Here is a 62717-nt window from a genome sequence, read left to right as displayed (position 1 = left end):
TGAGCCATATGATCTGCCCCAAGTACTGGACTTGTGACAGATGGTGTGAGAGCAGAAACCATAAACAATGTATATGAGCAAAATGGATGTTATTGTGTTTCAATACAATTTTATTTACAAAAACTGACAGTAGGACAGATTTGGCCTGCAGGCTGTAGACCCTGATCTGGATTTTATTGTCAGCCTTTCTTTGCGTATATGAGTATTGTTCCATTTACAGTATTATTCATTTAAATACTTGGTTTGTAGATTCTCTACCAATACATTTTTTCTAATCATTGACAATACAAGAATTTCCTATTGCAGTTAGGTCTCTTAAGATTTAGGGAGCAGCTACCAGGATGTGTTTTCGCATCAGGGTTACTTCTGTTGACTACCTCTTAGATTTTGATGTTTTTTTATTGGTGCAGTTATATTGTTGGTTTGCATTTTTGTATATTCTTAGAGTCTGCTTGCCTGCAACTTTTAGTGAAATGAAATAGCCCTTTGAAAATATTTTAGCATGCTAATAAAAATTTTCCAGATATTATGGCATTTTGGTATATTTTGGTCAGTGTAAGACATCTGCTCCTTTGGTGTTTACTACTTGCTTATAATTGAGATTTTACAAGCTCTTCAAGCTCCCTTTTATTGGAATTTATTGTAAAACATCAATTTCAATAAATGAGTATTTTCACAGTCAATTGCTCATAAATTTTCAATTATATTTGGAATTTCTAAATAATTCATGCAATTTCTGAATTAGGACAGAAGGCTAGATTCTTTTTTTTGATAGAGAGAAAAACAAATTTTGTGATTTATCACTTTTCTAGTTGATAAGTAGAATTTAAGATGCTCAATATAGAAGTATTTATACAAGAGTAATGTAAAGTTCTGTATTATTGTGATTAACCGTACAGAAATTCAGGAACTGATCAGAAGTGAGATTCTTTTCCACATCTGGTTAATGTAGTGAGATTGACACCCTGTGGGTGGTGCAGCATTATAAATATTCATCATGAACCATGATTTATACACGTCTGTGTTGTGAGGCTTGAGTGCATATGCCAGGGAAGAGAAATCCAGCATTTCTCTGTTTGATAAGGAATTGAATGTCCCAGTGATAAAAGATTAAACAACAGACCAATTTGGAAATGATCCTTAATTTCGAGCATTTGCTCTAAGGTTAATATTCCTCTTTTTAAAATAAAATTGTGTGTATACAAATGACAGTGATCACTTAATGTATTGAGAAATATTTGAAGTTCATTCTATTTTTTCAGTGAGTAAGGCTATTGAACTGATGATTTAGTATAGATTAAGAATTAATGTCTTATATAGAAACATTAAACTGAATGTCCTTCATTAAAATGTCATCATCTTTGGTAACTGGATTGCTAATTTGAATGTTAGATAATGTTTCTACATCTACACCTCTTTCTGTATTTTGGCACATTTGGCTCTGTGGGGGTGGCTTTTAGGCCACAGTACTGTGTTAGGTTCTCCGTATGCATATTTGATGAGAAACATTCCTATGTAAAAATGTGTGTGTATGGTTGTATGCATACATGCCTATTGTGAACCTGTACATTGCAAAGAAGTAGTTTGGAAATTTGTAAAGCACAACCATTAAAGAAAATAGTGTGCAGTTATTAAACTTGATGTATCTTAAATGTTACATTTAGTTTAAAAAAGGTTCTTTCTATTTTCTATGGCAAAGACTTTGACACTTGAAAAATAGAAGCAATACTTGATTTATTTTTGTAAGTATTTAGGATATTATTTTAAATAAATGATTGTCCAATAACTATAATAGTTGTGAAAGATTTTAAATTTCCTGATTTCTGTGTCTGACAATTACAGTGGATTTTTTAGTGGGTACGAGTGCACGTTTATTTGCTGCTTTAAATAAAGGACTTCAAATATTTAGTTTGTTAAAGAAAAATAATTGCATTAATTTAATTCGTCTAATTTTGTTTTTTATTTGAATTTTTTGGTGAATAAGAAGATGTGTAAAAGTCATTTGCTGGTGTTCCCTTTTATGTCTCTGGTTTCATCACTGTGATCTAGACATTTTGCATTATCATGAAATCCAGAATATTTCTGGGTTTTCTTTGGCAGAGATTGCTACTTATCGCTCCACAACCATTCTCCCTTTCTTTAGTAACAGAATGCCATATTTTTAGTTTGTTACATTTGCCATCCTGTGATGGAGGAGTGGGGGAGAGAGAATAACTATTTCCCAGACTCCATTGTAACTAGGTGAGGCCATTTAACTAGGTTCTGGCCAAAAAGATGTGAATAGTAGTGAGGGGCAACCTCAGGGACAGTAGAACAACAAGGAAGAAGGCACTTGGATGTCTGATACTGCCATTGAGTCATATCAGCTGTCACTTCCAGCCCAAATTTCTCTTAAGCAATTTTTTTTAAAGCTACTTTATTTTTTTTCCAGCATCCTACTTATTTCCTAATCTCTACATGTTTGTTAAAATGAGTTGTGAAATTTTTAGGAAAATGCAGGTGTACCACGTTCTTGGAACATGTCTTGGAAAGGTTTAATTCTGTTGCTGTTAAGGGATGCTCAGTAAATACTTGTTTTATCACATGAATGAAGTTCATGTGCCAGATATGCAAAAATGGAGAAAAAAGTGAAATCCCATCTTACTTTAGATTGATCCCATTATCCCAAAACAACATGCTTCTATAAATCTAACTTTCTGAACTTAGCAATAAATTCTGGCCCAACATCATCACATAATTTTGTGATTAGTTCACTAAGAGCAACTAAAGGTTCTTGACCTGCACTGACCAATATGGTGGCTGCTAGCCACAATGGGTATTGAAACATAAATTTTATTCCCTCACAGCCACACATGCCTTGTGGCTACAGTATTGGACAGTGCAAGTAAGGAAATAGCAATCGTCACAGAAAATTGAATTGGACAGCTCTGTTTTAGATGCGTAGGTTGAATGTATACATTCTGCATCTCTGAAGTTTCAGGTGATTTGTGATCACAGAAATGTAGTGAAGTAAAACTTTCAGACCTCTTCCTGTACACAATGACATGCTCAGGGATAGAGCTGCAGTTGGATTCTTAAGCTGGCTATGGTTTTGATGGCGAAGCACTCCACTCCCTTGTCACCTGGGCTGCAGCAACTTGCTATCGGTAAGTAGTAAAAGCTGCAATTTAGATGTCTTGCCTCTTGCTTCAGCTCAAATATTTCCCTCTTCCATAAATCCTTCCAGGGTTCCTCAAACAAGATGAGAGCTATTGTTCTGAAAATTTCCAACTCTGTCTTTGTGACCTTACTGTGATCTACTTTTTTTTTTTTCCCCTCAAATGTCTGTCTCACTACACTGTTTCTTGAGATCGTTGGCCATATCTGGTTCATCTGTTTCCCCCACAGTACTTGGCACAGTATCTTCTACAAGTCAGTATATATGTACTAGCTGAAATAGACTTGCTGATGATGCGCAGAATGTTTTCTTTAGAAATCCAGTCTCAAGACGCTCTGAAGAGATAAGGGAAGTGCGCTGAAGGAGCATCTGAATAGACAAGAAATTAAGAAATGCTCCATCCATGGACTCAGTGAATAAACTGCCACACATGGATCCATACTTCTGAGAGAAATCCAGAAAAACCATTATGAGAGACTTGTGCATACTAGGTGACTAAGGAAATAACCATATGGAAACAGGTAGGAAAAGCTGAAACATACTCTCACCATAAATCCTGCCCCCAGCAACCAGTTTCTCCCTGGGGAGGGAAAGGTATGGACCATACATCCAGCATGCCAACTTTTATGGCTGCTTCCTGAAGAATGAGGTTCTAACTAAGCCATCTCTGGTTGCTGATGGGGCCTGGTATTTGCTAGTCTCCTAGGACCTCAAAGAACAAGGATGTGGTTTTATTTTTTTTTTATTTTGTATTTATTTAAATTTAACCAACATATAATTCATCATTAGTTTTTTTAAAATAATTTTTATTGTTATGTTAATCACCATACACTACATCATTAGTTTTTGATGTAGTGTTCAGTGATTCATTAGTTGTGTATAATACCCAGTGTTCATCATGTCATGTGTCCTCCTTAATGCCCATCACCCAGTTACCCCATCCCCCCACCCATCTCCTCTTCCACAACCCTCAGTTTGTTTCCCAGAGTCCAGAGTCCCTCATGGTTTGTCTCCCTCTCTGATATCTTCCCCTTCAGTTTTCCCTCCCTTCCCCTATGATCCTCTGCACTATTTCTTTTGTTCCACATATGAGTGATAAAACCATATAATTGTCTTTCTCTGATTGACTTACTTCACTTAGCATAATCCCTTCCAGGTACAAGGATGTGGTTTTAAACGGGTGCACAAACACTTCCTGGGGCTCTTCCCCTGGCTCAGTGCTGAGTGATAGGCAATAAAGCTCAGCTCTGAGTTTCTCCCTGGAGAGGTTTGACCGCACATCTAGCACTCTTAATTTTCCCTGCTGCCTGAGGATTTACCCACTAACTAGCCTGCATGTAGAAGCTGATGAGGTAGGCAATTACCAGTCCTCTGGAGCTTGAGCAGGCTCATGAGCACTTCATGTAGCTTCTCCCCCTGGCTCACTCTAGTGAAAAAACCAAGCTTTCAGCTTCTCCCTGGAAGGAGTTGAACTATACATCTACTACCCTGACTTTTCCAGCTGTTGCCTGATGGTCTAACTTCTAACTTTCTTGTCTCTAGGAGTTGGCAAGGGGCAGCCTTCACTAGTCCCTTTGGGTCTATAGAGAAAGCAACAGTTTTGAATGGCCCTGCAGGCTCTTGTTATGACTCCTCATCTCGGCTCATTCCACAATAAAATCCAGCATCTCTCTGGAAGGGAGACTATACTACTGCCCTGACTTTTCCAATTGCTGCCTGATAATTTGGCTTCTAACTTGCCTGTTTCTGGGAGCTGACTGCACAGGTAATGACTAATCTTTTGGGATTTTTGAACAGGTGTATGGGCACTTCACACAGCTCCTATATCCAGCATGATACAGCAATAAAACCAAGTCCTCAGCTTCTCCCTAGAAGGAGTTCAACTTCACACCTAACCTCCCTCCCCCCAGCCTTTTCAGCTGCTACCCAAGGGACTGGCTTCTAACCCAGCCATCTGTGAGAGCTAGCATGACCCAGCACTTGCTAGGACCCTAGGGGCACAGAAAACAAAACAGCCATTTGAAAGAGTGTGTGGTCTAGAGGGTGTTATGCTGAGTGAAATAAGTCAATCAGAGAAAGACATGTATCATATGACCTCACTGATATGAGGAATTCTTAATCTCAGGAAACAAACAGGTTTGCTGGAGTGGGGGTGGGGTGGGAGGGATGGGGTGTCTGGGTGATAGACATTGGGGAGGGTATGTGCTATGGTGAGCGCTGTGAATTGTGCAAGACTGTTGAATCACAGATCTGTACCTCTGCAACAAATAATGCAATATATGTTAAGAAAAAAAAAAGAAGATAGCAGGAGGGGAAGAATGAAGGGGAGAAAATCAGAGGGGGAGACGAACCATGAGAGACGATGGACTCTGAAAAACAAACTGAGGGTTCTAGAGGGGAGGGGGTGGGGGGATGGGTTAGCCTGGTGATGAGTATTAAAGAGGGCACGTTCTGCGTGGAGCTCTGGGTGTTATGCACAAACAATCATGGAACACTACATCAAAAACTAATGTATGGTGATTAACATAACAATAAAAAATTATTTTAAAAAACTAATGATGTAATATATGGTGATTAACATAACAATAAAAAATTTAAAGAAAAAAAAAGTGTGTGGTCTAAACGAGGGAGCAGGAATTTGCCACAACTCCACTCACCAGCTCAATGTAGAGCAAATGAGTGATAAACTCTTGCTCTCAGCTTCTCCCTGAGGAGAGAAGGAATTGGACCACACACCTAATGCTCCAAACTTTTCTAGCTGCTATGTGAGGAATTGGCTTTTATCTCACCTTTCTTGAGGCACTGACAGTACTTGGCATACTCTGTTCTCTTGGGGGCCACTAAAAGCAAAGATGGCAGCTTGGACAAGCACACAGGTTTGAGAGGCATTCAGAATCTCTGGCCAAGCTGATTTGTGAGGCTCATCTCCTATACAAGGCCAGTCTGTGAAGACTGGAAGAGGTGGGTGTTTTATCTAATGTGCAGAAACCAACACAGAATGTCAAGGAAAATGAAGAAAGAGGATAATCTGTTCTAGATAAAAGAACAAGGTAAATCTCCAGAAACTGACCCTGATGAAATGGAGATTTCTGATTTACCTAACAGAATTAAAAATAACGATCATAAAGATGTTCACTGAACATCTCATGCAGGAGAACAATGCATGAGCTAAGTGAGAATGTCAACAAAAAGAAAATATTTAAAAGTACCGAACAGAAATCATAGAGTTGAAGAACACAATAACTGAAATGAAAAATTCAAAAATAAGCTTTAGTGACAGACTAGATTAAGCAGAAGAAAGGATCAACAAACTAAAAGGTCATTGGAAATCATTTGGTAAAATGGAAAAAAAGAAAAAAGAATGAAAAAGTGAAGAGAGCTTATGAGACTTAGAGGATACTCATTATGGGAGTCCCAGAAAGAGAAAGAGAAATGGGCAGAAAGCTTATTCAAAGAAATAATATCTGAAAACTTTCCAAACCTGGAAGAAAAAATAGAAATCCAGATCCACGAGGTCCAAAGGATACCAAATAAGATGAAAGGGACTCACACCAAGACACATTATAATCAAATTGTCAAAAGTGAATGACAGAATTTTGAAACAGCAAGAGAAAAATGACATGTTACACACAAGGGAACTCCCTTAAGACTATGCGTAGATTTTTCAGCAGAAATCTTACAGTCCAGAAGGGAATGGGATGATATATTCAGAAAGCTGAAAGAAAAAAAAAATCCTGCCAACCATGAATACTTATCCTGACAAACCTGTCCTTCAAAAATAAGGGAGTGGTAAAGATTGTTAGATAAACAAAAGCTGAAGGAATTCATCACCACTAGACCTGCCCGAAATGAAATACTAAAGGGAGTTCTTCAAGTTGAAATGAAAGAATGCTAAACAGCAACACAAGAGTATAGGAAGTATGGAAGTCATTGGCCAAGGTAAATATAATACTATATTACTTTACAGTGGTGGGTAGATGACAAAGTATTAACAGCAACTATAAATGATATTAATGGATACACAATATAAATAGATCTAAATTGTGACATCATTAACATAATGTTGGGGGAAAAGAGAGGTTGAAGTGTAGACATTTGTTAATAAGTAAGGTTACCCACTTGAGATTGTCTGTTATGATAGTTTATGTAAGCTTCATAGAAAAATACTTTCAGAAGTTACATAAAAGAAAATGAGGAAAAAACCAAAGCCTATCAATAGAAAAAAAAAATACACAAAGGAAGACAACAGGAGAGAAGAAGAAAACTACAAAACACATCATTTAACAAAAGGGTAATAAATTCTTCTGTATCAGTAGTTATTTTAAATGAAAATTGATTTAACTTTTCAATCAAAAGATACAGAGCAGCTGAATGGATTAAAAAACCCGGGACTAGGTGCTATCCATAAGAAAGAATAAAGCAGGCTAGAAAGTAAAGGGCTATTAGAACTGGAAGACAGTCCTTTCCTATGGCAACCAGAAGAAATCAGGAGTATTTTTTAGCTTTTAAAAAAGAAGGAAACACTGCCGTTTGCAACAAGGGTGAACCTGGAGGACATCATGCTAAGTGAAATAAGACAGACAGTGAAAGACAAATACTGCATGATATCACTTAAATGTGAAATCTAAAATGCCGAACTCATGGGCACCTGGGTGGCTCAGTTGGTTGGGCGACTGCCTTCAGCTCGGGTCGTGATCCTGGGGTCCCGGGATCGAGTCCCACGTCGGGCTCCCTGCTCAGCAGGGAGTCTGCTTCTCCCTCTGACCTTCCTCCATCTCATGCTCTCTCTCTACCATTCTCTCTCTCTCTCAATAAATAAATAAAAATCTTAAAAAAAAATAAATAAAATGCCGAACTCATAAAAACGGAGTAAAACTGGTTCCCCAGGGGCTGGAGGGTGGGGGAAATGGGGTGGTATTTGTTAAAGGGCACAAAGGTTCAGTTATGTGGGATGAATAAGTTCTGGAGATCTAATGTACATCATGGTGATGACAGTTAACAATATTGCATTTCATACTTGAAATTTCTAAGAGGCTAGATCTTAACCCCCTGCCCACCCTCCCCCCCACACAAAGTTAACTATAGAGATGATGGATAAATTACGTAGCTTGATTGTAGTGATATTTTTCAAAATGCATACTTACATATAAAAACAAGTGATACACTATAAATATATGCAAAAATGTCTCATATTAAAGTCTCTTAAATTGAAATAAATATTAATTAGAATTTATTAATACTTTAAAGTTGTTAAAAAATAGCTTATCCTGTTTTTTGTATCATAAATCCAATGTCTAGGTGTCCTCAGGGAATTTCTGTTGTTTGCTTTGTATCCTGTGTGTCGGCCATAGTTTGCTATTTCTTTACCTGGTTCATAATTGGTTTGTTAAAAATTTGACATTTTAGATGATATGATGTGGAAACTCTGGAAATCAGGAACCACCCAGGTCTGTTACTGTTGCCGGTTTTGTTGCTTCTTGTTTGGTGACTTTCTGGAACGAATTCTGTAAAATTTCTATTCCCCATCATGTGCAGCCACTGGATGTTCTGCTCTGTTAGTACTGCCTTAGTCATGTTTGGACAGAGGTTTCCTTAAGTGCCTTGAACCAGTAAATGTCTCAAGGCTCTGCATATGAGTTGGGTTACATCTTGGACACACTAGCAGGTAGTTTACAACTCTGTCTTAGCTTTAATGTCCTGCTTATGCAGAGCCTCAAGGTCAGCCAGAATGAGAGATTAGGGCCTTCTCAGGTCCTTCCTGACCAGGCACACAGTCCTTACATGTGCCTGGCCTTTTAGGTTCCCAGAAATGTGTCAGAGCTGTTTGAAGCTCCCATGGACATCTCCTTCCCCAGTTTTCCCTTTTAATCCTCTTGTGAGCACCAACTGGTATCACCACCTTGGTTACTGCAGTGTTGCACAATTGTTACCGATGTTTTTCCACAAATGCCTTACAGTGTAGTTCACACAGACTCAACTTGAGTCAGGTCAAATAAAGACCAGCCCTGAGAATGGGGCTTTTCAGGGAACTGCCACACGGGTCAAGTAGTGAAGGCCGTCTGGTGCTCCAAACCCGTCCTACTTCCTCCCGCGGTTACTTGGTGCTCGGTGTTCTCAGCCCCGCGGCTGTGAGGCTGCTGCTTTTTAAGGAGACTGCAGAGCTGGGGAGAAGAGAATGGGAATAGGGTAAGTTAAAATGCCACAGAGCTTGCTGTTCTTACTGAGATCCAGCTCCTTTATTTTTATTTTTTTTTTCCACCTTCAATGCTCAGATTGTTGCAAGACTTTGGTTACTTTTCAGAGTTGTGGAAATGTGGATTTTGATAACTTTTGTTAGTTTCCTAGTGCTTTTATGGAGGAGTGGCTTTTTGAAGGTCCTTGCTTTGCCATTTCAGAAGATCCCTCCACAGGTCAGATTTCTGGAACTAGAAGGGACCTTAGCGTACAGTCTTTGAATGTGAAGTTAAGGCACATAGAGCTCAGAAACTTGCTACATAGCAGCAGGAAATGTCTGACACCATGCACCTTTAGTGCCCCTGCTCTGCCTTAGTCACTCGGCTCCTCTCCCCCATCCTATAGGTCCAACAAACATTTACTGAGCATCTACTATGCACCAAAACTGTTAGGGACTGAGCCTGTGTGAGCAAGGCACAACTGCCTCCAAAAAGCTCAGTGTAACTGGGAGATTACATGGATAAAGGAAATGAAAACTTTTGAATAAAATCCTCAGAGAATGAAGGAGGGAGCAACCAGCTGGCTGAGAGTCAAGAAAAATGTCACTGGAGAGTTGACGTTTAGGCTGGGTCTGCCATGTGTCATGAGATACTTCTTACAGAAAAAAAATTGCTCATCTAAAAACATGAAGATGACAGAGGACCTAGTCTGTGTAGGGAATTGATAGGAGTTCACTTGTTTGGCAGAAATACTAAAAGATGTAATTGATGAAGTGAGCAAGTTTCAGATCACAAAAATTATCATACACCCAGCCAAGAAGCAGGCCCACACATATGGCCGTGCACAGTCCAAATGCAGAGGGTGCCATTCTCCTAGACTACCCGTGATGGCACACTGGGATTTCAGAGTACAGCAGCCCATCAAAGGATTTATGATGATCCTGTCATCAATAGGGAGAATATATTGTTCTGTGAACCCAGTGAGGAAAAGATCAAATTGTCTAGAAAAAAGGTGTAGAAATAACTAAAATTTTTGTCTAAAATAACTGTAACAGCATTACAACTACAATTTATTCTATGCCAAACACTGACTTTGTTTAATATAACATGTAATAATTATATAATATATCTGATATATAAATTTATATGTTTAATATGTATTAAAGTAACATTATATATAGTATATAATATATATATAATAATATATAGAGAGACATGCATATTTGGTATTCACGGTAACTACAAACATAAATATATATGGTCCTCTCAATTAAAATGCTGATATATCAGACAGTTTAGGATAACTTATGCTGCATAATCAACAATCCCAAAGTCTTAGTGGCTCACAAAAAAATAGGTTTGTCTTATTGCCTGTCCATCTTGAATCAGCTGTGACTCGGCTTTATGTCTTTGTCAACTGGTTGTAGGCTGACAGACCTTTATCTGGGACATTGCTGGTCTCGGGGCAGAGGAAAAAGAAACTTGTTGAATCTGTGGAACTTTTGTTCATTTTATTGAGCAACTGACATGCTCATTCTTGGATGTATTAGGGCAATTATACATAATTGTCCCACCGGGAGGAGTACCACAAAGAAAGGCGACCCAGAGAGGGATAGTGGCTCTTTTGATCAGTTTCCTAATTTACCAGAGTAGGTATCATTTATTTCTATTTTGCAGATTAGGGTATGAGTTCAGGAAAGTAAAGTAGCCTGTTTAGTTCACAGATGGAAGTTAATAAATGGTAAAACCTGGAACTGAATTCAGGCCTGGCCCCCCATTCATCTGACTCTCTGTGCTACACTCCTCCACCCCCTTGAATCTTTTAATGTTGTTTTATGTACATCAGAGCTCTGTGATATTTTTGGACCTTTGAAATATTTGGACTGAGAGAGGCCTCTGTTCTGACCCTGACTGTTGCAACGGCATCATCAATGACTCCATGCCAGCCCCTGAAAGTGGCCCTTTGCATTTGACCCTTTATTCTTGCTTAATTTCTTATCTGCTTCAAAAGCAGAGGGAAAAGTTCTTAGCTTTTCACAGCAGAACACATAGCTCATGGTGAATGCACAAAAACACAGATAGTACAAAATACCCATCCAGGGACATCAGCCTATTCTTGAGAAGTAAGCACCGGGAAAAGGAATAGGTGGCCCCATTCCAGAAAGCCACCTGGGAAATGGAACAGCCACCTGGGAAATGGAACAGTGAGGTAAGAACAAGCTTGCATTCCTCCACTGTGTTCCTGAAGGATTTTAGAGAAATTGGCATGAGGACTGAGAAATAGGTCATTGGAATGAGGTGACAAGGACAGAGGGGTAGTGGCAGAGATCTGATTTGGAGTGATAGGTGCAATCTAGCACCAGCCCATAATTATTCTACCTTATTTTATTTACTAATTCACTATTTTTTTGAGCCCTATCATGTTTCAGGCATTGTTCTTGAATAAGATACTGTTCCTACCCTCAAGGAATGTATTAGTTAGCAATTTCTGTGTAACAGTGCATCTGAAAACAATAACCATTTAACTCATAAATCTAAGGTTGGCAGTTTAGGCTGGGTTCAGGTGGGCAATTCTCATCTCAGCTGGGATCATTCATGCGTCTGCGTTCAGCTGCTGGATATGCTTGGGTCCAGCTCATCTCAGATGGTCTTAGAACAGCTCTGGTGGTCAGCAAGATGTCAGCTAGGGTTGCAACAGCAATGACCGGGCCGTGTATTTCTCATCATTCATTGGGGTTACATGGGCCTGTTTAAATGGTGGTAGCAGAGTTCCAGAAGAGCAGGCAGAAGCATACAAGGTCTCTACCTTAGGAAAAAAGATCTTCCATATGGTTTAGTCCAGTTTAGCAGGCGTTTTTGTGTTTGTTTGCATTGGGGTTGGCGTCAAAACTCTGTGGACCATCAGTGTTACCTGGCCTTCAATTTTCTGGCCATTGTCTCCCCTCAGCAAGTACATGCAGAAGGATTGGGCAGGATTCTGGCATTTCTGGTTCCCTGCTATAAAATACTGCACCACGGCCCAGTTGAATTTAGGCTGGTAATACTTAACCATTCAAAAGCTGACCATCTATTTGCAAGAAAAGTTTACATCTACCCCATAGTTAAATCCAATGTGAACAGCTTGAGAAGAGATGCCTGATAGAGGAATTAAGACAAAGAGGTACCCTTAAGGGCAGAACATATTTCCACATTGTTTCCCAAACCTGTTCCCCGTGTTTAGTTGGTAGTGGTCACACTCTGCTTGGTTCTGATTCCAAAGCCAAGGTAGTGTTTCCTTAGGTTAGGTAAACCACAGAAACTGCTTTCTCATAGAAACCTGAATACAAATAGGGAGTGATAGCTGCCTGGCTGACTTCCCAGAGAGCCATTCTAAGGTGGGAGCAAGATAAAGCCTGCACAGTGCCACCAAGTGTGAGAGCATTTGTGGTCAGCCTCTGGCTGTCCCAGGGTCCAAATTCTAACTCTTACCAATCATTTGGCACCACTGTGACCTGAGCCACCTCCACAGGCTAGAAGCAAATCCCTGTCTAAAGAAGCAAGCAGGAAAGAGGCCGATTTCAGCTAAAATTTTTATGATAAGCTGTATGGTTTCCCAAACCACTCAAAGTCCATTATTCCCTCTGATTCTCACAGCAGCTCTTTCTTCAGAGGAGGAATCATTATCTGCTTTTCATCTCTTGGATGAAAAGGTAAATCATTCACAACATAAAAGATCTGCTAGCAAGGCTGGGATTTGGATCATGCTTCCTGAGTTCAGTTCCTATGATCGTCCCTCAGAGTCACTTTCCATTCCATCACCTCCTTTCTGAGCAGGCACCAGTGTCTTCAGAGGACATGGCACTTCTTGCGTTCCTTTCTCCTCTCCCTCCCGACAACTTCAGGACCGAGGGACTGCACAGAGTTGGTGATTGACTGGGGAGATGGTGAGGCCTGTTCTGAACTTCAGGCTCAGCTTTTCATTGTTGGGGGTCCTGAAGGTAAATTTTTGCACAAGGGAAGTGAAGAAAATAAACAGCTCAGACTTGGCCAACTGTTCTCCAAGGCATACCCGCTTTCCTAAAAGACAAAAGCATAAGACAAGTCATCTTCCCAACTGGTGTGGGTGCCCAGCCTGGGACCGACATCTTCAACTTCTTACAAAACCTAAGCAGAAGAAGGGGCTGGTAGGCCCCATAGCTTTATGTACAGAGGCTCATTTAATCTGACAATTACCCAGGCCAAAGTGTAAGTCTGGACTCGAAAACGCCAATGCTTTCAGGGGTCAGACAGCTGACCCTCAGACAGCTACACCCTACAGGGTGTAGGACAAAAGATGAGGGAGGCCTGGGTTGACCTCAAAAGTGGATGTATAGCTGAAAGGCTTTTCAAAATCAATCAGCAAACAACAACATTAGCCAGCAAAACAAAAAACTCTGTGTTGATTGATTTTTTTCATTCCTTAAAACTGTAGGAAAGTATAAGCCAATAAATGTCAGAGCAGGGTTTCTAAAATGCAAGATTGCTTTCCCTTATGTCATGTTTTCCTCCCTAATGACTGCGGATCTCACGGCCATGGATGGCTCTCTGCATTGGAATTATCTCAGGCTCTCTGCTTGAATAGTCTTACACAGAGCGGTCCTTCCCCCAGGGGGGCCCTTGCTGCATCCGTTTGCCCACAGTTGGCACCATCCTAGCCACATCCCACGCCCTGTTAGGGAGGAACTGGAGGCAGAAGGGACATCCAATTTGAATCCTCCCACTTTCTAGCCATGTGATTTGGGCATCAGGGGAAGTATGTGTGTGTGTGTGAGTGTGTGTGAGCCTGTGTTTAAAATGGGAACCTTATTTTAGGGGCTCCTGGGTGGCTCAGTCAGTTAAGTGTTTGACTCCTGATTTTGGCTCAGGTCATAATCTCAGGGTCATGAGATAGAGTTCGGTGTTGGGCTCTGTGCTGGGCGTGGAGTCTGCTTAAGATTCTCTCTCTCTCCCTCTGTCCCCTACTCCTTAAAAAAAAAAAACCTAAAAATAAAATGGGAACCTTATTTTATATATTGTGTGGGCTACACACTGAATCCAAATAGACCAAAGAATTTAATAACTTAAATAGCAAAACAAAGTATTTTAACACATTACCTGGATAATAATAAACATTCTAGCTGTAAAATAGCTTAGCATTAACTTCATCTAGTTAATTCTCAAAAAATGGAAGAATAAAATTTAAGACTACCTTTAAATAAAATGTTTTCAGTGGCAGCATTACTAAAATAGCTTTCTGTATATTATAGTTCTTTACTGTGATACTTTCCATATCATGCGTTTTATTCTGAAATACTTTCAAAGTACAGAAGACTTGTAAGAATAATACATAGAACTTGTTTCTTCCGAGTTATTTATTTGAAAGTACATTGTCTACATTACCTATGAAATCTTTAGTATGTATTTCCTAAAAGCAAGGACATTCTCTAACATAACTACAGTATAACCACCAATTCAGGAAAACAATGATGCATTACCATCATTTCGCCCCCGAGATCCTCAATCAGGTTTTACCAGTTGTCCCAATAATGCCCTTTATTGGAAAAGGACCAGTTGAGTATCAACTGTTTGCATTTGGCTGTCATGCAAGTGACTCCTCAGCTTCCATGACTGGCATTTTTTTTTTTTAACTGAGCTTTTCATTTTAATTCCATACAGTTTTATATTAGTTTCAGATGTACAATATAGCGATTCAACAATTCTATACATTACTCGGTACTCATCACACAAGTGTACTCCGTAATCCCCATCAACTGTTTCACCCATCTGCTCCCCACCCCCTGGTAGCCATGAGTTTGTTCTCTTTAGTTAGGAGTCTGTTTCTTGGTTTGCTTCTCTCTTTTTTTTTGTTTGCTCATTTGTTTTGTTTCTTAAATTCCACATATGAGTGAAATCATATGGTATTTGTCTCTCTCTAACCTATTTCACTTAGCATAATACTCTCTAGCTACATCCATGCTGTTGTAAATGGCAAGATTCCATTCTTTTTTTATGGCTGAATACTATTCCATTGTGTGTGTGTTTGTGTGTGTGTATCCACACCAGGTCTATATGACTGGCTTTTTTGAAGATGACAAATTACTTGATAAATGCCTCTCATGTTTCCTCATGATTAGATTCAGGTTGGGGGGTCATGCATTTCTGATAGGAATAGCACCAAGGGGCACCTGGGTGGCTCAGTTGGTTAAGCGACTGCCTTTGGCTCAGGTCATGATCCTGGAGTCCCAGGATCGAGGCCCACATCGGGCTCCCTGCTCAGCAGGGAGTCTGCTTCTCCCTCTGACCCTCTTCCCTCTCGTGCTCTCTCTCTCATTCTCTCTCTCTCAAATAAATAAATAAATCTTAAAAAAAAAAAAAAAAAGAAAAGAATAGCACCAAAGTGAGGCTGTGTTCTCATTTCATCCTATTGGGTGGTCCAGAATTTTGATTTGTCCCATTTTTGGTGATGTTAACTTTGATCACTTGATTAAGGTGGTGTTTACCAAATTCTCCCCTATAAAATGATTCTTTTTCTCTTTGTAACTAATAAATACTTTAAGACTATGTTAATAAACCATTCCTCATAGACCTTTCATCCACTAGTTTCCATTGCTATTTCTTGGCTAAATTATTTATTACTCTGATGGTTGCCAAATCGTGAGCTTTAAAATTCTGTCATTCCTTCCACATCTTTTAGCTAGAATTCTACTAAAGGAAATGCTTTCCCTCATCCCCATTTTCCCACTCATTTATTTATATCAGTATGAGTTCAGAGATTCCTATTTTTATTCAGAGGGTTATAATTTGTTATTATTATTCGTTTTGATGCTCAAGATGTTCCAGATTTGGCCATTAGATGACCACTCAAGCTGGTATTTCCTTAACTTTTGGGCACAACAGTGTGTTTCAGGATCATCTTACACTTTCCCTTCCCCAACCCTAGAATTAGCCATCTTTCTAGAAGTCCCAAGTTCCTTTTAGTGGGTAATGATATCTAGAAACCAAGATCTGGGCATTTGACATGCTTGTTGATATCAGGGTAGTGTTGCTCTCAGTGAATCAGTGGCTAGAGCTGGGGAATCTGTATGTATATAATGTGAGGATATATTTAAATTATATATATGCATCCATGTGTACGTCTATATTTATTTCTATACCTACCTACCTATCAGAAATCTGAGTTCATATTGATAACCTCTGATTCCAATTCAACACCACAGAGTTCATTTTATCTTCTCTCTTTCCCTATTTGTAACTTCCTCCCATTATTGTCAGTGGGTTTACTTATTGGACCAGTATCCCTTGTATATAACTTCTCTCTCATCGCTGCCACAGCCGACCTGTGCAGACCCCACCTCATCTCACTTGTGCTCTGACACCTGCTCTAGGCTTCTGTTATCCCCTCCCTTGCAACAACCTCCCACAGTTTCACTACCACCATCTCTTTTGTGTGTGTGTGTTTGTGATAACTTACTTTCTCCTTAAGTAATACGTATTCACCGGCAGATATTTTTTTTAAATGCGTGAAAAAGTATAAAGAAGACAATAAAAAATGTAAAAGATGGTTGTAATTCCAGACAAGAGCCCTTGTTAACATTCTGACATATTTCCTCACTGTCCTTGTGGGGATTCCCCTGGACACTGTAACTGGTATAATTCTCTGTAGTTAATTCTGTGTGCTGCATGTGTTACTTTGTATTTTCCCTTGTAATTAAATACTCTTGAAAACTCATTAATGTATACATGCCTCCATTTTGTCCTTTGCCTATAAGGGGCTGTTGAGGAAGTAAAATTAGGTAACACTTGCAGAAGTGTTTAGTAAACGTGTTGCACAATTATGCTGCTATTACTTTTTGGGGGGCCTCTTTCCTACCAGCGTGTGTCTCATTCATCTCTGTTCCCTCCGTCTTTATCTCTTTACCCATCACACATAGCACGAGGAGGAAATTTGTTAAAATGGTACCTAGTTGGCTGTCCTGTAAATACTAAGATTCTCCTAGAAGAATCCATGTATGATGACAAAACTGGACCCAGAGAGTCAGGAACCAGGGTTAAAGTACTGGTTCCATCAGTAACCAGCTGTGGGTAGTGAGCAAATTCATCTTACAGAGCTAAATTTTTCCCACCTGTCAAATCCATGAAATAATCTCTCTTCGAACTGATTCATGTGGCCGGCTGGGTAATGATACCAAGAAGATGACAAGTAGGAATTTACTTTTCAAAGCATGAAAATGAAGACTACTTGCTTTCTAAGCTTCCACCTGGATCACAGGAAACTGGTATCTTCTTAGTACTCCCACCACCTGGCTATCACCATCTAACAAGGTCAATTCTTCCATTGGTAAAATGAGAGATGACCTAGGTGTTCCTCTATGACCAAATGGTTTTATTTGAAAAATAAGGAACCAAACTCTTGCCTTTCATAAAGCTGCCTGCTGCTATATCAGGTCAACCTGGAAGGTCTTCAGTGAGGAAAAGAAAATATAAATTTGCAATAATAGCTTCACAATATGCCCTGGCTATGCAGAAGTAGTGATTTCACACATGGTCATCTTTTCCCAAGAAAAGAGAAGGAGCCGTCCATATCTCATTCTTTCAGGGAGGCTGTCTTCAGAAGATGCTAGACCAAGAACAAGGAGAAGCAACTGTGTTCCAAAGATGGGAGTAGGGTGGGAAAAAAACAGTGTGTTGACATTGTCTTAACTCATTGGATTTTTTAGATTTCTATTTCTTCTATTTAATCCTCATTCTGTCACACCTCCTGTGGGAATCCCCAAATTGTTTGCCTTCTTTGAATTTCATTCTTCTCAATCACAGCGATAAGACTGCAAAAACAACTCCATTTTCCCTCTTCTCCTCGTGCGCACATCATTTGCAATGTGACTTCATACCCTTTCCCACCAAAAATTATAGTATTTTCCCCTCCCTTAATTGGGTCTGACCTTATGACTTGCACTGGCCAACAGAATGCAGTGGAAGTGATAGAATGTCAGTTTGCAGCCTGAGCCTTAAGAGACATTGTGTGTTTCCATTCTGTCTCTTGGGATCTTAACACTAACATGTAAACAAACCAGACTAGTTTGCTAGAGGATGAGCGAGAACGTGGAAAGCTTTGTTGTTCCAGCTGGGGTCATCCTAGATCAGCTTTTCAACCAGCTGACCTCCTAAACACATAAACAAGCCCAGCTAAGACCAGCAGAGCTACCTGTAGCTGAACTATAGACTTGTAAGCAATGATAGTGCTCTACGCCACTGAGTTTGTGGACTGCCTGTTATGCATGCATATGCTAACTGATGCCTATGGAACGAATTCTGAATCAAAGTGGAAGGGCCTTTAAGTGGGAAGATGAGTTACATTCTGGTTGTGGTAAAGAGAGCAGTGGACTAGAAGTATAAAGCCTTGAGTCTTAGGCCCTGTTCTGCCAATTCCTTGAGCGCAGGATCTTGGATAAGAAACAACTCTCTTATTCTTAGTTTCCTTATATTAAGAATGGAAATAACTGATCACTTTCCTGTCTAATTATTAATAACTGGGTTGCTGCAAAGATTAAATGAGATAATGTGCTTGCAAATGAAGTCTGTAATTAAGAGGGTATGATAAAATTCTCAATAGCAAAGCACCAGTGAGGCAAGAATAATTACAATCCTTGAAATATATGGCTGGGACTTGGTACTGAAATACAAAACTTGAAGCTACTGCAGACAGAAGACTGAAAGGTATTCCTACATCTCATAGCAGCTTTCCTATTATGAAGGGACTTGTCCAATGTGAACAATGATGACATAGAATGAAGTGAAGGTAAAACAAAGAAGATCTAATCAGAATCAGCCCAGATACACTCAGGGCGGGTGTGCTCCTCGGGCTTCAGGTCATCAAATTCCAGTTCCTCCCCTTCTGAGCCTTAGAGTCATCAGCAAAATGATAGTGGATCAGACAACCAATCTATATTTATTTTTAAGTTAATGATAAGCAGACTATCACATATTCCACAGTGTGGGCTCTGTGTAGCTTGTGTAGCAGGGAGAAGACCAGGGGGAGGGACTCTGGATTCTGACACTCCTATTAGTTAGAACTCACCTACTGAGAAAGGCAGAAAGGTTTCCTTTTCCTTAAACTGTCCATTCTCCAGAAAATGCTCCGGATTGAACGTGTCAGGGGTGGCCCATTCTGCAGGGTCCCTGTGCAGTGCAGTCAGATTGGTCAGGATCATGGTCCCATAGAGAAGGCAGCAAAGACTCAGGCAAGGCTTGACCCACACAACACACCTACTCAGAAGAGTGGCAGTTCCCTGACTCCTAGGCCAGTGCCTGACCACACCCCACTCCAACTCACTGTCTTCTTAGCCCAATCCCCTACCCACCCACCCAGGCGCCTGCTCTTTGTGATGGGACAGCTTAAAATGATGGGCTTGCAGGGATTTGACCAGGGAAATGTAGCTTCCGTTGACTGCAGAATGGGTCTCTCCACAGGGACATATCTACATGAAGGAGAGAATAACACGACAGCTGGCTAGTCAGTACCGTTGTACCAGAACCCACCCAGCTGCTCCGTGAAGTGATAACTATGGCAGCTGTGCCCAGGTAAAAGATCTCTCATTCCTCTCATTCCTCTCTTCTTCTCCCATTCTCTTCCCTCCGGGGTCTGGTATACTCCCTAGGAGGCTGAATAATAGAGTCAGGTACCTCCGTGAAAGGAACCACTCTCCATCCAGGTGTGTACCATCCAGGTGTGTAGAAGGAAGCACTCTCCATCCAGGTGTGTACCATCCAGGTGTGTAGAAGGAACCACTCTCCATCCAGGTGTGTACCATCCAGGTGTGTAGAAGGAAACCCAGCAGTCCCCCGTATTGTCTCCCTCTCCCTCTTTCTGCCTTCATCCAATCCTTCAGTGAGGCTGCTCAATTTTTCTTTAAATGTCTCTTGATTCTGTCACCTCCATTCTACGTCCACCCTGCCTCTTGGTCCAGGCTACCAGCTGCCTTGCCTATCCTCCTGCAAGAGCTGCCAACTGTGCCCACAGCCTCTTGCCTTTCAATCTGCTCCACACTTCAAAAGCAGGGTGAGGTTTGAATATGATTTACTGATGCCACACCCATCCACCCCCCCACAAGTTGAATACTGAACTTTCAATAGCTTCCCACCACCTTTAGGGGAGAGACCCATCCCCTGAAACCCCGTCTAGACCACTCTCCTTCTGCCTGTACTCACACGACAGGGGCCTGCTTTCAGCTTCTCAAAAATGCTATGTTTCCGCTCATCCCCAGGCCTTTTTACAAGCCGTTCACCTTGCCTGGAACGCCCTTCTTCTCTACTCTGTCACTGAGCTAATTCTCCAGCACCCTTCAATCCGTAGCTCAAACAACACTTCCCTCTGGAAGCCCTCTCCGACCACTCCTGCTCCTCCTCCCCATTCCAGCTGGCCTATGTCTTTATGGAAACCAGCAAGTTCTCCCAGCTGAGCCTTTATCATGGTTTGTGACTATATACTTGCATGATTATTTCATTCAGAGTTGTTTTCCCAGATGGGGGCATTTTATATGCTTAATGGACATTTATTAAATTAATAAAGAACTGCTATTTTGAGCACTTTCTATACTAAACACTACATGAATGATCTCATTTTATCTCCACCTGTGAAGAAGTTTACAGATAAATAAATCAAAGCTCTGAGACATTAAGTGACATGCCCAGAGTCGTGCAGTGGGAGGAGATAGAGTAATGATTAGTACAAGGTCTAGTTCATTTCAGAGCTATGGCTCCTTGCCTCTACAAGATACAGTCAATTAGATATCTCAGTTCCCAGGGTCTTTATTAAAGTTAATAGTAAAAATCAGTGGTAGAATGAGTCTGTTGAGCTAAATGAATTGCTGGAAAAGTGCAAACAGCACCTGTGAAATAATTTAGACCTCAGCCTTCACCCACAAGATGTCAATCAGTAAGAAAACAGTGAATGGGAACAGCTGTAGGAATAGGTATAGAATGGGTAAACCCCTCTGGTTCTGCCTGTTGAGAGAGACTCCAGGTAAGACACACACAGAGGGACCTAGACAAATTGGATTTGATCCACAGAGGCTGACCAAGGCCTTGAAAAAGAAAAGGAACTGTAAATGTGCAATGTGCAGAGAGGACCCTAGGGGGCAGAGGAGAGCTGTCTGCCGAGATCTTAAGACTGGTGGGCCTCTTGAGACGAGATCGGGCGCGTTCAGGGTGGTATGGCCGCAGACGGTGGGCCTCTTGAGAACAAAATTTCCTTTGTGAGGAAACTGAATCAGTAATCAAAAATCTCCCAACAAACAAGAGTCAAGGGCCGAATGGTCTCCCAGCAGAATTCTACCAAACATTTAAAGAAGAATTAATACCCATTCTTCTGAAACTTTTTCAAAAAATAGAAATTTTTTGAACTCATTCTATGAAGCCAGGATTACCTTGATCCCAAAACCAGATAAAGACCACAATAAAAAGGAGAATTACAGACCAATATCCCTGATGAACATGGATGCAAAAATTCTCACCAAGATACTAGTAATAGGATCCAACAGTACATTAAAAGGATTATTCACCACGACAAAGTTGGATTTATTCCTGGGCTGCAAGGGGGGTTCAACATCTGCAAATCAATCAGTGTGATACACCACATTAATAAAAGAAAGGACAAGAGCCACGTGATCCTCTCAATAGATGCAGAAAAAAACATTTGACAAAATACAGCATCCTTTCTTGATAAAAACTCTCTGCCATGTAGGGATAGAGGGAACATACCTTAATAGCATAAAAGCCATATACGAAAAACCTACAGCAAACATCCTCAAGGGGGAAAAACTGAGAGCTTTCCTCTAAGATCAGGAACACGACAGGGATGTCCACTCTCACTACTACTGTTCAACATAGTACTGGAAGTCCTACCCTCAGCAATCAGACAACAAAAAGAAATAAAAGGCAGGGCGCCTGGATGGCTCAGTCGTTAAGCGTCTGCTTTTGGCTCAGGTCATGATCCCAGGGTCCTGGGATCAAGCCCCGCATTGGGCTCCCTGCTCTGCAGGAAGCCTGCTTCTCCCTCTCCCACTGCTCCTGCTTGTGTTCCCTCTCTCGCGGTGTCTCTCTTTGTCAAATAAATAAATAAAATCTTAAAAAAAAAAATAAAAGGCATCCAAATCAGCAAAGAATAAGTCAAACTTTCACTCTTCACAGATGACATGTAACTTTATGTAGAAAACCCAAACAACTCTGAGCACTGGGTGTTATGAACAAACAATGAATCATGGAACACTACACCAAAACAAATTATGTAATATATAGTGATTAACATAACAATAAAAAATAAAAAAAAACCCAAACAACTCTACCCCAAAATTGCTAGAACTGATATAGGAATTCAGCAAAGTCATAGGATATAAAATCAATGCACAGAAGTCAGTTGCCTTTCTATACACTAACAATGAGGCAGAAGAAAGAGAAATCAAGGATTCGATCCCATTTACAATTGCACCAAAACCCATAACTTCCCTAGGAATAAACCTTACCAAAGAGGTAAAGGATCTGTACTCTGAAAACTGTAGAACACTTATGAAAGAAATCGAGGAAGACACAAAGAAATGGAAAAACATTCCATGCTCATGGATTAGAAGAACAAATATTGTTAAAATGTCTATGCTACCCAAAGCAATCTACACATTCAATGCAATACCTATCAAAATGCCATCAGCATTTTTCACAGGGCTGGAACAAACAATCCTAAAATTTGTATGGAACCAGAAAAGACCCCAAATAGCCAGAGGAATGTTGAAAAGAAAACCAAACCTGGGGGCATCACAATGTCAGACTTCCAGCTCTATTACAAAGCTGTAATCATCAAGACAGTATGGTACTGGCACAAAAACAGACACATAGATCAATGGAACAGAATAGAGAACCCAGAAATGGACCCTCAACTCTGTGGTCAACCAAGCTTTGACAAAGCAGGAAAGAATGTTCAATGGAAAAAGGACAGTCTCTTCAATAAATGTGCTGGGAAAATTGGACAGCCACATGCAGAAGAATGACACTGGACCATTTTCTTACACCATACACAAAGATAAACTCAAAATGGATGAAAGACTTAAATGTGAGACACAAATCCATGAAAATCCTAGAGGAGAACATAGGTAGCAACTCTTTGACCTCAGAGGCAGCAAGGCAAGGGAAACAAAAGCAAAAATGAACTATGGGGACTTTATCAAGATAAAAACTTTGTGCAACAAAGGAAACAGTCAACAAAACTAAATGGCAACCTACAGAATGGGAGAAGATATTCGCCAATGTCTTATCAGATAAAGATTAACCCAAAATCTATAAAAAACTTATCAAACTTAACAGCCAAAGAACAAATAATCCAATCAAGAGATGGGCAGAAGACATGAACAGACATTTCTCCAAAGAAGACACACAATTGGCCAACAGACACATGTAAAAATGCTTAACATCACTAAGCATCAGGGAAATACAGATCAAAACCACAATGAGATAGCACCTCACACCAGTCAGAATGGCTAAAATGAACAACTCAGGAAACAACAGATGTTCATGAGGATGTGGAGAAAGGAGAACCCTCTTACACGTTGGTGGGAGGGCAAGCTGGTGCAACCACTCTGGAAAACAGTATGGAAATTCCTTTAAAAGTTGAAAATAGAGCTACCCTATGACCCAGCAATTGTACTGCTTGATATTTATACAAACGATACAAACCTAGTGATTTGAAGGGGCACATGCACCCCAATGTTTATAGCAGCCATGTCCACAATAGCCAAAATATGGAAAGAGCCCAGATGTTGATCAACAGATGAATGGATAAGATGTGGTATATTATAAACAACAGAATATTACTCAGTCATCAAAAAGAATAACATCTTGCCATTTGCAACAATGTGGATGGAACTAGAGGGTATTATGCTAAGTGAAATAAGTCAGTCAGAGAAAGACAAACATCATATGATTTCACTCATGTGGAATTCATGAAGCAAAACCGATGAACATAGGGGAAGGGAAGGAAAAATAAGATGAAAATAAAGAGGGAGGCAAACCATAAGAGATGGTAAACTCTAGGAAATAAACAGGGCTGCTGGAGGGGTGGGGGGTGGGGGGATGGGGTAATTGGGTGATGGACATTAAGGAGGGCACTTGATGTGTAATGAGCATTGGGTGTTATATGCAACTGATGAATCACTAAATTCTACCCCTGGAACTAATACTACAGTATATTTTAACTTAATTGAATTTAAATAAGTAATTAAAAAAAAAGAATTTCCTTTGTGAGGACAGGAATTTAACAGAGACCAACTGAAAGCAATTGCAGAGAGACTCTTTTAATGTGCCAGTAAAGCAACTCCTGTGGAGAGAACATGGTGCAGTACAGAAAAGATGAGCCTGGGAAACAAAATAGATCTGCTTCTGGAACTCAACTCTTGTCACTTTGTAGCTGAGCTATCTTATGCAAGCTTAATCACTCCTGAGCCTTGACTTCCAAATTTATGAAATGGAAATAACATTTATTCTCAGGACTGATTCAGACCTTTTGAAAGAACCTATGGAGTCCATGGCACATACTCCTTGCTTAATAAGCATTGGTTCCCTTCTCTCATTTTCAAATAATTAATATTGCACACACCTGTTGGTTTCCCTTGTGCGATAGTCCCACTACAGGGTTGCAGGTAAAAGCTGGAAAAATACTTGTGGGGAATAGCATGCTAGAAACACCAGCCTTAATGTGATATTGGCCTAGGTAGTCTCAAATGTTCCTTCATATTTTAATATTCTATAACCCCATGATTATGAAGCAGAATTTTCCAGGTCTGGCAGGTCCCTAGTGCTGTGAGAAGCTCCACCCTGGCAAAGTAAAGGGCCCTGTGGCAAAGTCTGACTGAGAACAGCTGCTTGCTGTAGCCCCACAAAGATCCATAATGTACATCACATGGTTAAAAAAAAAAAACTGAGACATCCCACAGCAAAGAAAAACCAGTCTTTGCCTAAACATATTTGACCAAGGAATCCTCCTTCCCCTCCATAATACCTATTAATGTCTAGTTGAATTAATGTTCCAAAGACCACAAATAGGGAAAAAAGCTAATATTATCTCAGGTGTAATATATCTCTCTTCCCATTTAAGTGATTCCCTAGGACAAGAGTCATGGGTTACCCTTTCAGTTCAGAGTTTCTACTATCTAAAAAGATGGGCTTGAAGATCTGAGGCTGGGAGTCCCTGGTTACCTTAGGCAGGTAGTATCCAGCAAACGTGGTATCACCTGTCACTTCCCTGGGCACATTCGGGGGGATGATGTTTCCCATTCTCTGCACCTCATGAATGACGGCTTTGGTATAGGGCACGGACTCTCGAGCGGCTATACTTGGCAGCTGTGACTGGCCAATCACCCTGTCGATCTCAGCGTGGACTTTTTCTGGAAAAGAAGGTTCTATTATTCTATTATTCCACAACCTTCCTTAAGCCTGATTAAGCTGAAGAATGGAATAATCAGGATCAAAGTGGCAAAAAAAAAAAAAAAGGCTAAACCTATAGCAGGCACTATAGACTGGTTTCTCAGGAGGTATTTCAGAGTGAAAAGTGGACCTGGGTTTTAGACATATCTGGTTGCGAACTCTTGCTCTGAAACATTACTCCTGAAAGTGAAACTCTTTGAGCCTCAGTTTTCTCTTATTTGTGAGGATAATCTACATTCCTCTTACGTCTTGAGATTTACATGAACTGATTTAGGTGAGCACCCAACAAATCAAAGAAATTTCTAATTGTGCCCCAATATACCTCTTTTCCTCTTTTGTTCTACAATAATAGGGATTTTAGCTGTATACCCGGTTGCCCAGCTACAGATTACATTTCCCAGATTCCCTTGTGACTAAGTATGACCATGTGACTAAGTTCTGGTCAACAGAATATCTGTAGAAGGGATGTTTAATACTTAAAACATGTTCTTAAAGGAAGGGTGTGCGTTTCTTTCTTCTTCCCTTCCTACTCGTGGAAAGGCAGCCCTTGAGGTGAGCCATCTTTGAGCTTGCAAACAAGGGCATCATTCTAGACACAACAGAGCAACATATTGGAAGGAGCTTAGAACCCAAAGGGCTCTGCAGAGTCCAGCTTAGGTTTCTTAACTTTAGAGAGAAATAGAGGAGAATTTTTTTTTACTGGCCATTTAAAACATTTTTAAAATTCTGGTAAAACATACGTGACACAAAATTTACCATGGTAACCATATTTAAGCATACCGTTTAATGATGTTATATATATATTCACATTGTGCAACCAATCTCCAGAACTTTTTATCTTGAAAAACTGAAACTGTACATCCTTTAAACCATAACTTCTCATTTTCTCCTACCCCAAGCCCTTGGAAACCAACATTCTACTTTCTGTTTCTATGAATTTGTCTACTCTAGAAATCTCATATAAATGGAATTATACAGTATATGTCTTTTTGTGACTGTATTATTTAACTTAGCATAATGTCCTCAAGGTTCATCCATGTTAGAGCATGCGTCAGAATTTACTTCCTGTTTAAGGCTGAATAATATTCCACGGTATTCCATATTTTGTTTATCCATTCTTCCATTGATGGAAGTTGCTATGAAGATGGGTATAAACATCTGTAATTTTAAGCTCTTCTTATTTTAGAGACCCTGTTACAGAAGCCAAATCTGTATTCTAAAATGAGGTAGCTTTTCAACTTTTTAGAAAATGTAATTCATAGTTCCGAAAGCATTTTACCTCATGATTCAAGACACATAAACATAAATATACACACATATAAAACATACTTCTATTTATAATTATGGAAAGAAATAAAGTTTCATGAACAAACTTACCCTTAGTACATGGGAAGTACTCTGATATTTTCTCTTCTATTTTTATTTTAGGAAAAAATGTTGGTCTTGATCTACTAAATTGATTTTATGTCCCATTAATAAACTGTTACCCACAGTTTGAAAAATTGTATCCTAATATCCCATCTCTCATATGCTCAAACTGTTCTGGATCCTAGAGGGAAAAAAAAAGATTATAACAGTCACTGTCTTTGAATGGACAACAGTCTTTGGGGAAGACATACGAATAATGTGCAATCAGTACAGTAGTGGAGGTATGAGGTATGTTAGGTCATCTCTAGAGGAGGAAAATAATCCAAATAATAAAGTCATCTTCAGAGGAAGGAGTTTCCTACAAGCATGGGGGGACATCTTAGAGGAGGTTGTATTTGAGCAGATTCTTCAAGTGCACCTGGTGACTGACCATGTAGATAAATTGGGGAACTACGCAATTGGTAGAGGGAGGAGCAGGCCTGATGGCAGAGGCATAAATAAGGACAGTGGAAAGGAAACAACATGTAATTTAGTGAGACCACTATGCAGGATGGGTGGAGCTGAGGCTGGACAGACAGAAGGAGGTACATCAGAGAGCATGATAATGCCAGACTAAGGAGTTTGAACATTATCCACAGGGCAACGAAAGACATTACTTAAAAGGATGGAAGGCTGTAACTAGATTTCATGTAAGAATATAAGTCTTCTCCTGGAACTCACCACAATGTCAATTGACTTCATTGTTTCCCCTCTAGACTCTGAGTTTCTGAGGGCAGGGACTCTGTTATATTGGTATGATGTGAACCCATCAGAATCCTAACAGAAAAACCGAAGAAGGTACCCGTTAAGTCCACATCACTTCATGACTGTCCTATCTTTTCATTCTACCACGCTATCTTCTAGCCCCAACTTGGGGGCAGTATGCTCCAGGAGGCACCATTCTGTCCTGGCCCAGGCACACTCACTGATGTGCTCACCTTGGATTTCTGGGTTGAGGGCCAAGTAAAGCAGACCCCAGTGCAGTGTCGTTGAAGTTGTCTCTGTTTCAGCAAAGAAGAGGTCCAGGGTGCTATAGATGAGGTTTTCTTCATGGAAACTTGAAGTAGCATTGCCCCTATTCTAGAAAGCACAATGTTTACTGGTTTATTCAGTTGGTTCTTGGTTGCTACAATACACAGGGGCTTCATCCTAGGGCGAGAACTTGGAACAAAAGATCCTCAGGAAAAATATCTTTCCCTTTGGCCATCTTAAGAGGTAGAGGCTTGTTACAGCGATATCACTAGCATCCTCCTGCCCCAAGTAGTGGAAGCTTTTGTTAGCTTTGGTGGGTGAAAAATCAAGACAATTCTTTAGTTTATGCCTAAATTTAGGAGAATCTATTAGTACAGTGGAAAGAGAAACAGTTTGGTAGAAAGACAGGCCTGGACTCCAGTGTTAGCTACGTCGTTCACTATCTGCATGACCTACGGCAAGTCACTTAATCTCTCTGCACCTCAGTTTCCTGTTTCAGAAAATAGAAATGAAATACACATGCCCTTTAAGATGGCATTATGAGTTACATGAGATATAAAGAGCACGTTACAAATACTCAACACATGTTTGTACTGATACCAGGAAGAATAAACTGAATTCCTCTTATGTAAAACAATTTTCATATCTCCCTGTTAATCTCTTCCTTTCTAGGTGAAACCACTCTGATTCCATCAACCACTCCTCACAGCACTCCATCATCTTTATCACCTTCCCCTGGAAGCTTGAGTTTGTCAACAGTCCTCTCAATGCGTGGCCCCCATACCTGCACAACATTTAGCAAGTGAAGTCTCTTCCTCTGTGGAGAGATCAATGCTTCTACTAATGTTATCCAATACAGTGAAATAAAAGAGGGGATGGATAGAAATCCACCATCCTGTCAATTCCAAGAGGAGGCTCAACTAATGTGATGAAAGATTATGACACTGACACTGATGCATGGATGTATATTGACCACAGAGGTACTGTGCTAAAGGCTATATACAACCAATTTGGCTTTTCCCTGCACCTTTCCGATAATGTTGGAAAGTGGATGGTAGGAAGATCAGGGAGGAAAGGAAAAGTTCCTCTCGGGCCCCTAAGCCTGAACTCTGGCATTCAAATCAGCATTTTCTTGTGTTCTGTGCTGGGGGTTGAGGGAAGGGGCAGGCAACTGGGCACAGGTCCAACTAAAAATGAAAGAGTCCTTTGAAGCTCATTTGTTAGTTTTCCTTTTGTATATAGCTCCTTCAGATACGGGTAAAGGGCAGAGAACAGAAGATGAACAGGCAGTATTTGGGCATCCCCAAGGCCTCAAGCCAAATACCATTCAACCCTTGTCTTTTTTTTTTTTAACTTATTTTTTTTAATTTAAATTCAATTAGTCAACATCTAGTGTATTATTAGTTTCAGATGTAGAGTTCAGTTATTTATCCGTTGCATATAACACCCAGTGCCCATCAACCCCTATCTTTATTTCTACTTACCTTGTCAATCCTGAGTTAATGCTGCTCCTATACTCTATGAAATGCTGCCTCTATTTTGACTCCCCTGTGATAAACTAAATAATGACCCACCAAGATGTCCATATCTTAATCTCTGAAACCCGTGGATATCACCTTATATGGCAAAAGGGACTTTGTAGGTATGAGTAAGAATCTTGATGTGGGAAGATTATTCTGGATAATTCAAAGTAATTACAAGAGTCTTTATAAGAGGGAGGCAAGGGGGTCATAAAGAGAAGATGTAAAGATGAAAGCAGAGAAAATGCTACATACTGGCTTTGAAGATGGAAAAAGGGGCCATAAGCCAAGGCAGCCTCTAAAGGAAAAATCAAGGAAACAGATTCTTTCTTAGAGTCTCCAGAAGGAACCAGCCCTGCCAACACCTTGATTTTAGCCCAGTGAAACTGATTTTGGATTTGGGACCTCCAGAACTGTAAGAGAATAAATCTGTGTTGTTTAGAAACCCCAGGTTTGTGGTAATTTATTACGGCAGCAATGGGACACTAGTATACCCCCATTTGCTCCTTAAGAACAAAGAAACAGGGGCACCTGGGTGGCTCAGTTGTAAAGCGTCTGCCTTTGGCTCAGGTCATGATTTAAAAAAAAAAAAAGAAAGAACAAAGGAACAACTTTGGTTCCCTTACCTTTTCCATTTCCCTGAGGTAAGCGTCAATAAAATCTCTTGGTTCAGCAGGATTCCAGTCTCTCCTGTGGTTTTCAGTCATATGAGCAATGAACAATTTCAGTTTCTCCCAGTTGCTAAAGAGTGTTTGATGAGGTCCAGGAAGAAATTTCATAATCCATGGACAGATGTTGTAGAGCTAATTGAGGAAAAACAAAACACTCATAGAGACAATTGGATGCCCGTTTTTCAAGACAAAATAATCGATATTCTCTATCTTTCATTTACTTGCTCTTAAGCCTTGGATAGCCTTGACTTTTCTCTCCTGCTAGCAAAGCATTTCAGCACTCCATCCACAGTGTATCCAGTTTCACACCACATCTCACCCCCCCGCCGTGTTGTCCCCTAGTACAAACCAGCAGCATTTCTTACCTGGAGGCTGTGATAGACTCCATCAGCTTCACTGATTCCATTCTTAACCCACTCCCAGTCTGTTTTCCACAGAGCTGCCAGGGGCATCATTTAATAGTTTAATCAGCTCATTTCACTCCTTGGCTCTCAATCCTCCAATGACTTTCTATGACTCTCAGACAAAGCTCTGCATCATTCTCCTGACATACAAGCTCTGCATGTACCAGCTCCCCACCCCACACCTGTCACCTCCTTTGCTATTACTCCCCGCCATCTTAATCTCTCTCACTCACCCACAGGCCTCTGTGATGACATCAAGGATGTTCTTGTTTGGGCCTTTGCATTTGCTATTCCTTCTCCCTAGAACGCTCTTCCTCTGAAATCTGTATAACTCCAGCCCTTCATTTCATTAAAGTGCTGCTCAAATGTCACCACCTTGGTGTGGTCTTAACCTGATGATCCTGTAAGGACCCCTGCCACCCTCTCTCCATTCCCTTATCCTGTTTCATTTTCCTTCATGGTAATTACCACTAATATATGTGTGTGTGTAAGATATATATATACATGTCTTATGTATGTGTATTTGCCCCGCTATGATGCAATCCTCATGTAGGTAAGACATATTTTACTGAAATAAAGTATTTTTAAAAATATCTTCTCTAATAATATCTGGTAGAAAGAAGCATGACATAATGGAAAGTCACCTAGACTTAAAATGAGACAGATACAGTTCTGTTAGCTCTGCTGTTTTCTAGCTATAATAGTTTGGTGGTGGTGGTGGTGGTGGTGGTGATGATGATGATGATGATGATGATGATACAATTTGTTGCTTCTTATTTTAACTAGCTGCCAATGGGGCTCTGGGATTATTCCGGTGACTGAATGACATGAGATCCATACAGCACCTAGCACAGAGCCAGTGGACCACTATCTGGATTTGCTTACACATTCCCATATCTGCTTGTACACACCATGATGCTTCATTTCATCTTTAAAGGGGTTTTTGGTAAAAATTAACTGAGATAAAGAATGTATATTTGTCCATTGAGATGCTTGGGACTCCAAGAAATGCTTAATAACCTTACCTTACTGCCCCTTCTTAGGCTGTCAGGAATTACTTTTCCCTGGGAAAATCAGCTGGGTACCCACTGAACTCTCATGACTTCCTGTCTTAATAGGGCTGAAGAACATGGAATTATTGAATTGGTAATTACTGTGACTAGAGATGAGAACAAGGAATTCAAAAATACCTCTGACAATAATCATAATAATAATAGCTCACATTCATTACACCCTTTAAATGTGCCAGGACTCACGCTAACTGGTTTATTGGTTTTGATACGATGGGTCCATAAAGTTCCAGGCAAAGATGCTTGTCAGGAATAAATAAAAATAAATCCACTTCTAGATACTAGGGAGGTGGCACTAATAGCGCCACTCTTCCCACAGAAGTGTCTCCAAATCCAGGAAAGTGGTTGAGACACCAAGAAGAGTGGAGTTTCTGACAGACTCACAGGCCCAGCGGGACAAAATGGAGAGCAGGGTCCACCAAAGGAAGGGGTGAAGTTTGAACCCCAAAGGTCTATACCCTATGGAATAGGAAGATTGATAATGTCAAGTGTGGATGTGGGCATGTAAGCAGTGTAACTGCTTTTGAAACCTTTAGGCGTCTTTTGTGTCCAGGTATAAATTCAAGAGAAATGAGTGGGCATGTCCACAGATGAACAACTGTACAAGAATGTTCATGGCAGCTATTCATAACATCCCAAACTGGAAACAACCCAAATGTTCATCAATAGAGAATAGAGCAACAAACAGTGGCGTAGTCATACAATGAAAAACTGTTCAGAATTTCAAAAAGAAAGGAGCAACTGACACAGATAAATCTGCGGATAATCTGCTGAGGGAGAAGCCAATCGCAGAAGAGTGCTTCTGGGGCAGCAGAGTGGCTGGGTTAAGGAAGGACAAAGAGGAGCGGGGCTCAAGGGCAACGGCAACATCGTGCTTTTAGAAGAAACAACACGGGTGTCTAGGTGTATGGCATGTCAAGTTTTACACTTCTCATGCATGTTAGAAATGTTCTTTGTACGTAGTAAATATCCAATAATATTATCAAAAAACACTAAAGTCAACAGATTGATTTTAAATAGGTTTGAGTTGAAGTCAATTGTAAAAGGTGATACTTCAGCTTAAACAAAAAAAGTGATATTTTAGTAAGAACTCATCTGTGTCTGACATCAGCTCCAATATTCTTACCCAAGATGTAGAGAGAAAACCCCTTACCTGGCATCTCACTGATGCCTCCAGACACGTGACGTCATCCAGCCACCTCAGCAATTCCTGAAACTGTTCATCCTCGTACTCAAAGCGCTTCCCAAAGGTGATAGAGCAAATAATATTGGAAACTGCATTGTTCATCTTGAAGCGAGGGTTGAAAGGCTGTCCTGGAGGTGAAACAAGAGACGGAACCTTTAGATTAGTTTGTTTCTATTTTCTCCTGAGAGTCTGCTCTACATGACATTTACCATACTGAGTATAGTACTGCCTGTGAGGCTCTGGCCACAGCCCGCTACACAGGGTCTAACACGTAGCAAGTACTCGGTCAATACCTGGGGAGTCAAACTGACGACCAGGGTTTAAAATCAGTAATGTGTTTAATACCAGTCTTCTTGTGCTTAATCCTAGAGCTCCATGAAGGCAGGGTCATGGTTAGTTGCTCACTGTAATATTCTCAGTGGCTGGCATAGTGCTGGGCACAGGTTAAGTCCTTAGGCACTTAATAAGTATCTGTTCAGTGAATGAATGAGTCACAATCTCCTGCACCTGTCCTAGGAAACAACTCACCATTCTCTTCTTCTACCGCCTGGATGAGGTGATGGGCTTCCTCCTGAACGCGTTCCTCTAAGCTCTTCCTTCCTAGACCAAAATTCCTTAGGGTCGCCAGGGTGAACCTTCTTTGCTCCTTCCATGTTTGGCCACTGGACATGATCAATCCTGGAAAAAAAAAAAAGCCAACATTATGGTATTCTTATTCTATTATGTAAATATCTGGCAAATGGTATGGAAATACGTATTGGTGGGAAGAAGAAGGGCATTAAGCCACTTTAAACTATTCAGGGAAATAATCCCAAGGTAGTGGATAGAGTGGCTAGCATTATTGCTTTTAGTGCAGGGACTTGAGTGTTTTTACTGCATTATGTAAGTTAGCACTTACAGAAACTCTATGAGATAGGTATAATCCTTACTTCCCTCTCCCATTTTGCTGACGAGAAAACTGAGGCACAAAAGATAAACTTTTCAGGGTCACAGCAGCTGGAGAGGCATTCAAATTCAGGTTTGCCGGGCTCCAAAGCCCATGCTTTGATTACTAGTCACATAAGTATACTGAAATTCTTGTTTTATGCTGCATACTAAGAATGCACTCATGGATAAGACAAATCACAACTCAAAAGGAGGCAAAGCTTTCTAGGAGAGTCTTATCTAAACTGGACCTTGAAAGATGAAGGAATGACTCAAGAAAGCAGGGAAGAGTGACTATTCCATGCAGAAAGCAGAGCACATGGAAAGGCAAAGGAAAAAACAACAACAACAACAACAACTTGTTATGTTCAACAATTCATCATTTGTTTTACAACACAGATAAGGCCACCCTCCTTTCTTTTCTTCATCTCCAGAGTACTCTCCAACTCCTTTTAGTGCCTGGCTTTGGCCTCCCCCATCTCCATGAGATGGCCATCTTTGTCAAATCCAGGGAAACTGTTCAACCTTATCTTTCTTGATCTTTCAGCAGCACGAGGCATTTCTCTCCTGAAGCCCTCCCTTCCAGCGGTGCTCAGGACAGCACACCCTCCAGATTTTCCTCCTTCTCATATCTTTTGCGGGCTCATCTTCTTCTATCAAATTTTAAAATGATGGAGTTCTTCAAGATAAGGTATAAAGCCTCTTCTCTTCTTCCCTGAAACCCCATTCCTGGGAAATCTCAACTCCTAAAGTTTTAAATAACATCTATTGATAGTGACAACTTATTTCTGTCCCTGAGCTCCAGACACATATACACAACTGTTTGCCTGACTTTGCCCACTTAAACGCCTTTCAAACTCAGTATACCCATGATTGGACTCATGATGTTCTCCATACAACTCCACACCCAAGCCAAACGCTAAAACCTGTGCTCCTCCAAATATTCCTCCTTCCATCATCTACCCACTTGGGTGTCTCCCTCAGTACCTCATTCTGCTTTCCTTCTCCCTCTATTTGGGTCATCATATCTTATTGGATTTACCCCCCTGGATACTTTAAATTCATGTACCTTCACTGCTACTAGCCTGGTCTAGTCTACTCTATTGTCATTTCTTGCCATCTCCCTAGTCTAAGTTACAACCTTCTCTAACCTAAAATGCTACCATAGTCTCTTGTTCCCTGTATACCATCTTCTGCACTGCAACCTACATAAGTTTTTAAAATGTACAGTGTAAATGTGGTGATTCCTTTCTCTCCTTAAAATCATTTAAGAGGTTCCATTGTTATTAACATAAAACCCAACACCCTTAACAAGAACTTGCATGAACAATTCTTGGCAAGCTCAGCAGCTTTATCTTCCTTTAGTTATCTCCATTTAATGCCTGTACTTGCCACACTGGCCACCTTTTACTTCCTCAAGTTCGTTGTCCTTTTTCCCACCTCAGGGACTTTTCCTGTTCTATTCCATCTGCCCGATTGCCTCTTCACTTTGTTAAATTGATTGCCATTTATTTACATTAGCTTTCTTTGAATCCCAGGACTAGATTAGATTCCCCCTAATAAATGCATCCTGCACATATCTTAATAAGACTAATGCTTTAAGTTATTAGAGCTAACTGATACTGTTTTTCTGAATAGAATATAAGTTACCTAAGGACATGGATTTTATCTGCACTACTCATGGTTGTGTGGGTAGAGTGCCTAGCACTGTGCTTCACATAATAAATGGAGTGAGTGGATGTAGAGTTGGAAGGTAAACTATTTCAAAAAGGAATTGGGAAGCACCTGAAAAAACGGTGCTTGGGTAGAGTACTAGATTTGAGTTATCCATTTAGATTTTTAAATGTTTACATTTATTTATTTATTTGTTTATTTGTAAAATGAATTTTCTAAGAAATAATTACTAAAACTAAGAACAGAAAAAAACTTGATTATATCTATATAACCAATAAAGAAACTGAAAAAAACTTTTTTTTTTTTAATTTTTGGGGGGTTTTTACAGAGATTTTATTTATTTATTTATTTATTTATTATTTATGCATTTTTATTATTATGTTCAGTTAGCCAACATAGAGTAGTGTTTGCATTTATTTAATGATAATTTTAAGTATTCTTGCCAAACTGTTCTAACACAGAATGGAAGGCTTGATATACCCTGTGGGAACAGGCCTACCAAGACAGCATAGGGAACTTGAGGCAAGAAGAGGGACTTACATAAGCAGCAGAAGGAAGCAGATCTACATCGATTTGCCTAAGGAAAGAGATTGGAGGACGAAGCAGAAAGAGAGAGCAAGAATGCATTGCCTCTTCCTCTGCTATCACTGAGTAATGCAGTTACTTGTTCATCAGCGTGTCCAGAGTGAGTTCATGCAGGAGACACAGCTTCTTCCAAATCCCTGATAGGACCTGCCAAGTTCTCTAAGGGGGTGCCTTCAATAGGGAAATGTGGGCATCTAGCATCCAGCTTTCTTTAATTTCAGGAATTTTATAATGGGCCTGCTCCCTGAGAGTGTTGGAGAATTATAGTCACAGAGGCACCTTTAACAGGCCATAAAATATCAAACATAGCCATCTTACATTGGTTAAGACACTCACCATTGTTCTTGAAGTACGTTCTCGGATAGGAGTCATAGGGCGGTTCACAAAGACTTGGTTCTGGTCAATAAGGACTTCTTTGATCAAGGGCAATCCAGTTACAGGCAAGTCAATCCAACTACAGGCAAGTCACCGAGCTGCGTGCTCAGAATGTTTCCATATTTCTTCACAAACTGAAAAATAGTTAAATAGGCACAGTTGAATATGCACATGTCTGTGTGTCTAGGAATGGAGGATATATGTATAGCTGGGGAAGATCTTGTACCGAGGAGAGTCAGTGTGCACCTTGGCATGATGGCAACTTTTCTACCCTGTTTCCTTTTCCCCTTCTCTCAACTAGACTCGGATTGAATTCACTACAGGATGTGGATGTTCCTTATAAATATTCATTCATATATTCAACCTACATAAATTGAGTGAGCATCCACCACTTTCCCAAGAAAAAGGTATGAAGATGTAACTATAATAAAACAAACAAGGTCTCCAACCCTGAAGCCTCTTAGAGTCTAGTGAGGGAAGAGAATTCAGAATATGTGACTAGCCAAAGAAGGCTGATATACTTAGTTTAAGTCTGGGGTTGCAAGCATGGACTTTTTAGCAAATCATAACTGTTGAAGTAGAAAAGAATGTCCCCTTCCTCAACATGTGCTAGATGACTGAAAATTCATGTCATAGTTGGGGCCAGTTACGCAGAAAAGCACTCTAGTTCTGGAGCTATGTGGGCACTTTAGCTCTATGGTTCGCTAGCTGTGGGTTCTTGGGAAAGTTGCTTCACTTTTTTTTTTTTTTTTTGAGCCCCAGCTACAGAAAGAAAAGAATTATTCCTCCCTCAAAGGGTTTGGTGAGGAATAATAAAAGCAACAGTGTGAAAGGCACTTGGTTTTCTGGTACCTGGCACACAGCTGCTTGAGTCCCTGAGGAATGATTGGGCTTATGGCAACAGAGAGGATGAGAGCACATAGGTGATGTGCTGGAGGAAGGCACATGGACACTGGGTGCCATGTGAAGCACCTTTCACTGTTTATTTCATTTAAGCTCACAACCACCCAGTGGTATTATGATTTTCCTTGTCTTTCAGAAAAGGAAACTGAGTCGTAGCCCAAGTAATGTCACCAAGGTGACAAAGCTATTGAGTGGTGGAGGGAATTTGTCAGGCATTATGTGTGAGTTGTGGACAAAGACATGAGCCTGAGAAGGCACCAGGCCCTTAGAGTTTAGTGGGAGGGAAAGAAAGGGAGGGAGGGAGGGAGTGGGAGGGGAAGAATGGAAAAGTGTGTAGTGTGTCACAAGTATGCACAAATATGCAGGTATGTGCAAGTGGGTTGGATGAGTGAATGGCTACTAATCAAGGTATTTCCTGACTTGTTCATTCAAGAGATGACTCTGAGTAGATCCTACCCCTGCCTCTCGTCTACCCGGGCTGTGGCTAGTTGCAGGCAGTGGTACCAAGCAGAAGGGTTCCATTTCCTCCACATGTCTGTGGCCCCTCCTTCCCAATCCCTATGCATTCACGCTCCCCTTTGCTACTCTCAGGGCCTTGGACCCTCATCAGAGCAAATGCAATGGATCACACCAGTCTCCTTCCACCACCCTGCTCCCACATTAAAAACCAAGCCTGAACTCAATGCTTCCCTTGTCCTTTTAGCCCAGAGTCTTCCATCAATCTTTGTTCATCTCTAGCACAGTATGTCCTATCTTGCTGGAAAGGGTGGAGCCAAGATTTGCTTAGAAATGGCAGGAATGGGCCCATGAAAATCAAGCAAAAGCTTTTTGTTTGTTTGTTTGTTTCATCTTGCTGACTGCCTGGATGAATTTCTTAGGGCTTTATAAAAAGGATTTCTTGACTAATTTTGAATATTCAGAAAGGATTTTTTTTGAATGATTAAAAATCTCAGGTTAAGCTAAATGACTCCTAACTGACGATGTGCATATACAACCTAGAATCTCAGAATATATGACAATGTGCATATACAACCTAGAATCTTGTACTTGGCAGGGACATAGCACTCCACTAGTATTTACTGAAATGAACTCTTTCAGAGTTTCAGCTCTACCAGCTCTCTGCCCAGGTACGTTTCTAGTCCAGAAGAACTGGACCCGAAACTCTCACAGCATAGTCAACTGTAAACAGAGATAGGTCAAATGACCTCCCAGAGCACCCTCATTGACTATGGTGGTGTCTAACAGTTCTCGCATGCACTGTGCTCATCATCCTGCCGATCACTTTACAGGATGTAAATGTGACACACCAGGCATCTGAAGACGTCATAAAGTAGAGCATACTGTCCAATGTACAACAATAACCCAAGTCACTACAAAAATGAGAGAGCAAGAGACCAAAAGAGGTTAAAAATACGATGATTCAGGAGGCTAAAATAGGCTTAATATCAGAAAGGAAAATAGAAAAATAAAGAGAAAAGAATTCACACAGGAACTATAAAAGGTGGACAAAAGTAATAGGAGACAGGAAATTTAAGACAAATGGTCAAAATTCCAAATGTGGGATTAAGTACTTACATAATAAGGGAAGAAAATTAATCTTGAGAATAAAGAAAAATTAGAAGGGAGGGTTAGTGAGACAAGAGCTTGAACCATGATACCCAAGAGACAGACAACTGGGAGACATTCCACTTCTAAGTTCTTAAACTCAAAAACCCACAGAACAAAGACACAAAGAGAGGAAAAGGAAAAGAGGAAAAGTGTAGCAATTCTCATTTCCTGGGCAGCGGGGGAGAAGGTTTGGTCCTCTGAACTCTGACCAGCCCTGAGCAGTGTGTGTGTGTGTGTGTGTGTGTGTGTGTGTGTGTGTGTGTGTATGCGTGCACATATCATTCTAATAGACAAAAAAATGCATGCCGTTTCTATATGTTACTAGGATTTAACATCTTTTCCCTAATATATATGTATAATATATTTTAAAAATTGTCTGTTTATGTCTTCTATTTTTTAATTGGGAAGTTCAACTTTTTACTCACTGGTAGGTAGAAGCTCTAATAAAAAGTTATGAATGGGAATATTTTTATTTTATTACACAGGAGTCTGGAGAGATATATACCAAATCCTATAGAGGAATTGCTCAGCATGTTTGGGGGGCTGGGTTGGCACAAGGAGGGGCAAGATTTTCTCCCTCTCACTCACTAGTTGTATTCTTAAATGTTTTCTTAATGTGTTTGTATTGCTTTTATTTCTTTTATTTACTTTTTTCTTTTTTAAATATTTTATTTATTTGTCAGAGAGAGAGAGAGAGCAGAAGCAGGGGGAATGGCAGGCAGAGGGAGAAGCAGGCTCCCTGCTGAGCAAGGAGCCTGACATGGGGCTTGATCCCAGGATCATGACCTGAGTCAAAGGCAGACGCTTAACTGGCTGAGCCACCCAGGTGCCCCTGTATTGCTTTTATAGCAAGTTCGAAAGAAAGAAAGAAAGAAAGAAAGAAAGAAAGAAAGAAAGAAAGAAAGAAAGAAAGAAAGAAAAAGAAAGAAAGAAAGAAAGAAAGAAAGAAAGAAAGAAAGAAAGAAAGAAAGAAAGAAAGAAGGAAAGAAAGAGAAAGAAAGAAAGAAAGAAAGAAAGGAAGGAAGGAAGGAAGGAAGGAAGGAAGGAAGGAAGGAAGGAAGGAAGAAAGGAAGAAAGAAAAGAAAGAAAGAAAGAAAGAAAGAAAGAAAGAAAGAAAGAAAGAGAGAAAGAAAGAAAGAAAGAAAGAAAGAAAGAAGGAAGGAAGGAAGGAAGAAAGAAAGAAAGAAAAAGGGAAGGAAGGAAGGAAGGAAGGAAAAGAAAGAAAGAAAGAAAGAAAGAAAGAAAGAAAGAAAGAAAGAAAGAAAGAAAGAAAGAAAGAAAAGAAAGGAAAGAAAGAAAGAAAGAAAGAGAAAGAAGAAAGAAAAAGAAAAGAAAAAAGAAAGAAAGAAACAGAAAAAGAAAGAAGAAAGGAAGGGAAGGGGGAAAGGAAAGGAAGGGAAAGGGGAAGGGAAGGGAAAGAAAACAGACCTAAGGAAATAAGGAATAAAGCATCATTAACAATGGTTCCTACTCTTTTCTGATCACAGAATCCTTTGAAAATCTAGTGTATGGCATGGATCTGCTCTTAAAGAAGCTCACAGTCTGGGGCGCCTGGGTGGCTCAGTCATTAAGCGTCTGCCTTCGGCTCAGGTCATGATCCTGGGGTCCTGGAATCAAGCCCCGCATCGAGCTCCGCATCGGGCTCCCTTCTCGGTGGGAGTCCTGCTTCTCCCTCTCTCACTTCGCCTCCTTGTGTTCCCTCTCTCCCTGTCTCTCTCTCTCTCTCTCTCTGTTACCCCTAGACCCTCTCTAAAGGAAATCCTAAATGATGTACTTCAAACAGAAGGATAGTGATCCCAATAAATAAATAAAATCTTTAAAAAAAAAAAAACCGCTCACAGTCTAATGGAGTATATGGAAAAATAATCAGTTCTTATTTTTACTATTCTGTACAATAAATCATTCAATGGGAAGGCAAGTTCAGAAGCACAAAGGGGGACCAGGCGCTAGGATGGGTTCCTGGGAAAAGTATCTCCTCCTTTGAGTAAGGAGATGGGAGACAAGGCTGGCAAGGTAATCTGAGCTAGATTGAGGAGAGTCTTCATGCCAGATGAAATAGTTTCTGAAATTCCTGTTTTGTTTGTAATTAGAAGTCTGGAGATGTTTGACTAGGAGACATAATGTAAGTGAGTATTTAAGAGCTTGGATTGTGAAGTCCTACAAATCCGTTTGAATCCACTTGTGACTTTCTGTGTGATCGGGGGGCAAGTTATTTGCCTTCCCTGTGTCTCAGTTTCCAAATCTATAAAATGGAGGTTATGGCAGGATTAGCCCTAACACTAATATTAATCATAAAGTTATTTATTGTTATTGATATATTTGGGAGCATATTTTAGCAAAGGGACTCTGGTAAGATATTGACAAAGGAATGAACGGGAAGAGGCCAGAGAGTGGGATAATGGAGCCCATCCAGCAAGGAGGCCAGACAGGGGATGCCTCATATGCAACAACAGTGGCTTTCCTTGAATTTCTTGCTATCAACTTTTAAAGAAGAGGGAAGAGTAGTATAGATATAGAAATAAGCATCAAATATGTGCTAGGCATCCTGGCAACAAATTGATATTCATGGGGTTATTTGATTCTTTTAACAATCCTGAAAGCATTTTCAGTTTTCAGAAAAGGAGGCACAGAGATTTAGCACATAGCTTGGGCACATAAAGTTTGGGCTCTTTCTAACTCTTTAGGTTTCATCCTTAAATGAAAGGATGAAGATACTCGCTCTTCTTCTGACAGCACTCCCTAAATATTAACAAGCCACATGACTTCCCAATCAAAAAAAAACCTCATTCCCAGCTTCTCCAGGTGTAGCCAATGGTACAGGAGTAGTGGCGATGTGTGCACCTTCTGGGTCTCAGCCTTAAATGTAAGCTGCTTGCTCACCACCTTCCCTATTGCTCTTTCTGTGGAGCAGAACTCACACACGAAGGTGTTGCAGGACCAGAGCTCCAACATAGAAAGAACTGGAGTTTTTGGATGACCTCAAGGTATAAAGCAGCTTCTCGGTCCTGGACTTCCTGCCTACGTCTGAGCTCATTTGTGGGAGAAAGGTAAATTTCAACAGTTTTTTACACCATTGCATTTTGGGGTCTCTGTTATAAGCGCTTAATGTGTATCCTAACTAATACATTTCTCCACCTTATCTACCATTTTCCCACTTCGGTCCCATAAAGTTTTCTCTTACTTAGATAAATAGGTCATATAGCTATGATAGAGAGAGTTTAGAAAATAGGGGAAATAACACAAGAACGTTCCCTTCATGCCATTTAAACACGCTCGGTTCTTCACTGTGCTGCTGCCGTGTTGTATTCATGCCACTTGTGCGTGGGTATTTAAAGTATTTAAAATAAAAAATTTAAAATATCCTGTTCCCTTAACTCCACTTAGCCACTTGCCTAACAGTCATTTAAAGCTCAGTCCAATTTATTCCAATATTCTACAAGAGGTTATCTCGAGGGCTTCCCATTCTCCATGATCCTATCTCCTGATACCTCATTTAGTTACCATGAGTCTACACCACACATTTCATCATACACTGTTTTGCACTGTGACTGTCCTGTGGTAAACACTTCATAAATGTGTGTTAAATAAATGAATTCATGAAGAAATCAATTATCCTCTATCATGAAAAGTCAAGTGGCATAAGTAGAGAATAGGTCTAAGAGTCAAAGAGTCCCGGATTCCAGTCCTTCTTTTGCTATTGTCTATGCTGAGTAACTCAAGCAAATGACTTTATTGTTTTCAGCCAGTTTCCTCAGTGGCAAAATGGAACCACCACCAGATAATACCTAGCTTCTGTGTCCTTTGTGAAGATTAGATGAAAATGAACATATAAATCCTGATACAAGACCTAGCAAATAGTTGGTACTTAATGTTTCCAAATTGCTAGAATATAAATTTCATTATAACTGAATGAACCATTTGACTCCATTTGTTTTACAACCAAAAATTTAAAAAATGCAAACCTATACGGAGTAAAATTTAACAGTCTGACTTGAGAAAACATCAGGCCACAGAGAAGATCCTAGCCTCAGTTTCATTACTAGCCAGTTTTATGACAGGCAAATCATTTACCCTTTCTAATTAGCTCTATCTTAATGGTAAAACAAAGGCACAGATCAAATTTCTGATTCCAGACAAGATTGAGTAAAAGCATTTCCATCTTACTCCTTCTACTAATCACGACCCTAATCAGCATAGGCAAAAATAACAAGAAAGTCCTGTTTTCTCTAGCTGAAGTGCCAGAAAAAGCCTGGCCTAATAGGACAGAGACTTTTTAACCTTTCTACTTCCCTGTTCTGGAGGCAACACCGTGAAAAAAGATGATTCTCCCCCACCCTAATGGCGGCTGCATCAGTGGAAAACATGGGTGGGAACTTGTCTTTACCTTACCTTTGTAGCAACAAGGTGATGCCCCTTGCCTGCCCAGTCTGTGAGCTGAACTGTAACCATCACCCCCAAACTGGAGGAGTTAAGAGGGGCAATTCTAATTTCTACCCTTCTACAGAAATAAGGAGACGTTTCTTCCCCATGGAGCAGATATGGATAGATCTCTGACTTCCATCCTCCCTGCAGTAAGGAAGAGGCTACCGTACCCAGGGCTGGTGGGAGTTGTCTTTTGTCCCCATTCTCATTCTCCCCAGCCTGCACTGATGAGAATGCAGGATGGAGTCCTCCGTGGCTGGATAACACATAAGTGGGGAAGACCAGAAGTGCTACAGAGGCTTTATAACTTAAACTGACATTTGAACCACTATCCACAAAAGTAAGCTTCTGACCACAAACAGGTTGACTCTCTGCCAAAATGGAAGAATTTATATGTCCCAAGTCATATAAAACACAAAATGTCCAGGATATATTCCAGAATTACTCACCTTACCAGGAGCCAAGAAAATCTCAGTTTGAATGAGTTGATACCAATACTGAGATGACACAGATTTGGGATTATAGGAATAAGATTTTAAATCAGCTATAACATGTTTCAATAAACAATTACAAATATTCTCAAAAAATTTGAAAATAGTTGGGGGCACCTTGGTGGCTCAGTTGGTTAAGCATCTGACTCTTGATTTCTGCTCAGGTCATGATCTCAGAGTCATGAGATTGAGCCCTGCAGTAAGTTCCACACTCACCGCAGAGTCTGCTTAGGATTCTCTCTCTCTCTCCCCCCGCTCTCTGCTCCCTCTGCTTCTCCCCACTCTCAAATAAATAAAATAAATCTTTAAAAAATTAAAAAAAATAGAAAATCTTACCAAAGAAATAAAAATATATATAAGAACCAAAGAGAAAAATTAAAACTTAAAAATATAATAACCCAAAGAAAAAACTTAATGGAGCAACTCAACAGCAGAATAGGAATGACAAAGGAACCAATGAAACTGAAGACAGATCAATAGACTGTATCCAATCTGAACAACACAGAGAAAATAGATTGAAAAAAACAAAACTGAGCCTCAGGGATCTATATTAGAATAACAAAAGATCCAACATTTGCACCATCACTGTCCAAGAGTCCCAGAAAGAGAGGAAAAAGGATGTGGAATTGAAAAAATATTTGAAGAAATAACGGCTGAAAACTTCTCAAATTTGGTAAGAGATCAAACTACAGATCTAATAACCCAATAAGCTCAAAGAAATCAACACCAAGACATACCATAATCAAATCTTTGAAAACTAAAAAAACCTGGGGCACCTGGGTGGCTCAGTCCGTTAAGTGTCCGACTCTTGGTTTCAGCCCAGGTCATGATTTCTTGGTCATGATATCAAGCCCCAGGTCAGACTCTGCACTCAGCACGTTTCTGCTTCAGATTCTCTCTCTCTCTTTCAAATAACTAAATAAAATCTAAAAAAAAAAAAAAAAAGGCAAAAAAGTCTTGACATCAGGCAGAGAAAAACAACTTATTACTTATGGGGAGCAACAATTCAAATCACAGCAAATTTCTCATTTGAAACTACAGAGGCCAGAAAGAAGTGGTACAACATTTTAAAATGTTGAATGAAAGAAACTGTCAATCTAGAATTCTATATTAAGTGAAAATATACTTCAGAAATGAAGGCAAAATAAAGACATTCTTAGGTAAAGGAAAGTTAAGAAAAGTTTTTGCCAGCAGACCAGCTCTAAAAGAAGGGCTAAAGAAAGTTCCTCAGGTAGAAAGGAAGTGATATTGGTAGAAAATGTGGAACTTTGGGCATGAAGGAAGAGCAACATAAAGGGTAAATGGATAAATACAATAGATTATTTTCCTCTTGAATTAAAAAAAGTGTTTAACAGTTAAAAGCAAGTTTATAATATTGTCTGATGTGGTTCTCAATATATGTAGACATGATATTTAAGCAGGGAGGAGAGGATAAAAGTACGTAATGGTTGTAAAGTATCTATATTGTACTTGACATGGTAAAATGGTGATACTAGTAGATTGCGTTAAGCTATGTGTGCCTCTTATAATCCTTAGGCAGACACTTAAACACAATGGAGAGATATACTAAAAAACATTATAAATAAAATGGAATTCTTAAAAAAATGTTCAAGTGACCCACAGGAAGACAGAAAAGGAGAAATAGGAGAATAAAAAACAGAGGAGAAAAATAGAAAATAAATAATAAAATGGCAGACTTAAGTATTAACTTATTGATAATTACATTAAATATAATGATCTAAATCCACCAATTAAAAGACAGAGATTGGGATGTCAGGGTGGCTCAGTCGGTTAAGCATCTGCCTTCAGCTCGGGTCATGATCCTGGGGTCTGGGGATCGAGTCCCACATTGAGACTTGCTCAGTGGGGAGTGTGCCTCTTCCTCCACCTACTGCTCTCCTTGCTTGTTCTCTCTCTCTCTCTTTCAAATAAATAAATAAAATCTTAAAAAAATAAAAGAGATTGGCAGAATTAAAAAAAAATGATCCTGGGGCGCCTGGGTGGCTCAGTTGGTTGAGCGACTGCTTTCGGCTCGGGTCATGATCCTGGAGTCCCGGGATCGAGTCCCACATTGGGCTCCCTGCTGAGCAGGGAGCCTGCTTCTTCCTCTGACCCTCTTCCCTCTCGTGCTCTCTATCTCTCATTCTCTCTCTCAAATAAATAAATAAAATCTTAAAAATAAATAAATAATAAAAATAAAAATACATGATCCACCTATATGCTGTCTGCAAGAATTTTGTTTCAAATATAATGATAAAAATAGGTTAAAAGTGAAAGAATAAAGTATATACCATGCAGATAATCATCAAAAAAGAGCTGGTGTGGCTGTATCACATCAGCTAAAGTTCAGGCAATGAAAATCACCAGGCATAAGGAGAGACAATATGTAGTAACAAAAGAGTCAATTCACCAAGATGATATAATAATTTTAATGTGTATCTTCCAAATAACAGAGATGACAAATACACAAAGGAAAAACTACCAGAACTGAATTGAGAAATAGACAAACCTGCAATTACAGTTGGAGATTTCAACATGCCTCTCCTAGTGATTGACAGAATCAACAGATAAGAGGTCAGATATAGAAGGGTATAGAACCAAAACAGCAGGATCATCCAATGAGATCTAATTGATATATATAGAACACTCAGCCCAACAATAGCAGAACACATACATTTTTTCAAGTATGCATGGAACTGTATCCTGGGTCATAAAACAAACCTTAACAAATTTCAAAGACCTGAAATTATACAGAATATGTCGTTTCACCACAGCGACATCAAACTAGAAATCATTAATTGAAGGAATGCAGGAAAATTTCCAAATACTTGGAAATTAAACAACATATTTCTTTCTTTTTTTTTAAAGATTTTATTTTTAAGTAATCTCTACACCCAACCTGGGGCTCGAACTCACAACCCCGACATCAAGAGTCGCACACTCCCCCAACAGAGCCAGCCAGAAGCCCCTAAACAACATATTTCTTAAACAAGCGTATAGGTTTAGGAGCCTAGCTTTAAAATTCTGTGACTAATCCTGTCATTTAGTGTTACCAACTGGGGGTTTCTCCAAAAAAGTGATAAAACCTTCTCCATCTGTACTTGAGTATAGAAGTATGTTTTTAAAGTGCTCTAGGTATGTCTAGGAAAAGGGGAACTAATATTTGTTGCGCACCTACTAAAAGCCATGTTTGACCATTGATGGTTTTATTTAACCTTCACAGACACCTACCACCGTGTTGTCACTCAGCTAGGTAGTGACAGGTAGCAGAGGTACCTAGCTGAGTGACAGGAAGCCAGCTGAGGATTTTTAAGAGAGGGTTGGATGTTGGAGGGAATTTTAAGAAAATCAGAGGGGCCAGAGTTGGGAAACCCTGGTGGGACATGATTATAAAAAGGTGGAAAGAGGCTGAGTTAAGAAGAATTCCAAGTGGATCCCTAACTCTGGAAGGCAGTGGGAAAGCACTAAGAAAATTTAAGAAGAGGGACTTTTAAAACAAATTACTTTAGTGAGAGCAGATAGCAGGGAGAGGAGACTGAAAGGGAGGGGCTCAGCTACTGAAAAGTGGTGAGGATTTGGGTAGTACTGTTAACCATTTTACACTCAGAAAATACAGCCGAGAAGGTAAGTACGGCTTCCCAACAACCCCCCCCCCGACAAAAATATTAAAGAGGACAAAGTGATCATATTATCAATAGGATGTTCCAATAACATTTAACAAGATACACAATTAAATGGGTTAAAGAATGTAACATGTCTGGCACCCTTAAATAGCAAATAGTGAATAATATTTCACTTCTAGAAAGGGCGGGTGTAATCATGCCAGTTGACAGTGAAAAACTGAGGCTCAATCCAGGGTTTATCAAGGAACCTGCGTTAGCTGCACAGCCACCCAGCCTCCCGCCCTCGATCCCCGGGATGGCCCCTGTCCTGCAGGTCAGGGTGAGGGCACAGCCCTGCACCTTCGCCCGCTCCTACCCGCTGAATCTTCAGGTGCGACTGCTCAAAGTCCAGATGGAAGAAGTTGCCCACGAAGGGCAGAGGTAGGGGACCTGGCGGGTAGTTCTTTGGGCGCCGTCTTTTGAGGAAATCAGCAAAGAACAGAAAGGCGACGGCACCCAGCAGAAGGGTGCGGAGATGGAGCACTGCCCAGACGGCGGCCGTCAGGGAGCCCACCGCCGCAGGCATGGCTCTTCGGTCCTCTTCCTCGGCTGTGCTCTGAGTGGGCGACGTCCCTGCCTGTCCCTGCCTGTCCCTGCAGCTGAGCTCGCAGGACCGCCCACCTGCCCCGCCCAACTCGCCCCGCCCCTGTAGTCCCCACTCCGCCCCGCCCCTGCCGCCCTCCCCACTGCACACCGGGTGGGAACTCTGTCCCAGCTGTTCGCCCCGCCCGCCTCTCGCAGCGCCGAGTGAGCCTCCCTTTTCCCTCCTTCCTTTCCTGGACCCCAAACCCCACGCCAGCCAGGCTGCCCTCCAGAAGCCTGGCTCTGAATTCTTGGGAGGGCCCGTACGGGTCTTGGAAAAGGCCAGGCTAGGAGCGTTGTTCTTTTCTGTTTAGAAAGCTTGTCTCTGAGACCACTGGGGCTCTTGGGTTTATGGTTTCGGTGCATCTCCGAGAGCACCACAAGCATTGGAGCTCTGTGTTTTTCAATCACCCTCTCATCCAACAGTTGGAATCTTGCCAGGTAAACAGTGATGCTAACAGCAGCGCCAGGTGTTTCTCAGGCCCTTACCTAAACTCGCCTCTGTGCATGAATCATTTCATTCTGATAAAATTATGCAGGAAATGCTCTTCTTAGCTCCATCTCGCAGTTGAGGAAACTGAGACCTAGAGGTTAAGTGGCAAGTAGGTGGTGAATAAATAAATCCACCAGTCTGCAACACATCTTAACAAGATTCTGTGTTTGTAACTTTTTGAAGATTGAAAGGCATTATTTACATCAAGGGGCGCTTGGGTGGCTCAGTCGGTTAAACCACTGACTCTTGATTTCCCCTCAGGTCCTGATATCAGGGCTGGGCGTGGAGGCTGCTTAAGAGTCCCTCCCTCCCTCTTCCTCTGCCCCTGCCCTCTAAAATAATAATAATAATGTAAAAAAAATTTAATTAAAAAAAAAAGCATGACATCAAAGCCCCTAGCACTGAGCCTAGTCTTTAGCAGGTGCTTAATTAACATTGAAAGGAGATGTCTTAGTCCTTCTCCTTTTTGGTTTGCTGTGCGAGATTCCTCCTTTGAAGCCCCAAGACAGGGTTCGGGCCCCAGGTTCCAGCCTTCCATGCCATCCTGTGTCTCCCCATTTGTGAGATACTCAAATCATGAAGCATCGTTTTGAGGTAGCATAGCACACACTTATGTGCTTAACATACAAATACACAGTCTACATAAAATAAAAATAGAACAGAACAGAATTGAAGTCTCTTTTCTGTCTTTCCAAAATCAGGACCTCTTCTCACAAACTGTATAAATGAAGTGTGTTGGACTTTACCTGAAAGCCACAAAAATTGATGTTTAGTTATATTTATAATAAGCTGATTTAAACTTCTATAAAGAAGAAAAATGAAGACCACTTATTCAAAAACAACAATGAAGCCTCACCTTCTAATTTGCTTCTCATTAGTCCCTTCCAAAGCAAAGTTTAAATGCTGTGATTGACATTGTTTTCCCATCATGAATACTTCCAGGGCATTGTGTAGCATGTGGCAAGTATAAAGGAAAAGGAAGACTTTTTTTTTTACTTTAAGAACTTATCACTATTAATATAACCTTCCCTAGCTGAATATTGTTCTCTTCTTGTTCCATTAAGTCAAAACACAAATCAGTACAGGTATTTGGTTCCTACTATTTTAAAATATAACATGACTGGGCGCCTGGGTGGCTCAGCCATTAGGCGTCTGCCTTTGGCTCAGGTCATGATCCCGGGGTCCTGGGATCGAGCCCCGCATCGGGCTCCCTGCTCGGCGGGAAGCCTGCTTCTCCCTCTCCCACTCCCCCTGCTTGTGTTCCCTCTCTCGCTGTGTCTCTCTCTGTCAAATAAATAAATAAAATCTTTAAAATATATATATATATATATAACATGACTTGTGAAAAGTATTTTGCATAAGGTTGTGTATACCTCAGGCTCAAGTTAATGGCTTTGATTTTGTTCTAAAGAATAGTGAATAGCACAAACATTATTAATATCCTTAGTTTTAACCATATGAGATAAATATTGGACTTTGGTGTTCAGTGTCACTTTGTGCTTTTCTCCTATGTTCTCTGTCTTGTACTAACCAGTCTCCCAAATCATTGAGTTGCTCTTAAAAAAAAGAAAAGGAAAGAAAGCAAGAAAAAGGAAAAAGCTTGACATGTGGTTTTTGTTGTTATTGATCAAATCATTTTTTTAGTTGGTCAAATCACACACATGGAAACATGTAAAGCAACTAAGTGGAATATATATCAAATTCTTAATTTTACTAATGGGCAGAATTGCACAATGAGAAATTATCAAGTTATTCCCTTCATTGGACCTATGCCAATAAATTCCTGAATTAAGTGGTAAGCCACTAATAAGTTAATCAGTAATTATGATAACAGCTATCAAGTGATTTTTTTCAGCATTTAGTTGAAAACTGTTGTTGAATCCTGTCTATCCAGAGAAGTAACACTCTATGAGCATTAACAAATAATTTAGCTAGAGAATTTTTAGATATTAAATTACATGTCAAGCATTTAAAGTGAATTTGAGATTGAGTAAGGCTTAGTTTTTAACAACAATGATAATTTCTTAATTTGCAAATTCCTTATTTTAGGAATTAGAATGGTTTGAGATTTTTACAATTTCTATTACTTTTCTTATATCTTCTTCCACTACATGATTACATTGACAATTAGAAGACACAAATGTTTTTCAAATGCTTTTAAGGATTTAGTTTAAAAATTGATTCATGTGATGCATTGTTTTACTAAGAAATAACTTGACCCATCTTATCTTTTTTATTTGCTTAGGATGTTTTTTCCTATTATCTGAAAGTTGAAGGCATTTCTGTCATACTGAAAGCAAACTTAAATGCGCAAAAAAAAAAAAAAAAAAAAACTCGTGTGTCCTGTATTAGTATATCTGTAGCGCCCTGGAAATCTGAAGGCTAATATAAACTGGCATGTTTTAGAATATTCAAGAAGAAAAAAATAACTACCTTAATACCAGCCTTTTAGATTTCATGGAGATTTTGATGAGGAATAATAGTACATAATATAAGTATTGATAAAACTCTAGAAATTCCTTTCTATAAAATACAAAATACTCAATATTTACATAGAGTCAAGCAAAGGAGATCAGTATTTAACATTGGATAGTTTGTGTCTTGTGTTTATATTATAGTATTCAAATTATAAGTATAACATTTTAATATTTGCTAATATGCTTTTTTGAAAGTGAATCCTAAATTATTAAGCTTTTCTAGTGAAGAAGTAATGATTTTTTCAAAAAAAAATTGAAGGAATTTGCTGCCAATACCTTACAAGAGGGCTCCTGGGTGGCTCAGTTGGTTAAGCGACTGCCTTCGGCTCAGGTCATGATCCTGGAGTCCCTGGATCGAGTCCCGCATCGGGCTCCCTGCTCGGCGGGGAGTCTGCTTCTCCCTCTGACCCTCCCCCCCCATGTGCTTTCTCTCTCTCTCATTCTCTCTCTCTCAAAAATAAATAAATAAAAAATCTTTAGAACAGCCTTACAAGAAATGTTAAAATAAATTCTCCAGTAAAAAGGGAAAAGATAGAGGTCAGAAACTCAGGTCTACATAAAGAAAGGAAGAGCATCAGGGAAGAAATAAATGAAGGTAAAATAACACTTTTGTTTTTCTTATTCTTAATTGATCTAATAACAGATCAAAATAAAAATAACAATGTATTCAGTGATTATAGCTTATAAGTAAGTGATATGAATAATGAAATGTTGTAAGGGAAGGAAGTAAGAAAACTATTAAATGGAGCAAGTGCAGTGTTTTAAAAGTGGGTTTGGATCAGTTGGACATGTATATTGTAAACTCTAGAGCAGCCAATTAATAAAAAAACTATAATTGATATGCTAAAATGAAAGAGAAAATGGAATTATATAAAATGATCAATTAAAAACAGAAAAGGCAGAAAACCCAAAAGACTCCACCCCAAAACTGCTAGAACTCATCCAGGAATTCAGTCAAGTAGCAGGCTATAAAATCAATGCACAGAAATCAGTGGCATTCCTATACACCAACAACAAGATGGAAGAGAGAAAAATCAAGGAGTCGATCCCATTTACAATTGCACCCAAAACCATAAGATACCTAGGAATAAATTTAACCAAAGAGGCAAAGGATCTGTACTCAGAAAACTATTAAATACTCATGAAAGAAATTGAAGAAGACACAAAGAAATGGAAAAACATTCCATGCTCATGGATTGGAAGAACAAACATTGTGAGGATGTCAGTGCTACCTAGAGCAATTTACACATTCAATGCAATCCCCATCAAAATACCATCCACCTTTTTCAAAGAAATGGAACAAATAATCCTAAAATTTCTATGGAACCAGAAGAGACCCCGAATAGCCAGAAGAATATTGAAAAAGAAAAGCAAAGCTGGCGGCACCACAATTCCGGACTTCCAGCTCTATTACAAAGCTGTCATCATCAAGACAGTATGGTACTGGCACAAAAACAGACACATGGATCAATGGAACAGAATCAAGACCCCAGAGATGGACCCTCAACTCTAGGGTCAACTCATCTTTGACAAAGCAGGAAAGAATGTCCAATGGCAAAAAGACAGTCTCTTCAACAAATGGTGTTGGGAAAATTGGACAGCCACATGCAGAAGAATGAAACTGGACCATTTCCTTACACCACACACAAAAATAGACTCCAAATGGTTGAAAGACCTAAACGTGAGACAGGAGTCCATCAACATCCTAAAGCAGAACACAGGCAGCAACCTCTTCAACCTCAGCCACAGCAACTTCTTCCTAGAAACATCACCAAAGGCAAGGGAAGCCAGGGCAAAAATGAACTCTTGGGATTTCATCAAGATAAAAAGCTTTTGCACAGCAAAAGAAACAGTCCACAAAACCAAAAGACAATCGACAGAATGGGAGAAAATATTTGCAAATGACATATCAGATAAAGGGCTAGTATCCAAAATCTATAAAGAACTTATCAAACTCAACACCCAAAGAACAAATAATCCAATCAAGAAATGGGTAGAAGACATGAACAGACATTTTTCCAAAGAAGACATCCAAATGGCCAACAGACACGTGAAAAAGTGCTCAACATCGCTCGGCATCAGGGAAATCCAAATCAAAACCTCAATGAGATACCACCTCACACCTGTCAGAATGGCTAAAATGAACAGGACAGATGTTGGCGGGGATGCGGAGAAAGGGGAACCCTCCTACACTGTTGGTGGGAATGCAAGATGGTGCAACCACTCTGGGAAACAGGATGGAGGTTCCTCAAACAGTTGAAAATAGAGCTACCATACGATCCAGCAATTGCACTACTGGGTGTTTACCCCAAAGATACAAATGTAGGGACCCACAGGGGTACGTGCATCCCAATGTTTATAGCAGCAATGTCCACCATAGCCAAACTGTGGAAAGAGCCAAGATGTCCATCGACAGATGAATGGATAAAGAAGAAGTGGTATATATACACAATGGAATATTATGCAGCCATCAAAAGAAATGAGATCTTGCCATTTGCAATGACGTGGATGGAACTGGAGGGTGTTATGCTGAGTGAAATAAGTCAATCAGAGAAAGACATGTATCATATGACCTCACTGATATGAGGAATTCTTAATCTCAGGAAACAAACTGAGGGTTGCTGGAGTGGTGGGGGGTGGGAAGGATGGGGTGGCTGGGTGATAGGCATTGGGGAGGGTATGTGCTATGGTGAGCGCTGTGAAGTGTGCAAGACTGTTGAATCACAGATCTGTACTTCTGAAACAAATAATGCAACATATGTTAAGAAAAAAGAAAAAGAAGAAGATAGCAGGAGGGGAAGAATGAAGGGGAGTAAGTTGGAGGGGGAGACGAACCATGAGAGACAATGGACTCTGAAAAACAAACTGAGGGTTCTAGAGGGGAGGGGGGTGGGGGATGGGTTAGCCTGGTGATGGGTATTAAAGAGGGCTCATTCTGCGTGGAGCACTGGGTGTCATGCACAAACAATGAATCATGGAACACTACATCAAAAACTAATGATGTAATGTATGGTGATTAACATAACAATAAAAATTATTAAAAAAAACAGAAAAGGCAGAAAGAGAGTTGAAGATAAAAGAAACAAGAGCAATGAGTAGAAAACAGTAATAAATATGATAGATATTGATCCAACTGTATCAATAACCACTTTAAATGTCAATGGTCTAAATGCATTAATCAATAGAGTGTCAGAGTGGATTAAAAAAAAAGACCTCTTTTAGATTGTTCTTGTCAGTGTATGGAAATGAAACTGATTTTTGTATGTTGATTTTGTATCCTGCAACTTTGCTGAAAAAAAAAAGAATTCATTTATTAGTTCTAAGAGTTTTTTGTGTGGAATCTTTAGGGTGTTCTATACATAAGATTACACCATCATGAACAGAGATATATTAGTTTTGCTTAAAAAAGAATAAAACAGGAATAAAGCAAGGAAGCAAAAGACTTATACACTGAGGACTATAAAACACTGTTGAAAGAAATTAAAGAAAGACACAAATAAATGAAAGACATCCCATGTTTATGGATGGGAAGACTTAATATTGTTAAAATGTTCATAATACCTAAAGTGATTCAATGCAATTCTTATCAAAATCCCAATAATCTTTTTTTACAGAAACATAAAATACAATACCACAGTTCATATGGACCCCAAGTAGCCAAAACAATCTTGAGAAAGAAGAGCAAAGCTGGTGGCTTCACATTTCTTGATTTAAAAACATATTACGAAGTAATCAAAATAGTATGCTAGTGGCATAGAAACAGACATATTGCCCAATGGAACATCATAGCCCAGAAACAAACCCACATGCATATGTTCAAATGATCTTCAACAGGGGTGCCAAGATTACACAATGAGGAAAGGATAGTCTCTTCAGTTCTTCCATAAATGGCATTGGGAAAACGATCTACCTGTAAAAGAATGAAATTGGACCCTTATCTGACATCGTATACAAAAATCAACCCAAAATGTACTAAAGAATTAAACATAAGACCTGAAACTATAAAACTTCTAGGAGAAAACAGGTGGGAAATCTTCATACTCACCTGAAAGTGCACTTTTGAGAATTAGAAAAAATGCATGAAATATTCCTTTCACATTGTTGGTGTTCAGATAATTATAGTTAAGAACTTCAATGGAATGTGTCCAGAGGAGACTGATCAGTACAGATAAAATTCCATACTTTTACTGAAAACCTGGTAGGTATTAGATATTTGGAAACTTGTGGCTGAATCGGACTTAATTTTCACAACCCTCTCTATATAAAGTGAAATTATGGGACACCTGGGTGGCTCAGTTGTTTAAGCATCTGCCTTCGGCTCAAGTTATGATCCCAGGGTCCTGGGATCGAGCCCTGCATTGGGCTCCCTGCTCAGCAGGGAGTCTGCTTCTCTCTCTGCCTGCAGCTCCCCCTGTTTGTGCTCTCTCTCTCTCTCTCAAATAAATAAATAAAATCTTTAAAAAAATAAAGTGAAATTATTATTCCCTTTTTACAGATGGTCCAGTAAGTTTAGAGCAGTGAAGTGTTTTGCCAGAGCTTACAAAGGCAGAATAAGTGACACAGTCGAAATAAGAACCCTAGTCTTTATTCATAAGACCTGTACTCATTATTTTCGAATATAACCTATAAGAAAATAGACTATAGTAACTATGGAACAGGGACTAATGAGTTGTTTTTCACGGGAGTCATTCAAAGAGAATTAGAATAGGATTGCTGGAGAGGAAATATAAATGTCAGGTGGAATGCTGGATTAAAAGGGGCTTTCAGACTCTCCAGCTCTGAGATTCTATGATTTTATGGGTCCTCCAAGGAAAACACAGGGTTAGGAATATAGATACATACTATTTAAAAAATTGTTCTTATTTTCTGTTCTTTGCAGGTGATGGGTAGTTTCCATTTCATAAAAGATAAAACCATCCAGGATTACATGATATTCTAATTTACACACAACTTTCTAATGCATTGAAGTTCAATTTTTTAATTCCAGAAAAACTGATCATTTTTCTACAGTAAGGCACAGTTAAAATGCCTCTCTTATTTATGTAAATGTGTGGTGAGTAGACCCTTTTGCCCTAAGATTATAGTGTAAAAAGCATTTAAACTACTTTTTGAAGTCTATCATGCACACAGAAAAGTGCATCAATGAATTTGCATAAAGTTAACACATCCAGTATAATTAACACATAAAACAGGAAATAAAATATTACCAGCAATCTGTCCTCTGCCACTTTCCAGACATTATCCCTTATCCAGGGGTAAATATTGCCCTGGTTTATAAAACTCTGGATTGTCTAATGCGTTTTGAACCAAGCTGCACTCTTCCTGGCCTTACTCAGGAATCAGAATTCCAAGAAAGATTTAGATAGCTGTTTTTGGATCTAGTTTTGTTCTTACTTTTGATCATCTTACTAACTATATCATCTTCAGTGTCTGCCTCCTTGTCACTTTTCACATAATTCCTTCCGACTCTGGATGTTCAGCTTGGCTCCTTCACTCCTCACTGGCAGGGCCTGAGAATATTAAACACCTTCACACACACACACACACACACACACACACACACACACAACAACAACAACAACAACAACAACAACATGGTGACTCCAATCTTGTGATTGGAGTAAAGGAGCACAGCATACCCTTGGCATTTAACTCTCCTTATAGTTGAGATGAGATGAGAATTTTAATACTCCAGTTTCCTATATGCAAAGCACCTTACTAGGACATTTTACATTATAATTTTATTGAATCCTTCTAACAGACTTGAGATGTAGGTGCTATTGTCCAACTTTTCAGATTAGGAAACTGAAGTTTATCGATGTGAAATTGCTTGTTCAAGTTCAAAATGCCAGTGCGTAGCAAAGCAAAAAATCAAACCCAGCTCTGCTTGAGAGCAAAATGAGTGCTGTTATCCTGAACTGTAAGTCAGGATGGAGTTCCTCTTCCCTGTGTCACCTGTAAACACTCTTTCTCAGCTTCCAAAGCCTCCAAACTTCTTGCCAGCCTCCTTCCTCTCCAACCTAAGCCATCTGATTTAGTGTCCAGTTATCTGCAAAAATGCACTTTGGTTCCAAGCAAGCCTGACTTCACACTTTCCTTGACAAACCGTATTTATTTTCACCTTTGGACACACTCACTCCTTACCTCCTGCCTGGAGTGCCCTACCTACTTCTTCTAAACACCCTGTTCATCTTTCAAGGCTCAATTTAAGTCCTACTTGCTCCGTGACTTTCTATATTTTTGTATCATGCTCTACCCTACCATTTACTTTTGTATTTTTTTGCCAATTTCTCTGCCTGGAATATATACTGAAATTCTGCCCTAACATCAAGGGCCAGGCCAAAGAGCAATTGTTTCAGGACATGGGATTAAATCTTCCCTCAAGGATTTTTGGGGTAGGTCATCAAGAAGATGTGAGTGTCGGTTGACCCTGGAGCTGGATCGATCCAGGCAATTGGAGATTCTATGTCTCCTCCCCTGTCCTTGGAATATACACCCTGATTGCCTTCCCTGTTCCCAGCAGCTGCCCCAAGAAGACAACCTTAAAAGAAATGTGGTGTTGAGATTATCTGGATGGTATACATGACTGAAACTAGTTAAGGCCTCTATATATACTTTTAAGATTTGGCAGGTGGGTGTGGAAACCTAATCATCCTGTAGCTACCAAAGGCGATGCTGTTTTAGATACAACAGCAAAAGCACAATCCATGAAAGAAAACTAAGTTGTACTTCATTAAAACTTAAAAACAGCACTGTGATAGATATTCTTAAGAGAATGGAAAGGCAAGCCACAGACTTGGAGAAAATATTTGCACAAAACATACCCAAATGTATATCCAAATATATCCAAATGTATCCAAAATATACAAAAGAATTCATAAAACTTAACAATACAACCCAATTACAAAATGGGCAAAAGATCTGAATAGACCCGTCACCAAAGAAGATACACAGTTTGCAAATAAGCTTATGAAAAGATCCTTAACATTATATGTCACTAGGGAATTGCACATTTTTTTTTCTGAATGAGTTGGTTTTATTATTTTTTTATTATGTTCAGTTAGCCACTGTATAGTACATGAGGGAATTGCACATTTAAACAATAAGATATCAGGGCACCTGAGTGGTTCAGTCAGTTAGGCATCCAACTCTTGGTTTCGGCTCAGGTGGTGATCTCAGGGTTGTGGGATCAAGCCCTGCAGAGTCGGCTTGAGATTCTCTCTTTCTCCCTCTGCCCCTCCCCCCAAGCGCACACACACACACACTCTCTCTCTCTCTCTCTCAAATAAATAAATCTTAAAAAAAAAAAAACAAAAGACACCACCACAAACCTACTGCAAAGCAAACAAAACAAAACAAACCCCCCAAAACAAAAAAACAAACAAACGAAACAAAAAAACCCCCACTAAAACAAAAAACTACAATACCAAGTGGTGGGAAGGATGTGGAGCAACAGGAACACTCATTCATTGCTGGTGGTAGTACAAAATAGTACAGCCACTGTGGAAGACAATTTGGCAGTTTCTTACAAAGCTAAAGATAGTCTTACCATACGATCCAGCAGTTATACTCCTAGGTATCTGTCCACATGAGCTGAAAACTTATGTGAACACAAAAGCCTGTCCACACATGTTTATAGCATCCTTATCATAATTGCCAAACACAAAAAGCAACTAAAATGTCTTTCGAAGGTGAATGATAAGCAAATTGTGATACATGGATACAATGAAGTATTATTCAGCAATAAAAAGAAATTAGCTATCAAGCCAAAGAAGACATGGAAGAAACTTAAATTTGCTTGGTGAAAGAAGCCAGTCTGAAAGGCTAGATACTGCATGACATTCTGGAAAAGGCAAAAGTATGGAGACAGTAACAAGATCAAAGTTTCCCAGGAGTTTGTGGGGATAGAAGTGGGAAATGAACAGGTGGAGTGCAGGGGATTTAGGGCAGTGAAATTATTCTGTATGATATTGTCATGGTGGATACATGATATTGTGTATTTGTCAAAACCCATAGAACTATACAACACAAGGAGTAAACCCTAATGTAAACTTTGGACTTCAGCTAATCATAATGTATCAATACTGGTTCATCAACTATAACAAATGAACCACACTAATTCAAGATGTGAAGATGTTAGTAATAGGGGACACTGAGTGAGGGAGAGAAGGGATATATGGAAACTCTGTAGTATCTACTCAGTTTTCTGTAAACTTAAAACTGCTCTAAGAAAACAGTCTTTTCAAAATGCAGACCTTTTCATTGTGTCAGTGCTAAATTTTCTAAATGTGATAATTTATTATGATTATGTAGGAACATCTTTCTTTTTAGTACATACATGCCAAAGTGTTTAAGGTTTCGATATTATGATGCCTGTAATTAACTCTCAAAAGGTTCAGAGGAAAAGAAATGGTGGGAGGGAGGGGGGAGGGGGAGGGGGGTATGGAGAGGGGAGGGGGGAGGTGGAGCAGGGGAGAAAGCAGGAACACAAACGCAGTAAGAAGTGAAAAACTAGCGAAGATTCTAAGGGAGGATTATGAACGATTCTTCCGTAAGATTGAAATTTTTTGGAGAAAAATAAAAGGAGACTATAATGTAAAGAAAAGAGAATTAGGTGAGAGGTTAAGGACTCTAGGGTTTCCAGGAAATCCTTTAGCCTTTCTGAACTGTACTTTCTTTCGTACTAAAATGGAGACCAGCAATTCTTAATCATCTTCCTTGAAATTGTAGGGCAACTCCAGTGAGATAAAGAGGGTGAGGATGACCTGTGAAGTATCTTTATTATTTTATCTTACAATCCTACATTCTTTAGAAAGTTTCTCTCTTTAGCATTTACTTTCTGCATCACTTAGTTGACATTCTGTATATATTAAAATTATGCAATTTGAAACTTTCATAAATTCGACTACTGCTATGCTCCAGAACAACCGTACCAATTCATCCCGTTACACAAACACACGCGTGTGCACATGTGAATGATATTATTGATTGCATGCACTTTTAGGTTGTTGCCTACCTTTGCTTTATTATTTTAGGGTTCTTTGCTTTGTTCCACTTAGTTCTGAAATGACTTACAAATATTATTAATCCACTGTATCTGATAAATACAGAAGAGTTGGGGGGCAGGATGGCAGTGCTAATATGATAAATGTATTATTTCAGTAGCTATTGGAGATAAAAACTGAAATGATAAAAAACTATGTGTATTGCATATATAAATATAATAAAATATTTGATCCTTAAGAGTAAAGAAACAATCATGGAAGCAAAAAACAAAAACAAAAACCCAAAAATCAATTCTAGAAAACTTACAAAGGGACAGGATTGGAGAACTAATTGAAGATTCAGAGAGGAGGCTTCAAAACAGGACAAGATCTGGGAGTCGATTAAAGCCTCTAGGGGAAGAAAATATGTCCCTTCTTCCCTTTCAGTTTCTTTGGCTGGCCTCATAATTAAATTGACAGAAGACAGATTAACAGGAGAAAAGCAAATTTAATTTTGTACACAGGAGAACCCCAAAGATATGAAGCTCAAAGAAGTGACCAAAGCAGGCAGCTTTTATACCTTTTAGACAAAGAAACAATAATTTGTGAAGAATTGACAAAGCAAAAGTGTTTGCATTTGGGATAGCAAATTAATGAAGAGGTTACAAAGTTTATTTATACAGCCTTCTTTGTCCTGAATTTCCTATGGCTGGCACTAAGAATGCCTTCTACCCTCCAGGTGCAGGGAGAGTACCCTTCACATGGGAAATTTATTTCCTGCTTTCAGGAGGCCAAAGGAGAGTCAGAGTGTCCTTCTTGCACTGGCTGTTTCTTAAGTAATTTTAATTCAAAATAATCAATATAACAAAGTGGCCCACTTTAGGGCAGCCCATCCTGACTGAACCCCATTAAGACATCTCTAGGCATCTAGGATGCAGGAGTCATTCCACCATCCCATTTAGTGCTACTACTGGAAAGAATGAGCTCTACCTCCTTTCCCCCTAATCTTTCAGTGCTTCAAAATTGGAGAGTCCTGCTGGCCTGGTTTAGATCCTGAGCTTGCTCCTCATCTAGGAGATCACGTGCCTTGATTTATAATCCTATTATGATGCCGCATAGTGGGGAAGCTGTAATTTCCTGAAAGAAAATCAGGTGCTATTAAGATATAAGTGTTAATGGATGCTAAAAGGTCCAAAGATATATGTGTTATCTATATAAGAGAGATATGTATATAATGATTTACATATACATATACACATATATACATATATACACATTATATGTGTAGTATATATAAAAGGTATATAAATATACACACATATTCACATTGACATACACATGTATCTATACATACATATTACTGTACACACATTGCATCATGCAACATATGACAAATGTTTACAGGTGATAAGAATCAACAAGAGATGGCAAAATGGGATGGATAAAATGACACAGGTGGGTGTGATTAGAGGATTGGCATCAGTGTCTGATGCCAATTTTACCCTAATGTTGGTCCAGAAAAGGTTAGGAGTTACATTCAAAGGTTGTTAAAGTAAAATACAAAATGAAGCCCAAACTTGAAAACTCCCTGAGCAGACAATACCATTCGAGTCATGTGAGCAACACAAAATCTAGCTTATTTCATGAACGTAAGCAAAAGTTTACTTGGATTATTCTTTGTAAATGCCTCTGATACTCCTAAAAGAAACTTAAGTCATCTTCCTGAAATGCTAAAAGATAAACCCCTTTACTGATCCCTACTGTCTGCAAACCCCCACTGCAGTACCCGATCATTTGTAATGGTTAAACGGCCTCCTCATTTTGACTTTATAAACCGTTCTCAAAAGACATGTTTCTGAGCTTCACATCAGCTTTGGGTTGGAAAGCTCCCCATCTGTGAACTGTTATTATGTGCACAATGAACTCTTAATACTAATTTGCTGATCTGGCTTAATTTGTACGCTTTCTGGAAGATCGACAAGGTGAGGTCTGACAAGATGGCTGCTGATGAAACTTGTTAGAAACCACAGACAGTGATCAGGTACTAGGGACCCTTAAACCTGCCCTAGACTGCTGAGCATGGTGAGGTGATGCGTGTGAGCCCTGCAGGTGCTGAGGAATTTTATTCATTTATTGCTCAACAACCATTTATTGAACATTTATCATGGGTTAGTATCTATTCTGGGCACTGGAGATACAATGGGGGAAGAAGACAGACAAGACCCCAGCTCACATGGATGTTATATTCTGGTTGAAGGCAGCTGATAATAAGCCAATAAAAAAAAATCAGATAGCCTGAAGCAAAATTCAGAAAAAATAAGATACAATGATGCGGAAGAACAGGACTAGTGGTTCCCTGAGGCTTGGTGGTCTAGGAAGATCTCCCTGAGCAGGGAGCTTATATCTGAGTGATAAGAAGGAGCCCAAAATGCTAGTGTTGTTGAGGACAGGAGCAGAATCCATGTAGAAGGACTAATGACTCTATGATGGGAAGAATCTTGGTATATTTGTGTGTC

At 39.7% G+C, this 62717-nt stretch overlaps 1 protein-coding gene across 1 annotated transcript; it reads right to left on the bottom strand.

Moving 5' to 3' along the window:
• Positions 1–13207: 13207 nt before the first annotated feature.
• Positions 13208–48191, bottom strand: CYP2J2 (cytochrome P450 family 2 subfamily J member 2). Its single transcript, XM_088022978.1, is given in 11 exon segments — positions 13208–13386; positions 19403–19541; positions 25564–25751; positions 28137–28278; positions 30317–30493; positions 32989–33149; positions 33550–33699; position 36100; positions 36541–36654; positions 36657–36713; positions 47982–48191. Coding segments are annotated over 11 exon segments (1518 nt in total).
• Between the last annotated feature and the right edge of the window lie 14526 nt (positions 48192–62717).

This window comes from Eumetopias jubatus, unplaced genomic scaffold (genome assembly GCF_037043125.1).
Source record: "Eumetopias jubatus isolate StellerSeaLion01/CBP00866 unplaced genomic scaffold, mEumJub1_p1.0 scaffold_4, whole genome shotgun sequence".
Classification (NCBI taxonomy): domain Eukaryota; kingdom Metazoa; phylum Chordata; class Mammalia; order Carnivora; family Otariidae; genus Eumetopias; species Eumetopias jubatus.
The sequence above is the reverse complement of the archived record's forward strand: the minus strand, read 5'-3'. Positions and strand labels throughout refer to the sequence as shown.